Below are 72,089 nucleotides of genomic sequence, written 5' to 3' on the forward strand. Positions count from 1 at the left end.
CTCATAAAAATTTACACTTTTTGGACTCATAATATGACAATACAAACTGCCTTTGCATAAATGGTTTCAAAATCAGACCTCCAGGCAGTAGGAATAGTAATGCAAAGGCCTTGAGGCAGAAATGTAAGGAGCTTGGTATAGTTGGGTCAGAGCAGGCAAGTGGGAGAGTAGTAAGAAATGAAGTCAGAACACGAGACAGGGTGGCTTTATACCACTCCTCACAGTCACGGGTCCCCACACATGTGAAGGAAGAGGAGGAGACAAAGACCACTGCCCCCACTCAAAGCCTGCTGCCAGGGAATCAAAGTCCAGCAGGTGCTAAGCAAATCATAAACCACAGACTCTTAGAACTTGAACTTCCTGAGATCTCTTGATCTAGCTGATAGCCAACATGGGCTCCGTGACACCTGTGGAGGGACTCCAGGATTCTGGGAATCCCTTGAATTGTAAAATTGTAAAATGCACTTTTCATAGGAAATCTCCAAAGCTTCACTCTGGAGTTCTGCATTCCAGCAAAAGGAAAAAAAAAAAAGGGCAAAGAACTTCTGATCCAACCAGTCCACCATCCAAGACCAGACTTGGCCGGGAGCCTGGGCTGAATCCACATTTTACCACATTTTACTGGGCACCCTGGAGACCCGGATCTCTATGCCCTGTCCTCTCTGGTGGAGGAACCCGGAGAATGCCCTGAACCTCCAGGCGGGGGGACACTGGGGTTCCCTTCCAGAAACCCGAGCTTTTGTGAGCGTCTTCAAACTCACAGGCATACTCCCCACTGTCCTTAGACCAAACAGACAGCAAACTTGCACCTACTGGATTGTTGCTTTTCAAAGGTGCCCGGATGGTCCTTTGATAAAGAAAATGTCGATGCACTTCATGGGGTTACTGAATTCACAGGCACTTTCATCAGTATACAGTTTCTCACCCACTGGATGCTCTGTGTAAGTCTCGTCTATGATTAGTCTAACATACAGATTCCGTATAAGTCCATTGTAACGGGGTGGGGGGTTATTTTGAGCTAGCTGGGAAACTATATTCAAAATGGTCAGAACCACAGTCTGTGGCCAGAGAGAGGAGGGGTGGTGGAGTCTGATAAGCACGGGCCGGGCAGAGGATGGCCCCCCCGGGGGGTAGCTGCCGTGGGCAGCAGCGGAGCGGGAAGGCAGAAGTGAGACTTGGCCCAGAACTGCTCAGATGGGGCCACAGACAGAGTCAAAGCTCCCTCCTCGCTCGTCTGATAGGAAAGATGCAAATTTTTAATTCAGCATCTTGTGTTATTTTTTTAAACAAAACCCCCAAACCCTGATACTTCTCTATTCGTTACTGGTGTTTTAAAATACCAATTGAATACCACATGAACCAGTGTTCTGGAAGCCCGACTGCCCCTCCTCCCCTGAGAGCAGGGCTCAGAGAACCCCAGCCTCAGGTGGTCAGACCTGCAGGTGGATGGTTCCCCCGGGGAGGCTCTTAAACCAACCTCCCCCCACCCCCAGCAGAAAGGAGAGGCTGAGGATGGGCTTTCCTCTCAGGGCCTCCTCCTGGTGTCTCCTTACTTCACTGCCGAGGCCTGTCCCCTGGGAGAAGGCTCGGGGGGGCTGACTCTACAAGGGCTTCCTGCCGGACGTGGGAGACCGAGAACAGTCAAGTCAGGCCCAGGCCGGTGTCTGTGGAGCCTGCCTGGGTGCTCGCCAGATTCTCAAGGTTCAGGTTGTCCGGTTTACTCTGGGGAATCATGCCCCGCCTGCCACCCAGCTCGGGAGGCGTGTGCGGACCTGGCCGCTGCTGCCCAGCTGGCGTCTCGTTGCCATTCTCCACACCGACCTCACTGCCAGCGCGGCCCCGTCTATGGCTCCATTGTCCGCCGTGGCCTGGGCTGACCAGCCGGGCCTGGAGCCCTGCCCTGGGAGGACGCGGGATACTGCAGCATCACAAAGCGCAGCTTTGTGGCCCTGACAGGAGGGTTTGTCATTAGCTGTGAGATGGTCCCTGGCAGATCCTGGCATGTGGTGAGCAGACAGCTCTGTGCTGGTCACAGTATTTCCAGCACCCCCCCCCCCCCCGTTGGATGCAGCGTCCAAACCATCCACAATGTGTTGCCTCTACCTCCCCGTGGACCCCTATGGACTCCAATGCACTGGCCCCTTCGTGCTGAGCCGGGGCAGGGTGGGGGGAGGGGGGCGCGCAGGAGGATTGGTCTGTGCCCAGTGCCCATTGTCATGCAGGTAGACGGCAGGGGCACCATTAGGATGGTACAGGGCCCTTCCTGATGTCAAGGTATGCCGAGAGCCTGCCCATCCCCACCTTGGGGCAGGGGCACAGGTCTCACAGTGGCAGCAGCTTCCTGAGGGTGGGACATCCAACCAGAACAAAATGGAACAAGACACACACAGGCAATCGCAAGCCATGAAAGATTCATAATTTCAACTGCATTAAGTTTAAGAATCTCAGCTTATCACAGATGTTTTCAAGAATTTCAAAAGATAAGATGTGTATAACCCAGAAGTGACAAAGGCTTAGAATCAAGAATAGATCAAGGGTCTGCGGACTCCAGGAGGGACACAGGGAGCAGGAAAGAGACCAGCAGTTCAATAGAAAAATAGGCAAAAATGATACACAGGCATGTCACAGAAGAAGAAACACAGAGGGCCAAGTACACATATGGAATGCTGACCGTGGCAGTGTCCAGGAAAATGCCATCCCAGACCATTATGGGATCTGTTTCTTCCAGTGCAGGCAGGCATCCTGGACCCTCCCTGCCTGGAGAGCTCTCCTGGGATGGTTTTCAGTGACCCTGGGCCCTTCCCCGGAAGCCTGGCCTACTGGGCTCTGCAGAGCCTCTGTTGACCCCTGCATTTTCCCTTCTTCTCACCACGGTGGGGGGTGGGAGGCAGAGATCCCTCCCGCACCCCCACTCTCAGGGCCCTCCCTTGGCTCTTCTCTCAGGTTTCAGCCTGGCCAGTGGGGCTGCAAGGACAATTTTTGAAACCGAAAATCAGTCCACGTCACCTCACAAGCCCATGGGGAACTGAGGGCAGACTATTTACGACAAGGTAAATCCGCCGACAATTAGCACCTTCTAGACCAAGTCCAGGTGAAAGAGGGGCTCCCCCAACTGGCCCCCAATACCCCCTCCTCCCTGTGGGCAGCGGGGTCATGCCACTGGCTGAGGCGGGCCTCGTGTGACAGGGAGCACGGCAGCCTGGGGCCGGCCTGGAGGAGGCCCCACCCCGACGGGCTGCCGCCTTGCTCTGCCCACACAGACTCTCACTTACACTTTTCCCTTGGGGCTTACCTGGCTCAGAAACCTTTAAGAACTAAACAGGCCGCTGAAAGAATATCCTGAAATGACTGAGCCCACACTTGGAATGAGAACTCGATGCCGCTGAGCCCATCGGGAATTTCCGCATAATTACATGTTCAACAAATAAACACTGAATAGCGGGTTCGGCGCCGCTTCCAGACTCGCTGGTGAGACCTCACTCAGGCGTGACCGAGGGAGTGCCGTGGTCACCTTCTGCTCTCCTTGCTGCTCTGCTCTCAGAAATCTGGACCGTGGCCCTCTGCCCCCTCCGAGGGGGGGCACCCCCTGTGCATGCCCTGTGCATGCCAAGCCAGCTCAGGCCACCGCGGCCGCCGTGGCCTCTGTAAAGGAGGCAGGGAGCGTCCAGGTAGCGAACGTACAGAGATTCGGGGAGAATGGGGCACCTGCCTGCGCTCCGCACCCTGCCCCCATACCTTGCCCTGTGCATCTCCTCCCTCTGGCTACTCCTGAGTTTTATCCTTTTATAATACATTGGTGATCCAGGAGGCAGCTCAGAGAAGGTCAGCCCGAGTTCAACATCAGGAATACAGCCCCAGTGACCGTCCGCTTTGGCTTGGCTAGGATTGCAAAGGCAAGCCTCTTACAGAGCAACACGACATAACACCACTTAAAGAAGATGTAGGCCGGAGAGTGACAGTGTCAACATCCAGTAGTGAAGATGAAGTGGGATGACCTTCAGCCTCAAGCTGAAAGAATGAAAAATCTAGAACTTGACAGATTCATTTGATGAAAGTATTTTTACCAGCGGGATCTCAACAGAGCAAACAGGAGGCAAATCATCTCCTGATTCTTATTCCAACGGCAAATGTTTCTAAATACATCATTAGTTCTTCTGTCTAATATTCATGATTTTTTTTTAAGCCAAATAAAAAAACCCAAATCCGAAAACAAAACCAACAGGCAGGGTAGCTCTTTGATCCGCAGTGGTTCCCCTGGACCATCGTCAGCTTCATTCCTAAAGAGATTTTACTTCTTTCTCTCAGTCTCTCACTCTCTTTTTTTCTGTCTCTCTTTCAGCCAACAAACCGAGCTTTCATTTTGCACCAGATGGTCTTCTAGGCACTGAGGACACATCGGTGAACAGTCACAAATCCCTGCCCTCATGGAAATGCTATTCCAGCAGGAGAGACAGGACATTGAACGGTGAAGCCTACGACATGTTATGCGATGAGCAGCTCTGAGAACACCTTCTATTTGCACCTCAAAACAGCTGTGGGAAGAGTTAACTTTGCTGACCTTGGAGTGACAGTGAACGTGGACTGAGCAAACACCAGAGCAGCACTGCCACGAGTGACTCAGGTGCATTATCTCATTTAAATTGCTTAGTAACTCCTGTGGTAGGTGCTATTTTTTTTTTTTTAAGATTTTATTCATTTATTTGAGAGAGAGAGAGAGAGAGCATGAGCAGGGGGAGGGGCAGAGGAAGAGGGAGAAGCAGATTCCCCACTGGGCAGGGAGCCTGATTCAGGGCTTGATTCCAGGACCCTGAGATCATGACCTGAGCCAAAGGCAGATGCTTGATGGACTGAGCCACCCAGGAGCCCCTGGTAGGTGCTATTATTATCCCCAGTTTCCAAATAAGGAAACTGGAAAATAGGGAGGTTCAGTGACTTCCCAAGATCACCCTGTTGCTAAGAAAGGGAGTCAGGATTTGAATCTAAAACCATGGGACTCTGAGATCTGTTTTTATGCCTCTTGGCTCTGCCCTGACCCTCCTCCACACTCTGCAGCCTGTGGGCCGGGCCACACCACAGTGGGGGGGGGGGGGGTAGCCCCTGAACATGTGGGTGCTGAGAGTTCACTGGGTCTGAAGTGACTGCTCTCCCCCTTCCGTGCAGAAGGCCTCGCCTGGTCCTGGCAGTAGCTGCCCGGTGGTGCCCTCTACCCCTGCCCGGTGTGTTGACCTGGGGCCCTGGCTTGCACCGGCCTGAGATAGGGCACCAGTCACAGATGTCTCCCGTGGCACCATCGCCCAGCACCTCACCAAGCAGGGCCTAGGGGAGACCCTGGCTCTGTGGGGACAGCCTGAATGGGTCTAGGGCCAGGCTCAAGGCGGTCTCAGACTCCAGAGAAGCCACCACCGCCGCAGCCCCTGCATACTGTTTTTCCAAAGTGGACTGTACAGTATGGGGGAGGGTCCTCTCCATGTCCCTTCCCTGCCCTTGGTGACAGGAAGCGGAACCTTGGAAGAAACAGAGCACATGCGTGTACCCATGTGCCCGTGTATGTATGCAAATGTCTTGCCAGAGCTCAGAGCGTGAGGCTGAACAACGAGGCTCCCTCCTCTCTGCCTTTAACGGGCCAAGTCTGCACAAGGGAATGCGTTCCAGTCCTTCTGCTAATAAGCCATGTGACCTCTCTGGGACTCAATGCCTTTGTCCATAAAAAGAGGAGGACCCTTTCCCTGCCCGCTCCCTGGTTTACAGTGAGGAGCGCAGGAAATAGTGTACTGAGTGGGCTTTGTCATCACACTGGTAAAGTGACAGGCGCATCCATCCACCTCGTAGGGATGGACACATGGAGTCCCAGCAGCAGGAAGCACCAGGAGGCCTGCTGAGGGGCAGGACAATCAGGGGTTAACATTCCCTCTCACTGAAAGGCATGTGTTGGAACGCCTGCACTCTGTTCTAAAGCACTGTGTCAGACCTGTCCCTCTCCTTGCCAGCAGGTGAGAAGCTGGGCAGGTAGGAGAGGCCAGCGAGCTTCAGAGAAGCCGGAGGTCTGTCTTCCACAGGGGGGGTCCTCACTCCCCGCTGTGTTTAAACAGGGCCCTCCTGCACATGTCACCCCCGTGGGGCCCCAGCCTCAGCATGAGGCCTCTTCCCAAGCTAAGATGTGCCTCCTTGGCTCTCCAGAGTGACAGATGTGACCCTAAAACCAGCGAGGTCCTTGCTCCGACCAGGCTCCCCAGCTTCTCACCCCTTCCCTAGAGGGAAGGAAGTGATCAGGGATTCCAGGTGCTTGGAAAAAGAGAACTCTCGTTTATTTATTGGGCCCCCCTCCTGCTTCCCATATGCTGCTTGGTTTAACCCATCCATGGGCTCTGTGAAGTATTCGCCTCATTTTCTCTCCGAGAAGCGGAGGCGGGGAGGGCCCGAGGCATCTACCTGGGCTCCAAAGAGCCCCTGGGAACCCCTCTGGACCTCGTGGTGGGCGCTGACGGGGCTCATTATGAACCAGGCAGTAAATACCTCCGAGTACCTGTTGGTCCCGGAGCTGCGGAGGCTCTGAGCAGGGGAGGGGGCAAACCCACAGCCCAGACGAACCCCTCCAGGGGCTTGCGGGTCCTGCAGCCCCCCGCTGTGGCCAGCCACGGGCGCTCACGTGAGGAAGGTTCCGCCTTCCGCTGGGACTTCCACTCCCAACCCAGTGCTGTCTCTCCTCCTCCTCCCACCTCGGGGAGCTGGGCCTTCGAGGGGTGCGGTGGGCGTTGTGGCCACCGAGGGACCAGGGCCGGGGGCTCCGCCTCTCGCTCTGGCCGTGGAGCTGACCTGCGCTTGCCAAGCCCACTGGCCCGGGTGAGCGGCTGTTTCCACTTGGGCCGCAGCCCGGCTTCTGGGAGCCAGGCCAGCATTCACAGCCTTTCCCCTCCTTTTCCTTTCTGTAAAAGGGAAAACGGCTCGGGGCTGCCAGAGGCAGCAGCTTGCTGCCGGGTGCGTTGCCCACCTCTTGGCTGGACTGGAGGGTGAGGCCTCTTGGAAGCCCCTTTCTCTCTGGGTCTGGCCACGTGAGGCCTTCCCCTCCTACAGCAGCTGGAATCCACTCTCTGTGGCTCCCTACCCTTACGGGGCTCTCTCTTCCCAGCCCTAACCCCTGTGTCCTTTGTCCCTGAAAGCAAGCAGGCTGATATCTCCAGTGGACAGGGGGTCTCCTGGTAGACTGTCCCCAGACAGGGCCTACTGACTATGGTGACCTGGGTGACTTGACCTGAGACACTCTGAAGTATGTCTGAGAGCCGAGTCTGAAGCACCCTCTTCCTCTATCTCCAGGGCTCACTGCTCCTATTTGAAATCCAGTGTCCTGGGGTTCCTTTCTAGAATGATCGGGGGCCCATTTGTTCACTCCTCTGGAAGGCTTCTCACAACCTGAGTGTCCCACGCTAACTACACAGAGCATTCAAATGTTCGTTTACAAGTCTTTTGTTTTCTGACGTGATTTTCTATGACTTTCCCAGGAGGCTTTTATCTACATAAGCTATTCTTCTAGGCAAGCAGGAGGGGAGACGGATTCACTACCCTCAGAAATTAGGAAGCATGAAATTATTCAGGCTCTGCTACTGCAGGGCTCCTGGGAGGGGGGAGACGCTAATCACAGCCCTGTGGGGCTGTCACAGTCCGAGGGGTCAGGCCCCAGCTGGTCTGTGCCCTTCTGCACCTTTCTGACAGTTGGGGAGATCCCTGCCCCACCCGCCCAGCCCACCCGGAGAATGCAGGTTTTCCTTGAGGTGAACAGGCACTAACTCCTGTCCCAGGCCCCTCTGAAGGTTAAGAAGTATGAGAGGAAGGCCAGAGAAGCCAGCCCTGGGCAATTCTACGCTTTGAATAGAATGTTCTAGGTTTTGACAGAATTCCCCCAAAGGGAACCCCCTTTGGCCTGCAGGTTTGTGGAAGTCCCCATCATACACTGGTGTCACGTTAAGCTTTTTAACATTGGGCCATGTGTGATTCTGGGTTGGTGTTACTTTAACCTCAAGATCTATGATTATTTTCCATGTAATAAAGTTATAAAAGGACAGTAGAATTCCACAGAGCTATTTGAAAGCACAGCACTGTTTTTAGACCCAGAAACAGTGTGATCCAGGCGAGGAGGTCTGGTCAGACACACACAGTCCCTAAGGGGCCGTGTGTTGGACAAGAAAGAGTCAAACGTGTCTGAGATCAGTCCTGGCTCTGGTGTGTGATTTGGGGCAAGTTAATTAACCTCGCTGCACTTCTGTTTCCTCTTCTGTCAAAGTTGAACGATGACCCCCACCTCCCTGTGTTGTTGTGAAGATTGAATAAGAAAAGGGATATAAACTCCCCCACACAATACCTGGCACATAGCCAGACTTGATCAAGAATTCCCTTTCTCTTCTAAAATGCCTGAGGAGTCTAGCATTAGGAATCTCAGCATTTACTGGTGGAGTTGTGGGAGAGATCAGAAGTGTTTGGGAAGCAGCTTAGAAGGGAAATAGGGTCTATGAGAATGTCATGCTGTCACCAGCAATCAGGGGTGCGAAAAGTCCTTTAGCAGAAATGAGGAGATGGCCTCTTTCATCTGAATCCTCATGATGGCTGCTTATACTATGAGCATGATTACACAGAAGTGGAAATATTTTTCATTTATGATATGGGAAAACCATCTCCTTGACTTAGGGCCACAGGCTGTAGGGAGCTCAGTGCCACTCTCCAGGTCCACAGGGCCCCATCCTATATCCTGGGTCCATCTCCTTCCCCAGCTCTGGTCCTTGGGAAGTATATAAAAGTCTCCTAAGTGCATGAAAACAGTTGCTCAAGACCACTGGTATGTTTCCCCCAAATCCCCATGATCTTTGATAAAACAGAAACAGTTGAGGTAACATGACATTACCCCCAGTCACTGAGAATTGAGTTCCTGTCTGGTGTTTTTTAGACCTGCCGATCCCTAACACTGCCCCAGGCAGAAACCCACAGCAAGTTCAAGGCCTGGTCAGGAAGGGTTTCCTTTAATAACACCCACTCATACACAGGAAACACGGGCTTCCCTGGAATTATCAAATGAGAACGGACACAAAAAGGCTTAAACAAGAAAGTTCTTGTAGCTTTACTCCAAATAACCCAAATGCCCACCAACAGGAGAGTGGAAGACAAACGGTGGCATATTTACACAATGGAGTATTACACAGCTATAAAAAAGAGCACATTTCTGAAACACGCAACAACATATACCTCACAGTCATGCTGAGAGAAAGAAGCTACACACAAGAAAGTAGGGTTCCAGAACCAGCAAGAATAATCTCAGAGAACAGAGGTCAGAACAGTGGTGAGTTGGGGTGGATTGTGACTTTGGACTTGGAAGAGGCACAGAAAACTTTCCAGGGAGATGGGACATTCTGCATCCTGGTTTGAAGGATGGTTATAGGAGTGTATACAGAGCTAACAATTCATAGAGATGTGTACTCAAGAACTGGGCGTTTTAGTGCATGTAAATAAAAGTTTAAAATTTTCATAATGTCAATGAAAGTATTTTTTAAAAAGATTTTATTTATTTGTTTGACAGAGAGATAGAGAGAGCCAGAGAGCATAAGCAGGGGGAATGGCAGAGGGAGAGGGAGAAGTGAGCAGGGAGCCCGATGCGGGACTCGATCCCAGGACCCTGGGATCATGACCTGAGCTGAAGGCAGACGCTTAACTGACTGAGCCACCCAGGCACCCCATCAATGAAAGTATTGAAAAGAAAAAGAGAAATTGGAGAAGGTATGAAAACACCAAGTTAAATGGGGACTGTCTGGCCTCAGTCATCAGGAAGCCCTGTAACCTGCTTCTCCTTGGGGGTCTCCCCTGCTGAGTCACATTCTGACCTTGGAGACACCAACAAACCGCTTGCCATTGGATTTATGTCAAGCAATGTTTACAGGCTTTCCCCACAGTTTAAGCCAAAATTTTGCCACTTTGAAACTCTCCCCTGAGGAGAGCCCCATTTCCCCTGAACTCCCTGAACCAATCACCTCATCACCCTAATGGCCACCTGTGACCTTCACTCACCTGCAGCCCATTTCCAATCAATCAGCAAGTCCTGTCAATTCTACATCCTTCGTAGCTTTAACATTCATCCATTTCTCTCCACTCCTAATATCCTAAATCCAGATTAGCACCATCCTTCTAGACTACGCACCAACCTCCTATCTGGTCTTTCAGCCTCCAGTGGTCTTGCTCTCTTTCAATGAACTCCTCACACTGCTAAAGGGATCATTACCCTAAAATGCAAACACAATACTTTAAAGGATCTCGATCGCTCCCAGATGGACAGGACGGTCATTGATAGGACAGTCAAGGAAGATAACTCTACTGAAGTGATATTTGAGCAAAAGCCTGAAGGAAGAAATTATGCCATAGTCATGCTGATCTGGCAATTCCTAGAACAGTCTGTGCTCCCTCAGGCCTCAGGACCTTTGCATATACAGCTTCTTCTACCTGCAATGCCCTACGCTGTCAAGAACTGTGAAGGGCCTGGGATTTTGCCCTCCTTATAGGCTAATAAATCAGTGTGCCACAACTGCATGGATGTTGGTGGAAGACATGAGACTCTTGGGCCAGAGAAAGACAGTTTCGTTACTCCTAGAAATAGTAGCGGCCAGAGTCTCAGCATTTTTCCCCCTAGCTTTCTCACCCCAGATGACCCAACGCCACCATTTGGTAAGGTAGATGAAATAAGTACAGGGCTGTGGAAGGAATTGAGACCATAAAAAGTAATATGAGAAAAGCTGAGAACAGAGTACTTGGAATTGATTACAGCATTCCCAGTACTTGGGTATTGGTAGAGGCCTCGGTGTTAGGTGATGGACGCCCTGCACTGAACCATTCCTGCCCTGAGAACCTGCTCAGGGCCTGGTGGGGAGAAGGACAGGTCCACAGATAAACTGCAAGGCTGTGCTCTTAAGCTCAGTGGAGATATGCACACAGGATTATGGAAGCCCACAGGTGGGATAGGAGGAGGCCACTGAGGCTCGATCTTGAACAGATGGTGGAATTCCTCAGGACTTAAATACTGGCCTTGAAAATGGCACTGCCTGCAGGAGGAGGACAGGAGCCTTTCCGAAGCCAGCCGGAGTCGCTTACGTTTCACATCTACATAAAATGGTCCATGTGTTTTGGTGGGGGGCAGGGTGCGAGGTGCCCACCCCTAGCTGCCCAGATGAGCTGACATTCCTTTCAGGGACTGCCAGCAAGGAACTGGGAAGAGGGGGCTGCGGGGGCTGGGGCAGTGGGGCAGTGGGGCAGGCTCTCTAGGGTGGGTTTGGCTGCTGCGCTCACCACCCCGGAACAAATCTTTAGCACCTTTGCCACAGAGAGAATGGACCCGGGTTTGTCTGGTGAGAACATGCCCTGAATTCCACCAGGCCTGCTCATCGCCCCGGTTGGCAGGATTTCAGAATCAATGCTGCCAACAGCCTACGGCCGCCCATCCCCCTCCCCGCAAGGCAATCTCTGACCGTCTGAGGCCAGCAGGCGCTGTTGTCGTTTCCTAGAGCGTCAGGAAGGCCTGGCTCACCCTCTACCCCCCACCACCTGAACTGCCCTGGGGCTGGGTTCTGTCTCCTGAGAGCGAACAGCCCTGCACAGGTGCAAGCCAGCGCAGGCAGAATCCAGAGGTCCCCTGAGCCTCTAAGCCCTTTACCCAGCAGGTGAAGAAATGGAGGCCCAGGGAGGACAAGGGGCCTGACCAGGGTAGTGTAACTGCTTACTAAGCGAGCTGTCTCCTGACCCCAACGCCATGCTCTGCTCCCTCTTTCCAGCTCCTCCTAAGGTCCCTGCCGCCCTGCAGAACCCAGTCAGAGCCCCAGCCTTTCACAATGAAGGACCCTGTGAACTCGCCTCCGCCTCGCTAGGCTGGGAGCTCCCTGAGCAGAGCACCCCAACTTTCTGAGCAGGCCTGGTGGAATTCAGGGCATGTTCTCACCAGACAAACCCGGGTCCATCCTCTCTGTGGCTAAGGTGCTAAAGATTTGTTCCAGGATGGTGAGCGCGGCAGCCAAACCCACCCTAGAGAGCCTGCCCCACTGCCCCCACTGCCCCCAGCCCCCGCAGCCCCCTCTTCCCATTCCTTGCTAGTCAGTCCCTGAAAGGAACGTCACCTCATCTGGGCAGCTAGGGGTGGGCACCTCACACCCTGCCCCCACCAAACAAGGGCAGCACTGTCACTGGGTCATTGCTTCTTAAACACAGACAATGGGGGCTTAGCTGGACCCAACTTCAGAAAAACAAGGGTTAATTTAAAAAGTGACATTACAGGTTTAAAAACTCAATCTTTCCTCTCAGAATCTTTGAGTAGAATTGAGATGATGCCACTTCATTCTTCCCACCCCACTCATCCTCCAGCCCCACAGTCTGTCCTCCTCCATACTCAGTACCCCAGCTTGAGGAGCAGGGTTTGGGGAAGCTGGGCTGGGCAGGTGACTTATTCACTCCATCCTTCTTTCACTGCCTGTTGGTCAGAGCCCCCCACCCCCATCGGTTCTCAGCTGGGCTGGTCCACTTGGCCTTCAACGGGAAGGAGGGAGTAAGAAGCTCAGGGGCCGGGTGGGGAACACGAGCGAGGGAAATCCAGCAGTGTCTGGCCTCCTGTGCAACATGGCCTGGAGCAGTTCCCCAAGGAGCTGGGACCCTGCCCCCTGCCTCTCCATCCCTGAGCAGACAGCTTTCCCCGGGGGAAGGAGGGAGGGGGAGCAGGGAGGGATCGAGCCCCTGCTGTGTTGCCCATCCTATCTCTTTTTGACGCCTTAGCCTTCCCCCCTCACCTTAGCCTTCCCCCCTCATTGACACCTTCCACAGGGCTGTGGTGACTTCTACAGGAAACAGGAAACTTGGTTTAGCAGACATCCCCTTATGCCCCAGGAGTAGCCGGCTGTACCGCCACCGTTAGCTACAGGCTAGAATGAAGTTTTGCATAATAAATGAACACCAGATTCCACCAGAGGGTTCTTGCCCCCAGACACTCTCCGTGGTTGGCAGCCACTGGCACCCCGAGGGCACGTGTACGTTCTGTTCTTCTGACTTAGGAAATGCACTTTGTGGGCATTAAAAAAGCAATACTTCAAGTTCCTTTTCTGAGCCTCTTCATTAAGCGGCATGAAAAACTAAAGACCAATCCCAGGAACGGGTGCTGGTTGGTTTCCCCCAACCAAAGGTGGGCCCTGCCACGCTTGCCCAACCCGAGGGCCCGAGGAGAGGGTCACCTCTGAGCCGCACCAGGCCGGCGGCAGGCATGGTGCTCACGGTCAAGCACAAAGGTAAACAGAACAGAGGAGTGGGTAAAGGGATCCTTTATCTTCCTGCCGATGACAGACATGAGCTTTGGCCCGGGGCCCAAACTTCTTATCCTTGAAAAACACATTTTACAGATTGCTGGCAAAAACAGCCAACCCAGATTAAGCTGCCAGACCTAACTATTTTCGATCTTCCTCCTACTCCTCTTGAAAAAATAAGAGATAAAGATTTTCTAGGATGCTTCTTCCCTTGTCTTCCCTGAAAAACAGTGAAATCAACTAAAGGAAATCGGGGAGGGGGCCGTATGAGGGGTTTGCTGCCTCCGAAAGCCCCAAGAGCCCCTTGGGTAAAACTTCAGGCCGGCTCCGTAACAAGGAAGGTATTTGCGTTTCGGAAGGATTCTTCCGTTTCTGATAGGATTCCTTCACGTGGCGGATCCCTGAGGATAGTTAAGGATTTATTTACAGATCGTTAACTTACTCGTCAAGAAGCTGAAGAGCGGACATTTTGGGAGTGCCGCCCTCAAAGAGAGATCAAGCAGAAAGAAAGATCAAGTGCTTTTGAAATGATAATGTGAAGTCGTGGGGACAAGTGTTTGCTTCAGAGGCACCGGTTTACCCTCCGTGGCGTCAAGTGACGCCCACACTCATTGCTCCACATAGACTATTACTATTTCAGTGACCGGCAATCCTCGGGGGTCGCCAAAACACTTTTCTAGAAGCCACCACGTGAACTGGATCATCATAAAACAGGTTTCTGCAGAGTGGATTATACTTTTTATCACAGGGACAACGTTCTAAACGCGGAGCCACACTCCTGCTTAGGGACTTGACATCAAACATATCGGATAGGATTTGATGAGTTCCGTTAGAAACGCAAAAATAAATGAACTTTGAACTCCGTGGTCATTATACACAGTAACATCGTGCTCCAAGCGCGATAAAGTGGGTGTAAAAGAACTATGCACCCCAGGGGTCTGCCGTTCTTCCTCCTTGACTACTGACTGTCCACGTGTAGAACCATGTAGGCATCGTCACGCTGACCGGGAGGCAGGGAAGGCAGGTGCTGGTGCCTGAAGTTCACCAGATGGGGAAGTGGGATTCTAAAGGCTCAGCGGATTGGACCCACAGCAGGGACTTACGGTATGGGGTTCCTTTCTTTTCCTAAGTGCAGTCACTTCGAACCGTAGCACAGAGTTCCCGAGAGATGGTGGACAGTGTGTATTTGCTTGTTTGCCCTCTTGGAGAACAGAGTGCTTACTGCTTTAAATGCACCTATATACTAGCCCCCCAAACTCCATTTTTGGTTGCTCCTTCTAATTTTTTTTTTTTTTTAATAAACTCTATGTGCAACGTGGGGCTCAAACTCATGACCCAGAGATCAAGTCACATGCTCTGCCGACTGAGCCAGCCAGATGCCCCTAGTTGCTACTTCTAAATCAAAATGCCTTTCTATGTTTTTATGAGGAAGCCAAGGGCTATATAAAGTTATAAAGAGAATTTTAATAATGGCTCACACAGAAGGAAAGTGCAAGGCGTGTTACAATATAAATGTGATCTGAAACTCTGACATTTAAAATAAACATTGACTTTGCAATACTCCTATTTGTTTTTTCTAGAATTTAAATGAGACTTTTGGAACCAGATTTTTAAAATAAACTGTAAACTGTCCCTAGGGAGCCTTCGCTGACACCTTTTTTTGTTTCCTTCCTAAAATTCCCAGCCAAGGTTTTCAGAATCATTCCCCTGACCTTCGAGCTGCTGGAAATGCAGTTTGACAGTTTGTTGACAAGAACAGCAACACTTCACACTTCATTGGAAAGCCATAAAAGCATGTTCCAGGTCATTAACTGAGACTTTTAAGAGGAGTTGCTTGCAGCATTTGGGTAGTGGGATTAAGGAAAATTTCTTTTACGGTTTTCATGGCCTTCAAAAAAATAAATAATTTAAAACATGGGTTTCACATGCGCAGAATGCAATTAAAATCCTGGATTTATGGCACACTCTCATCATGGGTGCATGCACGGCCCACTTTTACTTCATGTTATTTTTCTTTGCTAATCAACACCTGCTGAAACTAACACCCAACCAAGAACTAGCATATCACCAGCGTTTTTCCTTAACCTAAGTAAGGGCGACACCTCTGTCCTGCTCTCTGCTTCTTACCCAGATCATTCCTCTCCTAAATTCGGTGTTTGCCATTCCTTTGTCTTTTGAAAGGAATTTTACCAAATACGCTCGTACACCTAAATAAAGACATAACTGGGCTTGCTTGGTTAATAAAATTAGTATCACACTGTATTTACTTCTCAGTGCTGTTTCTCAGACATCTACATGGTTAGTAAAACTGCAGTTCATTAATTTTCAACTCTGTATTATAGTTCATTGTGTGACTCTACCAAATTGTATTTATGTTTTCTCCTGCCAGTAGAGAGTTGGGCTATTTCTATTTCTTTTTCTAATACAAACTTTCTTGCTATGAACCTTCTCCTATCTATTTTATATCACACAGGGGCTAATTTTTCATGGGGGGCAAATACCTAGACTGGGTCCTAAAGCATGAACAACTTTACCAGATGACAGGCTAATTTTCCAAGTGGTTATATTAAGTTTACATTTCTACCAGCAATGTGATCACATCAATTCATATTCCCTTCAAACTTGTTGTTGCCAGACTTCGCCATTTTTATCGATAGTCGTATAATGATACCTCTGTGTGGTTTTGACTTACATTTCCCCAATAACAAGGTTGAGAGTGTTTCATGTTTATCAGCTGTATCTGTTTCCTCTTCTGTGAAAGGCCTGTTTGAATCCTTAGCACAGTTTTCTATCAGGTTTACTCTTCTTTTTCTTATTTGTTTGGTAGGAATCTTTATATATTCTGCGTGGTAATTCTTCTACTTGCAACTTTTAGCTTCTTTACGGTATGTTGATGACATGTGTTGATGACTCATTTTAATGTCTCTGAATTTGTTACTAATACCTTTTATGATTAGTGTGCTTCTGTATGTTGTTTAGAAAACTCTTCCCTATCTTAAGATCAGAAAGATTTTTGCTTACATATTCTTCTAAAGGCTAAAGTTGGCTTTTGACATTTAAGCTTTTAATGCCTCTAGGTTTGATTTTTGTATAAGATGTGAAATAAGTTCAGATTTCATTTTTTGGGCCCCATTTGTTATTCAGTGTTTCCTTTTCCCACTTTCTACTTCCAAAATGTCTTAAAAATTCAAATATGCATGGGTCTGATTGTGGGCTCTCTATTCTATCCATTGGTGAGTTTCTTTTTTCCTACATCAGTACCACACTGTCTTCATTATTATAGCTTTACAATAAATCATTATATCGGCTAGGATAATTCCCCTCATTATTTTTCTTCTTCAAAAATATCTATCCTTCACCTTTTGGTCCTCCATATATATTAGAATCAACTTCTCATGTTCTATGAAAAACCTTGTTGAGATTTTTTACTGTAATTGATTTGCAGTATATGTGAAGATCAATTTGGAGAGAACTGGCATATTTATGCTAAAATCTTATTCATAAAGATGGGATATTTCTCCATTTAGGTATTCTTTGATATTTTTTTGCTAAAATTTTCTAATTCTCTATGTATAGATTTTGCACATCTTTTGTTAATTTTTCCCCTAGAATTTTTCTAGTTTTATAGTATTGTAAATCAATAATATTGATATTAAGAAATAAATTATTTTTTAAATTGTGTCTGGTATATGGAAATGAAATTGAATTTATCATATAAAGTTTTCTTTTATGTTTAATAATTTATTTTAAAATTATTTAGGGGATTTCTATCTAGATAATCATATCGTCTGCAAATAATAAGAGTTTTACTTCCTCCTTCTCAATCCTTAATGTGTTTAATTTCTTTTTCATGACCTTTTGTGTTGCACAGGATCTCTATAAAGTGCTGAACTGAAGCGATAAGAGCAGGCACCTTTACTTCATTCCTGATTTTCAAGGGAAAATTTCCAATGTTTTCCTACTTAGCATGATTTTTATTGTAAGAGTTTTATTTAAGATTGGACTTTTTAAAGTTTTTTTTTTTTTTTAAGATTTATTCATTTTAGAGAGGGAGAAAGAGTACGAGGAGGGGTAGAGGGAACGAATCTCCAACCAGACTCCCCACTGAGCATGAAGCCCAGTGTAGGGCTTGATCTCATGACCCATGAGATCATGACCTGAGTCAAAACCAAGAGTCAGACGCTTAACTGACTGAGCCACCAGGCACCCCTAAGATCAGATTTTAATGAGACTTTTGGAGTCTGATAAAACATTCTGTTTTCATTTCATTGGCCAGAATTTAGCCACCAAGCTGCAAGAGAGGCTGGGATATAGTCTTTTAGTTGGGTGGCAAAGAGCGAATGGAGTTCTGTTAATTTAAGATAGAAAGGAAGGAAAGGATATTTGGTCTTTACCACATCTTGGGGATGTGGTCCAGAAACCAAGATGGGCAGTTAGGCTAGTATCACATGGATATCTTGCAAGATGGAAAAATGTCTTATAAAAATGTCTTTCCATGAAATTATAAAAATAAACAGTAACACTACAAAAAAGCTGCAAGCCATTTCTTTAACCCACAGGTCAACCTTATCTACTTCCTGATCTCAGAGCTCCAATCTAGGGCAAACCCAAGACTCTTCTCTTGTCAGAGAGGGCAGAATTAAAAGCATATCACTGTTCATTTATTTGTTTATTTACTTATTTACTTATTTATGTTTGTTTTTACTGTTCATTTATTTTAAAATGCTCAAAGTGGGAGCGCCTGGCTGGCTCAGTCGGTGGCACATGAGACTCTTGATCTCAGGGTCATGAGTTCAAGCCCTTCCCGACTGCTGGTCCTGCTGGTCTACCACGACTTCCTCATAGCACCAGTTGCACAGGCGACCTTCCTCCCCAGGCTTTGTCACCAGCTTCCCAGACTGCACGGGGCCCAACCCTTTTAACAAATCCCTTTGGATGCTGATACACTTGCACACGTGAGACGTGTTCCCCCCTCAGCACCTTTGTCCTAGCTGTTCCCTCTAGGTGCTGTTCCCTGATAACCTCAGGACCAACACCCTCGTATTCACGCCACCTTTTCAAAGAGGCCTGTCTTAACCACCTAAAAATTTTAGTCTCTCTTCTCCAAACCTCCCTCAAAGTTTTGAACCAGCTTTGTCTTTTCTCTTCTGTTTCTGTCACAAAATTTTACCTAATTGGTTGGTAACACACCTTTTTTATTTACTGAGATTAGGTGTATTCTTTGTTGTTTGTCCTTCCTCTAAAATGTAAGCACCACGAGGCGGTTTTTCTGTTTGGCTCACTGATGCATCCCCGGCACAAAGTAATACTTAATAAACATTTGTTAACTGTATCAGCTATTACAGTATTATGTTTATATTTTTAAGTTAATTATGGGGGACATAAAAACCTGTCTTTTACTGAAAAAATGAAAAGCCATGATGCTTTAAAGAAGGCAATAACTGGTTGAACAAACCAATATAGGACTTTTTCCTGTAGGTCTGTGTTTCTTCTGGTAAATCATCTGATTTTGCCAGCCAGGCAGCATAATTAACTGCAACTAAAACCTCACACACATATATGAGCAATTTTCCTTTTTTTCTCCAAAATAAATTACATAGGGTTTTTTGTTTTTGTTTCTTGCAGTGCGGGAGAGATGGGCACAGGAGTGACTGTGATGCTTTGCTCCTCAGGGCAGAATTCCACCTGCAGTGAAGGAATTACTACATGTGCATGTGAAGGAAGAGAAGGCAGAGCTAAGTTCCTACTGTCACTAGTGCAGCCAGAGAAAAACACTGTAACTCAACCCTACTGCCAGGAACTAGAGTGGTTTTGATAGCAATGAGGAGGTTGAGATGAAGGTGGGACAGATAGAGACAGGAAGCCAGTAGGACGACAGCTAGTACCTTGCCTTGAACAAGATGGTAGACATTGAGAGGGGAGCAGAGTGGGATGCTGTTGATTAGACAGTAAACAATGAGTTAAGCTGAGAAGAGCCATAGATGCCTCTATTCACAGCCATCGTCTGCAAGTCTTACTGTGCACATGTTACCATGTATTTTTTTCTCCCTTAAATGTTTTTCTTATGGGGTATTTGATACATTTGAAAGAGTGTATGCAACAGCCTTCGTTATGAAGTATAATAAAACACTAAACACACAAGAACCCGCCACCCAATTTGTGAACTAGAGCATTATCAGTGCTTTTGAAATCCCCATGTGCTCCTCCTAGATCCCAATCCCTTTTCTCCCTCCAAGGTTATCATGTTTTAAATTTTATGTTTATCAATTCCCTTGCTTCTTTAGAAAGAAAATGTTTAACCATGTATCACTGTATACCTACACAAGTTTGCATTGCTTCTTTCTGAGCTTAATAGTATCACATCAATAGCCTTCTATGATTTGCTATTTTTACTTTGCTTTGTTTCTAAGATACACATGTTGTTGTATATAGATGCAATTTATTCATTTTCACAGCAGCGAAGTCCCAAACTTTAATATAGTTGAATTTGTCAGTTACCTCATTTATAGTGAACATTTTTTGTATCTGTTTGAGAAATCCATCCCTACCCTGAAGTCTAAAAAATATTGTTCCACAGACTGTTCTAAAATTTTTAAAGTTTTATCTTCACATTTAGGGTTTGGGTTTTTTTTTTTTTTTAAGTTTTATTTATTTAAGTAATCTCTACACCCCATGTGGGGCTCCAACTCATGACCCCAAGATCAAAAGTCACAAGTTTTTCCAACTGAATCAGCCAGGTACTCTCTCATTTAGGTTTTTATTTGATCTGAAATTGATTTTAATTACAGTCTGAGGGAGGAATCTAATTTTTTAAAATATGGATAACCCATAGTCCCAGCATCAAATATTAAAAAGCTCATACTTTTTCTACTCACTCATTTATCTAAACATTAATTCAATGAATATATACTGATCACCCATTATGTGCTAGGCATTTTATACACACTAAATCTGCAATATCTTCTACATCATGCATCAAATTTACTTATTTGCATAGTTTCTTTCTTAAATAATTTATTTTCTTCTATTGGTCAGTTTGTCTCTCCTTCACATCATACCATATTAATTACAATAGCTTTACACTAAGTGTTACTACTTAATCCCCTCTAGGAGTGTCTTGGTAATCTGAGGGCTTTTGCTCTTCCATAAGAATCAGGTTGTCAAGATTTTCCATAAACTTTGGAATTTTTATTGTAATTGAACAAAATCTGTTTACTCAACAGAGCAGTTTTACAGTTTTCTTACTAATAATCTTGCATATTAGCTTTATCTCTCACTTCCTAGCTCTTTGTTACTTTAGATTATATGTTTTCTTAAATTATGTTTTATAATTGTTACTCTATATAGAAATGCAGCTTTTGTATATTGATCTTATATTCAGTTATCTTCCTAAACTCATTAATTCTAGTACTTAGTACTCATTTTGGATTTTCTATGTGGATAAGTGTTAGGTATTAATAACAGCTTAGTTTCTTGCTTTCTTATATGTACAACTTCTTTCCTTATCTTACTGAATTGGCTAGGATCCCCCTACAATACCATTTCATTTTTATGCACTCTATTTCATATGTTCTCCCCTCCATTCAAACCTCTACGCCTCCTCTCTCCTCATTCTCACTTAGTGACCTTGCTTTTAGTTCATGTTCAGAAACAGGTGCAGGGGTGCCTGGGTGGCTCAGTCAGTTAAGCCTCCAACTCTTGATCTCAGCTCAGGACTTGATCTCACGATCATGAGCTTAAGCTCCACATTTGGCTCCACGTCGGGCATGGAACCAACTTAAAAAAAAAAAGAAAGAAAGAAAGAAACAGGTGCAACCAAAGAGAAATTCTTCAGTCTAATTACCAAAATCTGTAAACAAAACTTTTAAAAATTCTGTTTTTCTCTCCTAATATAATGGATGAACTGTTTGCTCTCACCAAGATCAGCCTTTGCTTTGGGTATCAGATCCCTTCTTCTCTTACATTCTCAAGGACTCAGCTCTTCAATCATCCCTCCTCTCCTTGCATCATCTGTTTTTTTTTAGTCCTAAAGTGAATCAATCCTCTCAGCTTAAAAACATGTTGTAGGGGTGCCTGGGTGGCTCAGTCAGTTGAAGGACCAACTCTTGATTTTGGTTCAGGTCATGATGTAAGGGTTGTGAGATCGAGTCCTGTGTCCTGTTCTGTACTTGGCAGGGAGTCTGCTTGAGATTCTTTCTCCCTCTCCCTCTGTCCCTCTCCCCCAGAGTGCTCCCTATGGGTCTCTGAAATAAATAAATCTTAAAAGAAAAAAAAACCCACATGCTATAATATCTTAAATCTTAAGGACACAAAAATGCCCCACATCCACCTTCAGCTCTTCCAGGTCTCTGCCCAACTTTATGGCAAAACACCTCAGGAGTCATCTATACTTGCTAGTTTCCACTCTCACCACAAATCATTCTGTTGGACTACCTAGGCTGTTCCCAGAACTCCACTGAAATGGACTTAATCAAAGGCAATACATTCCACATTGTCAAATGCAAAGGCTGATTCTCAGTCCTCATCTTATCTCTCAGCATTTGACAGTTGATCTTGTGTGTGTGTGTGTGTGTGTGTGTGTGTGTGTGTGTAGGAGGTATAAATACATGGGGTTTGTGCATTTATTCACAATTTATTTTTTCAAAGAGGTAAAGCATTGTATGATACAGACCACCTCTACTTAAACCACTCAAGGATGGTTTCTGTTATTTGCAACCAATTGTATTCCTTGCTGATTTATATAGTTTTCTTAAAAATCCCAATAAAATAAACCCTAGAAGCTAACAGTTATTAAAAGCAAATAGTACAGTGGAAGGAAAAACTGAGTTGAGAGTCCAGATTTACTTTCCTTTTGGGACCAGAGCGGATGTTACTTCCACTTTCAAGCTTGCTATACTTCACATCCCATTTATAAAGTGACTAAGTTCTATCTCTAAAGCAATGATTTTTAAAATTATCTCCTCTCAGATCATGGGTAAAATCAGGAGCATGCACACCACCTCTGATTTAAAATGAAATTATACACTGACTATTTGGTTTGAGTTCCCGGTAAAAGGAAAATTTATGTCAAAACGATTTCTATACCTTGATGATTGTTCCAGCACATCTGGTCATTGTGCTAAGCAGGAAGAAAACAATTACTTAGGGAGAACAGTCATTTTTTCTCTACTGACCTTCCCTCCTCTGACTAAACATGTAGTTTGACAAATAAGAAAATAAGGAGAATTTCTGCTTCCCATAAGACGGAAGAGATGTACCTTTCCCTATTTCTCTAGCAAAGAACAACTAAAAACCTGGAACATTATATATAAAACGATCGTAAGAAGTTTCTGAAAGATGGAGAGATGATCAAACAGTAGCCAGGGGCCTTGGGACCCAAGGAACACACAACACAGTGGTGCGTTCCCTGGATTTTCTATTTACCTCATATATCCCAGACTTGGAGCTGAAGAAGCTGGCAATCTGGAAATGCCAACAGGTGCAGACCAAAAAAAAAAAAAAAAAAAAATACCAGCGAAAGCTGGCTTTCTCTAGTCAAAGGATAAGAAAAAGGGTGGTCTAGCAAGACAGAAAATGTTCAGACAATAACCACTCTACTCCAGCCAAACAGCACAGGGAAAGTCTGTGGCCCTACCAATACCCACACCAGCAAAAGAGAAGGAGGAGCCAACAGCTACACCCGTGTGAGGTGATCAAGAGGTGGCCCGACCTCTCTCTGCTGGAACAGAGTCAGAGGAGGCCTGTTAAAACAGAAAGCTGACAAAAGCACCAGAGTCTCATAACATGATGCCCAAAATGTCCAGGTTTCAAGTAAAAATCACTCATCACACCCAGAACCAGTTAGATCTTCAACTGAATGAGAAGACAATGAGAACTCTGAAATGATAGAGATGTTAGAACTACCTGACAAAGATTTTGAAGCAGTTCTAATACAGATGCTTCAACAAGCAACTATAAACGTTCTGGAAGCAAATGAAAAAACAGCAAAGAAGTAGTAAGTCTCAGTAAATAAGGACCTAAATGGAAATTTTATTCTTTTAAAGTTTATTTATTTAAGTAATCTTTATAACCAACACGGGGCTCAAACTCACAACCCCAAGATCAAGAGTCACATACTCTTCTGAGCCAGCCAGGCACCCCCCCCAAATGGAAATTTTATTTTTATTTTTTTTAAAAGATTTTATTTATTTATTTGACAGAGAGACAGCCAGAGAGAGAGGGATCACAAGCAGTGGGAGAGGAAGAAGCAGGCTCCCAGCGGAGGAGACTGATGCTGGGCTCGATCCCATAACGCCGGGATCACGCCCTGAGCCGAAGGCAGACACTTAACGACTGAGCCACCCAGGCGCCCCCCAAATGGAAATTTTAAAACTGAAAAATACAACATCTGAACAACGGACGGACTCAACTGCAGAATCAAAGACACAGAGGAAAGAATCAGTAACCTAGAACACAGATGTTACACAACTTCTAGGGAGAAAATAGACTATACAAAGCAAAACAAGAACAGATCTTTGATACCTGCAGAACTGCAACAAAAAAGTCTAACATTTATGTCATGATCATCCTAGGAGAAAGAGGGCAGAGCTGAAGAAGGACTAGAAGAAATAATGGCTGAAAACTCCCATATTTGGCAAAGGATATAAACCTATAGATTTAAGAAGCTGAGCAAATCCCTAACAGGTAAACTTGTTTAGCCTGATCTTTTTTTTTAATCATTGTTTTATTTTTAATGTATTGTATCCTATTTTACATATGCTTTAGTTAACATATAGATTTAAATAATAAAATTAATAACCTAATACATCAGGCAAACCATAGAACACCACACTCAATAGAATATACGTTCCTTCAAGCACATGAAATAACATTTTTGATCATAAACTAGGTCAAAAAGCAAGCCAAAGCAAATGTCAAAGAGGACTGATCATTGCAGAGACTGCAATGCAATTACCTTAGAAGCCAATAAAAAAAGAATTAGAAAAATCCATTTTGGGAAACACATTACCAAATTACCAACAGATCAAAGAATTGTAAAATGTGAATACATTTAGAACTAAAATGATACAAATACCACACATGGAAAACTTGTGGGATAAAGCTAAAACAGTGGAAAATATAAAATCACAAATGTGCCTATTAGGGAAAAAGGTCGAAAAATTAACGAGCTAAGTAACCACTTCAAGTTAGGGAAAAAAATACAGCAAAGCAAATCCAAAGAAAGTAGAAGGAAAGGGCTAATGAAGGTAAGAGCAGAAATTAAAGAAAACAAACTAACAAGGATCAATAGTCAAAACTGATCCTTTAAAAATATGAATCAAATTCCATGCTAATGAATTTGAAAACTGAGATGCAATGGAAAAATTCCTCAAAATATTACTGATTCAAGAAAAACTTAAAAACCTGAATAATCCTATAATTACAAATAAGACTGAGACATTGATTTAAAAATAATCTTCTCACAAAGAGAATTCTAGGCCCCAGTGATATTACCGGTGAGCTCTACAAAATATTCAAGGAACGAACAATCCCAATCTTACACAAATTATTTCAGAGTAAAGAATAAAAGCAAACACTTCTTGACTTATTTTAGGTACCTAGAGAAAAGTATTTGTGAAAGGAACAGTATCCAGAGTGTTACGGAACTATAACAAATCAGTAAGAAAAAAGGCAGAAACAACAAAAATAGTAATTTTACAGAAAGGAGAAGAGCAACGTTAAGAAGGGATGCTTAAGCTCATTCATCATCAGGGATGTTAAATCCAGTGTGAAATATTTCATAGTCACTGAACTGGCAAAAATTGAACGTCGAAACAACTCCAACTGTCTGTAAGACCATGAAACAATGGGCTCCCTCATCCACTACCAGAGGAAATGTAAACTGGTGTAACCATTTTGAGAAATGGTTTACATCACTTAAGTTGAACAGGCATCTACCCTACAACTCGGCAATTCACTGTACCACGCATAATAGCAAAAGCTCCCAATAATCCAAATGTCTACCAATTTGGTATATTTATATAATGAAACTATACTGTGAGGATTAATAAACTACAGCGAAATTCATCGACAGGGATAAATTTCAAAAAAATGTCCAAGAAAGTAAGAAAAAAACCAAACCAAACCAAAACCCCAAACCATTTTGTTTTTATAAACTTCAAAAGCAGCAATCGAAACCGCATATTCTTTAGGATGTAAAAGCTACCAAAAAAAAAAAAGAGGAAGAATTACTACAACATTTGGAATTGAAGATCCAATCAGGGAGGGGAAGTGAAAGGAATTTGAGGGGCATCGGTAACATCCTGTTTCTTGGTTGGACAGCTGTGCATTTTCATATACTTTTATATGTGCTGTATTTCATAACAGAATTATTTTTGAATGGTATAGTAGGTTGAATAATGGCCACCCCAAAATGTCAAATCCTGATCCTTGGAGTTGTAAACGTTATCTTGGTAAAAGGGTCTTTGCAGCTGTGATGAAGAATCTTGAGATGAGATCACTTTGGATACTTAGTGTGCCCCAAATGCTGTCATAATTAGCCTTAGGAGAGGCAGAGAGATTTCACAGACATATAAGAGAAGGCGACGTAACTGTAACTACGTAGGCAACAATTAAGAGTGATGGAGCCCCAAGCCAAGGAAGCTAGGAACCACCAGAAGCCATCTGGCAAAGAGCGAATTCTCCCTGAGGGCCTCTGGAGGGAGTGCAGCTCTGCCGACACCTTGATTTCCCAGAGGAAAACAGATTTTGGCCTTCGAGCCTTCAGAACTGAGAGAGAACAAATTTCTGTTGTGTCAAGAAGTCAGGTTTGTAGCGATTTCTTCTAGCAGCCTCAGGAAATGCATACACATGGAGAATGGATGAGAGTTGCCTGGGAAGGATGGCTAAGGAGACCCAGCAAAATTCTACATGTTCAACGTCATATGAGTCTGCACAGCTGAATGATTTTTCCAGCAGTACTCAGCAGTCTGAAGGTAGGACTAGAGAAAGCCGACAGAATGATCTGTGGTTGGGAATCTGCTAGGCAAGGAAGTCAAGAATATTGGCAGGAGGGAGGAGTCACCAGGTGGGGAAGAAAGTCAAACTAGAAGCAAAACCAGAGGAGATGAGGAGGAAAGGAAGGACTGGCCAGCAGTCCTTGTAAGCTCAGAGAACAGATGCAGTGGGAAAGATGGCAGGTTTTGTTTGATCAGAAAGAAATCAGAGGAGGGGCGGTTAGAGTAAAGAGGTCTAGGGTGTGGTTAAGGAGGTGAGTGAAGCAAGTGTAATGGAGGAGACGAGGGAAAGCAAAGCACTCCCTGCTTCTTGAGGATGGTATTGTGAGTAAGGCCCTATTCACTTATCTGAGGTCTCTACCTGGGTCTTACAGCCTCCTTCTCAGTTCTGATGATAGGTCAATACATGCTGTAAAAAGACTAAAACGTATGTAAATCAATTTCTCTATTTCTTCAAACAACCTAGCAACGGGCACAAAAGTCTTTATAGTCCTTTTATGGGATAATGGCTTGAAATTCCTTTCGATAAATTACACACAAAGCTAGTTTTTCAGATCTGCCCAGAGTAAAGGATCTGCAAGGGTGCTTTTTGTCGACAGGAACCAATGCTATTCAACCTTTAATACGCATGCAAATCATCAGGGGGATGTTAAAATGCAGAGTCAGGGTCAGCAGGTGTGGAGTGGGGCCTGAGATTCTGCACTGCTTCCGGCTCCAAAGTGACCCTGATGGCTGCTCATCAGTGGATGAATCAGATGAATTACTCTCCCTCTAAAAAAGGGATCCTGAAAAGCACGTCCCCTTTGAAAGTTATCTTCCAATCAAGGAAAGACGCTTCAGCAGAACCTATGATCAATCTGTCATTTTGATCTCCTGGGATGATGATGATGGCTAATGGGATTGTGACAGGTAATCAAACTGCACCTTGGAATGGAAACATGAGATTGCTCCTATCTACTAGTATAAGTCAGGTTAGCAAGGTTATAGCATACAACCTTAATATGTGTAACAGACATATTAATATGCAAAAGTAAATTATATTTCTATATAAAAATAATGACACAAAAATATTAACTACTGAGGGATAAATCTGACAAAACATGTAAGACTCTGTACACTGAAAACTACAGAACACTGTTGAGAGAAATTAAAGACCTATACAAATAGCATTCTATCATGTTCACAAGTTGAAGCCTCAATATCAGATGTCAATTCTTTCTGAATTGTCTATAGGCTCAACACAATTCCAGTCAAAACCCCAGTAGGCATTTTTGTAGAAACTGAGCTGATTCTAACATTCATATGGAAATGCAAGACCTCTAACAGCCAAAACAACTTGGAAAAAAAAAAGCTGCAAGACTCACACTATCTGATTTCAACACTTATTATAAAGTTACAGTAATCAAGATAGTGTGGTATCAGCATCAAGATTGACAAATAGGTCAGTGGAACAGAACATAGTGCAATTGACACACGTATACGGACAGCTATTTTTTTCTTTTTTTCTTTTTTTTTTAACAACGGTGCAAAAGCAATTTGGTGGAGGAAGGACAGCTTTTCAACAAATGGTGCTGGAACTACTGGATAGCCATATGCCAAAAAAAAAAAAAAAAGTAACTTTGATCAATATCATGCACACTTAAAACTAAACTCAAAATGGACCATAGTCCAAAACGTAAAACCTAAAACTACAAAACTTTTAGAGAAAAAAAAAAAACACCAAAATATTTATGACCTCGAGTTACACAAAGATTTCACAGATGCAACACCAAAAGCACAATCCATAAGGAAAACATGATACATTTGAATTCATCAAAATTAAAAACTTGTGGGACACCTGGCTGGCTCAGTCGGTAGAGCACGCGACTCTTGACATCAGGGTTGTGAGTCTGAGCCCCATGTTGGGTACAGAGATTACATAAAACAAAACCTTAAAAAAACAAATTAAAAACTCATGCTCTTTGAAAGACTGAGAATTAAATGACAAGTCCAATAATGGACTTGTGTCTAGACTATCTAAAGAAGTCTCAAAACTCAGTAAGAAAAACACAATCAGTGGGCAAAAGTTTTGAACAGATACTTAACTAAAGATATACAAATGGCACATAAGTACATGAAAATATGCTCCACATCACTAGCCATTACAGAAATGCAAATTAGAACCATGATGAGATCCATGCCCATTAGAATGGCTACAGTTAAAACACTGACCATACTAAGTGTTGATGAAGATAAGATGTGAAGTAACTCAACTCTCATACACTGCTGGTGGGAATTTAGAATTGTGCAACCACTGTGGCATTTCTTAAAAAGTTAAATATAATCCTACCACATGATTCAGCTATCACACTCCTAGCTATTGACCCCTGAGAGAGACATATGTCCATAAAAAGCCATTTATGTGGACATTCACAGCAACTTTACTTGTATTAGCCTCAAACCAGAAAAAGCCCAAATATCTACCAGGTGAACATATACACCAATTGAGTACAACGGAACACTCAGCACTAAAAAGGAATGGGCTGTTGATATATGCAACATGAATCTCAAAATAATCATGCTGGGTGAAAGAAGTCCCACAAAAAGAACAAATACTGTATGAATCCATTTATATACAACTCGAGAAAATGCAAACTTAACAGCGACGAAAATCCATGGCAGCTGGGAAATAAGTGGGATGGATGGGTGAGAGAGTCATGAGAACATTTTGGGTTTGACTTATATAATTACCTTGATGTGGTGACAGTTGCACAGATATATATAGATTTATTAAATTGTATACTCTATATAGTATGTCAATTATACCTGAAACTTTTTAAGAAAGTATATTAACTATATTTTTCAAATGTGACTGGCAAGCAAGGTTTCATTTGTAATTACTATTTTTGTGCAAGCAAAATTCAAATTCTAACAGTCAGAAATTGACTCTGATGGCAGTATTGTAAAATATACCATGTAATAGTACTGTCTTATTTTGATCAATTTAATTTTTTTTTAAAGAATTATTTGAGAGAGAGAGCGAGCAAGCATGATCTGGGGGGAAAGAGGAGCAGGGTAGAGGGAGAAGCAGATTCTCTGCCGAGCAGGGAACCCAATGAGGGGGCTCAATCCCAGAGTCCTGGGGTCATGACCTGAGCCAAAGGCAGACACTTAACTGACTGAGCCACCCAGGTGCCCCCTAACTGGTATTTTCAGTTTGTCTGTTCCACAACGTAAGAATTGTTGACAGTGATGGAATTTTATACATTACTAGCATGACCAAGATACAAGATGGTATAAATTTGCGGTTAAGTTTGCTATCCTGAAACAAAATGGTAGCTGTTGTATTTTCAAATGAACATATATTTTCTATTTTTCATAGATTTCAATGACAATCACCATGCAACTATAATTAAAGAAAGATAATAGGAGAAAAAAGGCTCAGCTTCCAAACAAAACGAAAAAACTATTATTATTTATATATGGCATCATTTGCCACATAAAAAGGAGAATCTACAAATTATTAAAATTAACTAGGCTTAGAAAGGTTACCTTATAGAAAAATCAATAGAGAAAAGTCAAAAGTCCTATAGACCAGCAATGAAAATAATTTGGAATATAACTTAAATGTTACTATGTATAATAGTAACAAAGGCTACAAGGCACACAGATATAAATCTAAATCTTTATGTAGAAAATTATAACTTTGATAGACATGAAAGACCTAAATGGAGAGATACACTGTGTTCATAAATACAAAGCCTCAGTAATATAAATATGATCATTTCCCCAAGTTGACCCATTAATTGAATGCAATTCTTTACAACTGAAGTCCCAAAAAGGTTTTTAGGAACTTGACCAGCTGATCCAAAAATTTATACAAAAAAGTATAGGGCTCACAACAGCTAAGACAACTGAGTAAAAATAATGATGGTGCTCTGGTACTTATTCTATCAGACAGTAATTCTTACTGGAAAGTTACATATAATTAAAGAAAGATAGGGGTAAATACGGTGCTGGTATAGGGCATACAGAAGAGTTACAAATTAATATGGAAACTTGATATATGACAGGTGACTAAAAGATGAACTATTATTTTTAAATTTTTTTAAAGATTTATTTATTTGAGAAAGAGAAGAATGCATGTGCATGGGGGCTGTGGGCAGAGGGAGAGAGAAACTCAAGCAGACTCCATGCTGAGCATGGAGCCTGATGTGGGGGCTCCATCCCAGCACCCTGAGACGGTGCAGCACCTGAGCAGAAACCAAGTCAGACATTTGACTGCATCACTCAGGTGTCCTTTATTTATTTATTTATTTATTTATTTATTTATAAATAAATTTAGATTTATTTATTTACTTTAGAGAAAGATATATACTTTATATCTTATATATATATCTTATATATATCTTATATATATCTTATATATATATCTTATAAAGATATATACTTTAGAGAAAGAAATAAGCGGGGGTGGGGGGTGGGAGAAGAGGATGGAGAGGGAGGGAGAGAAAGAGTCCCCAAGCAGACTCCCCACTGAGCATGGAGCCCAAGGCAGTGCTTGATTCCAGGACCCTGAGATTGTGACCTAAGCCAAAACCAAGAGCTGGCTGCTTAACTGACTGAGTCACCCAGGTGCCCCTAAAAGATGAGCTTTTAAATAAAGGGTACTCTGAAAATTGGGTACGAGTATTGAAAAATATAAAAATTAGATCCCTACCTCAAAATACATTGCCAATGGCTTAAAGACCTAAAAGTAAAAAACAAATCTAACGTATTCAGGAAACAGAAGTGAATATCTTTATGACACTGAGAATTTCTTAAGACACAATAAGCACAAACCATGAGGAAAGTTAAATCAGGGTTAAGATAAACTTTTGTATGACAAAAAAATATTAAGTGAAAATACAAGCCATGGACAGGGAGAAGACATCTGCAATCCATATACGTATCAAGAAATTAGTATCCAGAACAAAGAACACCTCAAATCTACAGGAAAAAGAAACACAATAGAAAAACTGGCAAAGGATATGAACAGGCAATAGAGTAGGAGAAAACTAAATGTCCAATAAATACACAAAGATCACGAAACTCTGTAGTCATTAGAGAAAATACGAATTAAAAACACACCAGAGACACTATTTCAAACCCATCAGATTAGCAATAGTCCAATAACATCAAGTGGCAAGAATGGGGGTCACATATTGTTGGTGGGAGACGAAATCAGTACAGGCACTTTATTGACCAATTTGAAATACCTAAGTTACAACTGAAAATGTGAATTATTTCACATTCCAACAGTTCCACTTCTAGTGATACGTCCTAGAGAAGCCTTCATGTGGTTCACAAAAATGTTTATTTCAGTACTATCTTGCAATAGTAAAAGTGCAAAAAAAATCTAACTGTATTTCAGTAAGGAAAAGGCGGTATCTGTATCTGTAATGTTTTATTTCCTTAAAAAGTCAAAACCAACAAATCTGACACAAAACAAAATGTTAGCATTTGTTCAATCTAGTGGTGGGGGACTTCGTTATATTCTATTTCTTATACTTCTCTATCTGCAATACTACGTAGTTAAAAAATTTAAATTAAGTGTGAAACAAAGTACATAAGAAGCACCACTGCCCTTAACATTTACAGCAGGTTAAAAATTACTTTAAGTATCCTTATCCAAATGACCTGAATTCACAAAAACATTAGTAATGATGCTGTTTATAAATAATTCTCTGCAACCTATCACCTAGAAAGTCGAAGCTTTTATTTACTTTTAAAAAAAAAAGATTTATTTTAAGTAATCTCTATACCCAACGTGGGGGCTCCAACTCACAACCCCGAGATCAAGAGTCGCATGCTCTACCGACTGAGCCAGCCGGGTGGCCCAGAGCTTTTACTACTTCTGTCCTAGAAATTATCCTATAAATTGCTTAACCCTGTGATGTTGACTCAAAACCAGAATCAAAATTGCAAAGTGAAAAAGCAACAGAAAGGACTCCTTCCTGGATTTGCTGTAATCTCAACAGCTATTAACTTTCAACGTCATTAAGTACAACTACCACCAACGAAAAATAAATGCTAAAACATCCAGGACTCTGAGGAATATAAAGGGAGAGCTATGTAATCCTGAAGCATACCTTGCCTTTCTGCTCAAGACCACCACATTCCCCTCTCCAGCTCTAGAGACTCCAAAATTTACAAATAAGCATTTTTAAAACAAGACTGAAAGTAAAAAGGATAGAACCAGGGTCTCCAAAGAATTTTTCGTCTTTTATTTCTTGCCAAACATTTAAAAAAAATTATTCCTACTTTGGAAATCAATTCCATTTTGCATTGCTCCTGCCTTTAAGATGAAGTTTCTCTGTAATATAACAATCAGTGCACTCTTTCTTTTAACTTCTTTATTAAGTTTGTTGCATAAAAGATATACATTCTCATATTGACAATTCTTGTCATGAACAAAAGCAACAAAAAATAAGGCAATAGCAAGATGTGCTTCACATATAAACAATCATGTGGTAAGAACAAGAAATCTGGCCCTGTACAACAAAAAGATTAGGAAGCAAAATGTGAATAATCCCTGTATTCAGAATATACCCAAATGTGCGTGCAAAGACAGTGCAGCCATAATACAGCTCACTTAAATTCCTGTTTATGATGCATAATTCCTTAATCATCCATTGTGAAATAAGAATGAACATTAAGAAACATGAAATCCAAATTGCATTTATTTTCACAATATCAATGCTACACTCAAAATAGCAACTTCATTGAATCTAAACGTTAAATGTTTCCAAAGTAAAAGGCAATCTTAATTTTTTTTAACCCTATGAAAGGGTCTGCAAAAAACAGGTGGTTTATTTTATTCCACTTGCAAGGAGACTAGGTCTCAGCCTGCACTTAAGTAGGATGAACAAAAGGACAGCAAACAAATACCACTAAGAGTAATGCCCATACATATCAAAATATCTAGCTGAGCCATGTTCTTTCTTATACAGCAAGTCTATTACACGACCAGCATAATGGAAGCTTACACCTCATGCGACAGAATCACTAAATTAACTATACATCTATCAGAAATTTCCGAACCCCATTCCCAAAACAGTTTTAGTACACCTATTAAGTACTGTAGGTCACTTAGAAAAACAGAAATAAAACATACAACCAGTCTTTGCAATTAAAAAATTTTCATAACATATAAACAATGTTCAGATACAAATTCTGAACTAAATATGTTTTTCTAAATATGATTTATGTAATCAAGGCTTTCTTAAACAAAGACAGGTCTTAGGTATGTGATCTGTACAAACTTACAGTAGTGTATATTCCAAACAGAGATTTTCTTCCTATTATGATATGAAAATGTAACTCTTTTCTGAGTGAAGATATATGTTAAGGCTTAAGGTGTAAACACTTTGGAAGGCAAACAACTTAGTAAAGAAATAACCAATCATTTAAAAATGTGTATCATCTCATAATAGGCCCCTGAATTTTCCAATTTACATGTGAGAATACACTTACATCTTAAATTTCTAGGAAAGGCACAGGCTTTATATAAAAAAGCAGCAAAATTTTAAACCCACCAATTTATTGAAAAAGCCATTACTTTTATTAGAAACAAATAATGCTTCTCAAGATGTTGGCAACAGGTCATAGTATAGACATGTATTTCATACAGTGTACTTCTCCCTTTAATTATATTCCAGAAGGAGGTGGAATACCTCCTTGGCTGTGGGAAGTAGAAGTATTTGATGGACTGTGTAAACTGGTCTCCTTGTACACAAACCATGCATTTCCTCCCCAAAGTATCATATTCAGAAAGCCAAAGATCTAAGAAAGAGAAAAAAAAAAACCATGAAATCTAGTATCTACTTAAAAATTTATACCCGTCTTAGTTTTCCTTTAAATATTTAACACTTCTAGGCAGTATACCATTATTTCATTTAAAATGTAAACTACATATAAAGTAGAATAAAAAAGGAAGACTTTCCATTTCAATGCCAAATTTGTATACATAATGATTTATTCCCAATGAAATAAAGCTAAAATCTCTAAATCTGTAACATACAAATCATGACTAAAAGAAAGCTTACCTTTGCATGCTCAACAATACCCAGAAGATGGGATTAAATTTGAGAAAAATAAGTAAAACCCTACTATTACTTTGTAATCAGACTTTAGTGCTTTCAGGTGAAGAGGAACAGAAATCCATGCTTCCTTCTTTGGGGGCGCTCACTTTTCTCCATTTGAATGGTTATTAACTGGCCCTGGGTATCTTTTCCTATTTCCCTTCTATCTCCCCTACTACTTACTATCTCTCCTACTCCAACAGCTGCAGCCAGAAGAGAAAAAGAGTCACACAAGAACTTTACATCACATCCTACATTAGTCAATGTAAAAGAAATTAGTCTTCCCAGTTACAAATCTGACAAGATCGAAGTCTCAGAGATAAAAAGTCTTCAGCATAAACTGAAGCTACCCTCTTTTCATATTTTTTTCCTCCAAACATAAAAACAATAGTGACTTATATGATGTAAGACTGGGGTAAAGAGCTTGAGAGTGGTATCATATTACCAAAGGCCAAATTCTTTGTATTTTTTGCATATTTGCGTAAAAGACAACATTTGTGAAATTGTCCATCTCAGATCATGATCAATATAAATGCAAAAAAAGACTTTAAAGCTGTAACACAAAAACTTGGCCAAATTTCTCTACAAGGCATGCTAACTTCATCCACTGGAAAAATATTTTCTTGAAAAGACAGAAGACTTCCTTAAACATAATATATGCAGTATATTAATAACATATTTACTAATACATTTATCTGTATTTTGGTAAAATAGACTAAATATTATCTAAATTTATATATACCAATTTTTTTAGATAATTTAAGAAACCATAAAAGTACTACTTTCATAGACCCAGAGCAAGTCAGACCAGAGAACGGGCCCTAAGTCAGATCTGGTCCACACACTGACTTGCCAACTTACTAGCTATGTTACCTTGAACAAATTAACGCATGAGCTACATTTTTTCCCAGTTGTGAAATGAAGATAATAATACTATCTCCTGCATTCCTCTTAGGGTTACTGGATAAGTTAAACAAGATGAGTGTAACGTAATGCCCTTGGCACAATGCCTGAAAGGTAGTCTTTATAAATGTTAGTGACTACTATTAGTGTCTTTCCGGTAAAAGTCTTGCCTAGTCAATGTTAATGAAAAGAAAGGCTCAATCACGATCTTGTTCAAACCTGTTAACAAGTAATCATTTTCCTGACAAACTTTTCTTCACTGTTATAAAGGTAAAGACTATCTGGTAGCTAGGATTCTGATAGCTTAGTAAAAATGAAAACAATACGTTCATCCAGAGATTAAAAACTATTGCTTTCTTATATCACTAGTAAGGTTTTTCTATGTGAAATAAAATACCTCATAAATACTGCATACGTACCACAGATACATTTAGGGATCCCATACTAGTCACAGAGCCAAAATAACACATCACTTCTTGATTACAAGGCTGAAGTTCCTTGATAATACCGTGACCGGTAGCTATTTTAATATCTGTAAGAGCTTTAGCCCAGGCTGAAGTGCTCACCAACCACAGAAAAGCGGCAACAAGAGTAACAACAAAGTCCTAAAGCAAAAATAAGTATGAGTTAATAATGAAGAGTTAATTTAAACATATTACATTTCAGATCCATGATGAAGGAACTGAGATCACATTGAACTTATGGTACTGAGAAGTGACCTGCATGACATTCTTTATAAAAAAGGCCACAGTCAGCAGCTGTTTACCATCACTAGCCCTGTGCCTGAGCAAAGCAGTGAACAAGACTCAATCATCTATGCAGCAGCCTATGATTTTGACACGAGAACTCAGTTTCACATAGCCCTCACCACAACCCTGACTAAGCCACTCACTCCCACTCACACCTCAAACCCTGTTATCACCAGTAACTATCCCCTCATAATCCCAGTTTCACTCCCCCCACTTCCCAATAGCATCTCTCTTATCAGCGCACGCTCCTTCAGGCACCCCAACTTCAAAAATCCTTTGACACCGCTGAGACCTATAATCTGATTTTACCACTATTTTACTGTCTCTCAACCTCACTCATGCTCTCATTTCCCCTTTAATTTCTATTCTAAGGTCCTTCGTTACAACCCCTTGCACACACTCAACTCCCTCACCTTCTCCTGCTTTCTCATACTGTTCTGGCAAAACTCTAACTTCAGTTAAATCTAATCCCCCATGACTGGAAGGAATTAAAATAAAAAACTTAAAAAAAAATCTAGCTGTCCATGATCTGGATAATGAAATGGCGAAAAGCATGCATCCAGGATGACTTGTTTCTTTTAAAATTCATGACCCTAAAATTTTAAGAATACTCATTATATTAAGGACAAAAAAATAATAATCTCTCAAGGCATCTTCTCACTAGTAATTTTCTTCTAAAGTCTTTGCTACTTACTACATTTCCAAGAATAGCACTAAAGTTTTAAATATTCTGGATAGCTTCTTATTGAATAAGATGAAGAAAGAAAAAAATGTATTCTCTTTACTCCATCTATTCTGCTGGGGAACTAAAATTTTGTTAACTAGCATGGGTTACAAAAATCTAAATAAGACTTTTTAAAGAATGCATTTGTATAATATAAAGTCTAAGTCCCACCTTGTCTGGTTTTCCTTTAAATTAACCGCCAAAGTGGAAATAATGTAAAATTTGTCTCTTTTAATGTTCTGTATTCTTAGCATTCAGGTACACCCAAAGCTACGGTTCTTACATATCTGTAGCAAAAAGCTCTGCAAACTCAGAAATGGGTTTTGGAGCTTATCAGAGAAGTGTTCCTCCCCCCCCCGCCCCCCGCAAATAAATGGGATTGGTTTTTAATTACTTTTTCCAACCAGCTTTTAGTCATTTATTGAGACCAAACACCAGTAACCACTTATAACATACAGAAACTCTACTATATATAGCTTATCCACCAGGTCAAAATGGCAATGAATAAATGCCTTGTGATCACAAGGGACCAAAAACAATGACTAATTTTACAAAGATGGAAGTATTTGCATTCTGCATTTGAGCTTTCCACTGCTCCTGGTCTTCTTTTAAAAAAATGTAGATCAAAGAAAAAAGGACAGAAATATGGCTTCCATGTTTTGCCCTGGGTGGGGGGTACTCTCCTTTTCGCTTCTGCACTTGGCTGCACTTTCGCTGCAGGTAGGTATTTTCTAAACACTTGCTAGAAACACAATGCTTTTGGAGAACTGATAAATAGTACAAGGTTATCACACTTAAACAAGTTCTCTCTGGGCTAAAGTTCATAGCTTTGATCCATATATGTCAAATCCTTTAAATTTCCAGGTTTCTTCCTTTCAACTTCCTAATTAAAAAACATACCAATGTTTTTCTGATTATGCTCTTTTAAATCTATTTTGCTGCTGGCATGACAAATTATATTTCAAAAGCAGGGAAGTTTTCTGACAATGATGCACAAAGTAACCTCCGGGGGTCGGGAGGTGTGGGAAATGAGGGCCTCTGAAATAATCTCTGCCGTACTCAGGACTCTGTTTTTAGGGTGTGGCCCACCCGCAGTTCTGCAGTGCACAACCTTATTGGCCTGTGGCAGCTTTGGTCCCACCAATGAGTTGGGATAGGATTCCTAACAGATTTTTAGAATTTGGGATACTTTATCTTTGTTTGGTTTCAGTTTTTTGGATATTTCGGATTCTCCACATGTCCTAGAACCCTCAAGTTCCTGCTATTTAAAACCAAAAAAATGCTATATTTACTTAAAAAGGGAAGTTGATTTTAAATGCCACAACTGAAATGCTCCTAGAAATACCTTAGTAGAGAATTGAGAACATTGCCAGAAAGGCACGTCCTCATTTACAAAGAGTACTTTAAAAAAAAAACCAATGTCCTGTTTGGCTATATTTTAAATTTGAGTATCTCAAGAAAACTTTTTTACATTTATATGGTTAAATTAAAAGTAGAATTCAAAATTTAATTTAGAAGCTTGAATTTTTACAGACAAGAAGCATCCTTTATATATTGTATCACCACCACCAACAAAAAACATCTAAAGGGTTAGTGCTGGATTACCTATGACCACTAATTGATCACTCCGAGATGGAAAATTTCTTTTGACTTCCTGAATGATGCACCAAGATCAGTTTTTTGGTTTTTTTTTTAAAAGATTTTATTTATTTGTCAGAGAGAGCGCGCACACGCACAAGCGGGGGAGTGGCAGGCACAGGGAGAAGTAGGCTCCCCACTAAGCAAGGAGCCCCAAGTGGGACTAGACCCCAGGACTCTAGGATCATGACCGGAGCCGAAGGCAGACGCTTAACCGACTGCGCCACCCAGGCGTCCCTAGATCAGTTTTATAGTTTTAAGAGAAAAACCCTCTACAAAAATAGATTTAGATGCTGCCTTAGAAAGTGTCATTTTTTAAAAACTCACTAAACAAAATATGAAACATAAAGGGCTCATTGTTAGTTAACTTAAAAGTTTGTTGGGATAATGACAAAATGGCGAGAACTGTCTTTAGTATTTAAATTATAAAGAATTTTAATAAAAGATAGTATCTATATGATTATCATAGTTCCTTTTTTTTTTTTTTTTTAAAGTAGGCTCCATGGGGGCCTTGAACTCCCCTCCAATGAGGGGCTTGAACTCACGACCCTGAGATCAAGATCCGAGCCGAGATCAAAAGTTGGATGCTTAACTGACTGAGTCACCCTGGCACCCTTCCACAGTTCATTTTTAAGTAAGTCTTGGAAAGTCTATACAAGTTACAGATTCTTAATTTCTGGTGATTAAGCACTGAAAATTAAAATAATTGATGTTTATCTCTTTGAAAGACGTCCAAGAAAATATTTCATGAAAACGTCAGGTTTGAGAATCTCTTTTCAGATACAAGAAACAAAATAAATAAGAATTTTAGCAGACTGTTTTATTCCTTACTTACCATTTGTATTCTTATGATCCAGGCAGCAAAAATTAAAAATAAATAATAAATAAAACCTGTTATCTTATTTAATAATTTCTTCATACCCAAATAGCCTTCCCTTTAAAGTAACTTCACAAATTATCAGCAGGTTACAGGGTTTTCTCAAGATATAAATGACTGGTATCTCAAAAGCACCTCTGTTCTCCCTTTAAGTCAGTAACACCTAAAACTGACTTTGTAGTTATTCTTTTGTTGTGGACGTCTAGCTTAAAACCATGGCTTATCTCTGCATTTGCACCAATAATCCAGAGATTCTACTACCTAAATCTCGAGATTATTTTTATTTCTAGTTCAGAAGACTCTGAAGCCAAGAAAGGTGTTAGGACTTCAAATCCAAATCCTTTGTTGCCATCTCCAAGATTCAAAATTAGCTCATGAACATCACTAGCGAGAATTCTCTAATTGTTACAGAATTATCTGGGTCAGATTTTAAATTAAGGAATTTAGGAATACAGCCCCGGAGTCAGCATTTTCCTGAAATGGGCCAGACAGTAAATACGTTTGGTCTCTCTCACTAAACTCTGCCACTATAACACGAGAGCAGTTATAGACAGTATGGAAATGTTTGGGTATGGCTGTGTTATAAAACAAGAAAACAAAAACCCAAAACTTTATTTAAAAAAAACACAATGAATCAGATTTGGCTTGTGGGCCATAGTTTGCTGATTTCCGATACTGGCTATTAAGCTCAATAAAACATTGCAGAGACATAAAAAGGGGGTCTTTGAGAAAAGAGAAAAAAGGTAAGAAGTAGGAACACCATCATAAGACTACTAGTATGGTCAGCAATTCCTCAAATTAAAGGCATTAATTTCTACTTAATTTCTCTACTTGCAACCTAATATGCTCTATATGTTTGAGATCTTTCCAGGTTAAAGTAAGATTTAGAAACAAACAGACTTCTGTATTCCCTAGAGTACAGAGAAAGCGTTGCAAACTGGCTCAAATAATTAGGTTCAATGTGACAACCAGAGAAAGCTCAACCTCAGATCAAACCTCTAACACAAACTCAGATCAAAATATGTTTACCTGGTTTATGCCAAGAATTTTGATTTCCAGTGTAAGAAAATCTATATTTAACTCCAAATATAAGGTACACTTGTACAAATGATTTTTGTATAAAAATAAAGTATTTACTTACAATCATGGGAAGTTTTCGATTATCCCGATACAGGCTCGTATAACCAACATAGAGCAGAAGAGCAGCAATGCAGTACAGGAAGACAAAGACTGCAAAGGTAACATAAAATTGTGCAGAAGAAGAGTAATCTCCGATAAGGACATAGCTTTTCCAATTTACATTACACACATTTACATCTGGATGTGCCTGAAATGATGCTTCGTTCAACCTATTAAAAAAAGGCTCAAATAAATTTGTGAATTACTTGGGACTCTCCCAATAGAGACAGAAATACATAAGCAGAATACTGAAATGACATTTCAAAAAACACTCCCAAAATATATCACGGACATTTTCTTTTGGGGAAAAAAGGGGGAAAATTCAAATATTTAAAGTTTCCTAAGAAATGTACATAAATTATGCCTTGTAATTGGTTTATGATAGACTGAATATAGATTGCATTAAACACTTTCACACCCAGCTACTATCTTCCTATAATAAGAATTTAGCAGATTAAGAGAGCTGATACAAAATAGTTTGCAATTTGAGACATGATATTCCATTCTAGGAGGCAGAGTATGTGTGACTAGCACCAGGAGAGCCAATTATGATTCACATTTTAACCCTAGATTAACTAGCTGCTAACTTTAGATTGTTTTTAAATTTCCTTACCTATAAATTGCAAAAGCACTTATCACTAAATGTGCCATAACAGTTCCTCATATAGGAACTTTATAAGAGAAGGGCTGGGAAGTGGAGAGGCAATGATTCATAACCAGGCCCTTGCTATCTGACATATTTTTAGTGTAAGGGTTTATTTGATCATCAAAACAACCCTAAAAGGTAAGATTTCCAAGTCAATGGATAGAAATTTCAAGTCCTAGAGAGGTCAGATAAGTAGTAAGTGAAACAAGATTTATACCATGGCTTAAGCACAGGACATATTCAATAAACTTTTCAATAAACACTGAAGATAAACAGAAGAATTCACAAAATATTCATTTTAGTCTGAGTAAGAAAATAAACACAAACTCCTTGCTTTAAATACATGTCTTAAAATGATATAAAGAATGCTATTATTTAGTAATTGCAAATACATGAGAAATTTGAATTTTCTTAAGCTGTGATTGCTTCCACATCATGGCTTCTCCCACTAAGGTAATAGAGCAGTCTCTGTTTTGTTTTTAAATTTTCGATTCACTGTGAGATGACAGAATAAAAATGTCAAGGCAAGGTCATATAAAAGTTTCTAAATGCTTACTCTTGTTTTCTATACTTAATTCATCACAGGCCAGGAACACAGTTTGCAGACAGACTCTGCTCCATGTGCCACAGTTTGAGGAGCAATGATCACCACTTACAAATGAGCATGTATGCAATTTAAAATATTCCCCCCCCCAGACTGCTGGAAATCTTACAGTCAATATGAAAGTAAAAAGTTTTTAACCATAAAAACAAATAAATATCTTACCTGAATGGATAACCAAAAGCAGCTGTGATCGTTTTATTTTCGTTAAGTTTAGGGCAAGTCACTTGAATTTCTGTTTTGCCCTTAAAACCTCCACAGGTGGCAAAAGCAAAGATAGAAGCAATCTATACAAAGTGAGACCAAAAAAGGGGGAAGAAGCATTACTGTACCCAAAATATGGGTCATTAAAGCCTAAATATATTACCAAAAACTGGCTCACTAACATTCTAGAAATTCTTACTTACAAATTAAATGCAGATGGTGAAAAACACTTAAAACTCACTTCCAACTGTCAACAAATGATTTTCTTTTCCCCTAAGTGTAATACCAGTTAGTATACCAGTCCATAGAATACTTCTTTTGCTCATACTGAAGTGTACCTACTAAATATTAGTATGAAATTCAAATGAAGTCTTATTTATTAGTATCAAAATCAAAAGGGGTGATTTGGAGGTATATTTTTAATGGTAACTGTTAAGCCAAGAGACTGGCAAGCAAAGAGGAGATGCTATTTCATGAGCTTGTAGGACCTCATTTTTGAGTATTTCAGTATTTCCAGGTCTCAAAAAGTACTTGGAAATTTGTTTTCCTGATCAAGCACATACTTAAAAGAATGCAATATTCTCTTAAATGCTATTAACAGGAAAAAACTGGGAGCATCCTAAATGTTGATATGGAATCAAATGAAATGTAATTCATTCATAGGATGGAACATTACGCAGTCATTAAAATGTTGGCAAATATTTAATGATACTGAAAAACATTCATTACATATAAAGTTTGTTTATGGGGCGCCTGGCTGGCTCAGTTGGTAGAGCATGCAACTCTTGATTTCAGGGTTGTGAGTTTGAGCCCCCTTTGGGGGTAGAGTTTAATTTAAAAAAAGTTTGTTTACACATGCATTGTGCATGTCTACGCTACACATATGAAGCACACTACAAAAACATTATACATCAAAATTTCAACAGTGGTCACCTCTGAACAGAAAATAAAGATAATTCTTTTTTCTATTTGTATCTTCTAAATTTTCTACAAAACAAAACAAACAAAAAACCCCACATACAGTGCAGTGACCAAAAGCTCAATCATTCAGCAAATTCTGATAGCTCTATTTAAAAAACATATTTGGGAACCGATCACCACCATCATAACATCCTGATCTAAACCACCATTATTACCTCTTGCCCAAATTATATTCTAACAGCCTTCTAAATAATCCTGCTTCTGTCCTCGTCCCTCCTTCAGTCTACTGTCAATATACCAACCAGGGTGGTCTTTTAAAAATACAAGGCAAAAAACTTTATAGCCTTTGCTCAAAATTCTCCAACGGCTTCTGAGTTCTCTCTGAATAAAAATCAAAGTTCATATAATGGTCTACAAGATCCTTTCTTCCCTTAATAATTCTGATCACACATCGCCACCTTTCCCCTTGTCAAATCTCTTTACATAAAATGGTCTCCTTGCTATTCCTTAAAGATAAGGGGTAAACTTCTATAGAGCCCTGGCACTGGCTACACTCTCTGCCTGGAATACTTCCTACTTCATAGCTCCCTGTTCCAATAGGACTTTTATCAGAGAGGCCTTTCCTAACCACACTACATTAATAATGCCCCAACCCCACAGTATCTATTCCCTTAATTCATGCTGCTCTGGTTTTCTGCCACTGTAATTACCACTGCCTATCAGTACTCAAGTATTTGTCCGTTTTTCACTAGAATATAAACTCAAAGGCAGGGACTTTGTTTTGCTCAAGGTTACATTCATCTAGCGAACAGACAGAATACAGTGCAGGTCGGATATCAAAGCCTGTACTGTTAAACACTAATATACTGCCTCTCACAGATTAATACAGGGTGTTAAATCAGGCCATAACCAGGATCATAACTATCAAGAGTTGTTTTTTTTTTTTCTGTAAAGAAGAGATATATGAAAAGGAATGTGGTTACAGATATGAAGAGTCTGAGGACAGCACACAGTTTGGAATCTTCAGTTAAGAGTTCACAGGTAAAGACAGAATGGATATTCTCTACACATAAATGTTCATGAATAAAGAATGAAAACAATAAAGGATGAAAACAGAAGGCTTGAAAATTGGGTATACACCCATTTAGGAATAGAAAAAAGAAACAGGAGACACAAATTTAACCGATGTACAATAAGGAGGCCAGAAAGAGACCTGTGTGTAACTAGATAAATTCTAACAAAGCTGGCATTGCAGATCACCAAGGAAAGGAGTGTAGTGGTTTTAAAGATATGCCCACAAAATCTGATACTCCTCCCCTCAAAAGGCAAAGATTAATTTTCCTCCCTTTAAGTGTGGGCTTCTTCTAGTAAATTGAATATAGTAGAAGGAATGGAACATCCTTTCTGAGACTAGGTGATAAAGAGACTACAATTTACCTTCCTTTCTTTCTTCAATCACTGGCTCTGGAGGAAGCCAGCTGCCATGTTGGGAAGATACTTAGGCAACTTACAGAGAAACTCTTGTGTTGAGGAACCACGGACTATCAGCAACCATGTGAGTGAGCCTGGAAGTGTATCATCTGAGGCTTGCCAAAGACCATGTGAATGAGCTGGGTGCTAGAGATGACTCAATCCCAGCCAACAGCTTGACTGCACACAGGGAGACTCTGGGCTGAAACCCCTCAGGCTAAGCCACTCCCAGATTCCTGACCCACACTAACTGAAATAATAAACCGAGTACTGTCCTAAGTGCTAAGGTTGGGGTAATTTATTATGTAGCAACAGATAACTAATACAGAGAAGGACTTCAATAAATGGTCCAGGGGCGCCTGGGTGGCTCAGTTGGTTAAGTGGCTTTGGCTCAGGTCATGCATGATCCCAACGTCCTGGGATCAACCCCCACGCTGGGCTCCCTGCGCAGTGGGGAGTCTGCTTCTTCCTCTCCCCTCTGCTCTTGCTCTCTCTCTCAAATAAATAAAATGAAATCTTAAAAAAAAAAAAAAAAGTCCAGATAGGCTAAAAACAAATCCAAAATGCAAGTCTTTAAAATTTTTTTAAGACAGTATAAAAGAAAATTTGTGACCACAGAGAAAGGAAAAACTTAAGATTAAAAATGAAAACACACTACAAAAGACTGTTAAATTCAACTACAGAAAAAGAACTTTTGAAATCAAGTCAGCTTTTGAATGTAAAACAAGCTACAAACTAGGCGAAAGTATTTGCAATAACGTCACAAAGGATTAGTATCTACTAGTATATATAGATCTAAGAGCAATTCTTACCCATGTGTACTACAGAACATGCACAAGAATGTTCAGAGTGACATGGTTTATAGTATCAAAATATAGAAAAAGTGGGAGCACGAGGAAAATGGATAAAACCTAATAGTATACACTTACAATGGGCAGTTTAATAGCAATAAAGACAGAGGAACTACAGCTGCCCACATCAATATGGATGAAACCTAGAAATTTAATGCTGAGTGGAAAAAAAAAAGTTGCCTAAGTCTTCATACAGTATGATGACATTCTTTTAAAAGCTTTGGTTACTTACCTAACCACTCCTGCCACTATTTTTGTTCAGGCCTTCACCATTTTTCACGGGGATTAACCCAACAGATTCTTCCTCTTATTTCTAATCTCTTCTGTAGCATGGGCTCATCTGCTCTCGAGCACTTTAAAAATGTCTCGTCTTGGACTGCCTAGGTAGTTCAGTCCTTTAAGCAACTGGCTCTTGATTTTGACTCGGGTCATGATATCAGGGTCCTGAGATTGAGCCCTGTGTGTGTTGGGGGGGGGGGAGTCTGTGCTCAGCGGGGAATCTGCTTGTGATTCTCTCCCTCCCGCTCTGCAAATTGCACACCTCCCCCATGCTCCCTCTCTAAAATAAAATAAATCTTTAAAAAAATAAAATAGAGGGGAGGGGGGTGGGGGAATGGGATAGGCCGGTGATGGGTAGTAAGGAGGGCACATATTGCATGGTGCACTGGGTGTTATACACAACTAATGAATCATCGAGCCTTACATCGAAAACCGGGGATGTACTGTATGGTGACTAACATAATATAATAAAAAATCATTATAAAAAAATAAAATAAAATAAAATAAAATAAAATAAAATAAAATAAAAAATGGCTTGCCTGAATTAAGATAGCTGTGAGTGTAAACCAGACAATGAATTACAAAGATTTACTATACAAAATGTAAAATATCTCATCAATAACTGTTTATATTGACTACCTGTTGAAACAATATTTGGATTTATAAATAAAATATACTATTAAAATTAATTTCACCTGTTTCTTTTCACTTTTTTTAGTGTGGCTAGCACACTTAAAAATTATTGTGGCTTGCATTTGTAGTTTGCATCTGTTTCTACTGGACAGGTGCTTTACAGTGATGTCACACCGATCTGAAATGAAGATCTGGTCACATTACTCCCCTGTTTAAAGGGATTTCCGCAACGACTTTCCAGAACTAAATTTAAGAAAAGAAAAAACCCCCAAACTTCTAAATTTGGCCTAACAGGCATGGCTGAGGTACCCTCAACCTTATCCTTCTAGATTTATACGCACTATACTCCCTGCCAGGTACTGTATGACTCTGTCACACGGTACTACTACTTACCACTGCCCCTGAAACACATCATGTATTTATGCCTCCAGTGTATTTGTTTCTTCTGCCAGGAATTTTCCACCCCCAAATTGTTCTCCAGCAAGCTCACCTTAAAAAGCCCTACCCAGTTTCTTATGGCAGAACTGTTCTGTCTCCTGGGCTGCCACGGACTTGGGTTCATTAATTCCACTATAGGCATTTTTCTTGTGTCTTGACTTACTTAAAAACAAAACAAAACAAAACCTGAAACAAAAATAAAAACTAGTTCTAACTAAATACAAAAATTAGTAAATAAATGGCATACTGGGGGTGCCTGGGTGGCTCAGTCGTTAAGCGTCTGCCTTCGGCTCAGGGCGTGATCCCAGGGTCCTGGGATCGAGCCCCGCATCCGGCTTCCTGCTCTGCTGGGAGCCTGTTTCTTCCTCTCCCACTCCCCCTGCTTGTGCTCCCTCTCTCGCTGGCTGTCTCTCTCTCTGTCAAATAAATAAATTAAAAAAAAAAATGGCATACTGTACTTATTGCTCTTAAGCCTAATGCCTTTCCCTGTCCCTTGGCAGACTGTGATGTCTTTGCACTTGGTCTTACTCAAGATTTTCTGTGCCTACCTAGCAGAAGGTCTGGCACATGGCAAATGCTCATTAAATAACAGCTAAATTAAGGGAAAAAAAACCAATTTCCAATAATCTACAAATAAAATCATATTTCAAGTCTTACATAACCATCATTTCAAAGCTATCTTTTTGTTGTAATAAATGTCATCTTTGCAATTCTGGTCTTTATCTCAAGGGAAAAAGAGACAAGATACACACTTTTTACTACATGAATTACAAAACAACCTGAGGGTAAAGTATCGGACTATCTCATTTCTCCCTATTTTCTACTGCTATTTTGATTTAAATTCGAAGTTATATATTAGCAGCCCACGGTGAAACCTGGCCTGAAGGTAATATTTGTGTGATCTTCCCAGAATCCATAAAAAAATACGAATTTGTTGTTTGTATTTTAATACCAGCATACTGCTCATAAAAATTTGATTTCCTGCTTTTCCTTACTGGAGGGAAACTGAAAATATGGCAGCATCAGACCCATAGACCCATAAAGCAACAACCGTGTGGAACTGAGTGACAGATGACACGTAAGACGGGGCATGTGCTTCTTCCAGACTGTTGCCACTCTACTGTCTCAACAATCCTCAGGATGCATGTTAGTTACCAGGAATCAATGAACTTTTACCATTGTTTTTCTTCCAAACAGCTTGTTTCACTCACTCACTTTATGAGGATGGTTCTTATGTGCACTTACTTCAGTCTGTATTCCTCGTCTAAACAAGGAGCACTGGCATGTTCATTTCTATTGCCTTGCCACTTATGAAATTCATTTTCCCATTCCTTTCTATTCCATGAAGAACGGCTAAAACTGCTAATATGAAATTCCATCTGTATAGTAGCTAGTAAGAATCCAAGGACAGGATGATAGCAAGCTTCTCTTCAGGTCAAAAGGTTCCATATTTCATTATGACAGACTCAAGTTGCCAAAGAAACAGTGCCACTTAACTCTCTACCCACCGGACCAATTCTAGACACATGGTAGATCCCTCAGGAATTCTGAGGTTTGTAACTTTCAAGTTAACATTTCAGCTTGGTTCTCTAGAACACCACTCTGCAAAATAAACTGCAGTAGTCAGTTAATTGGTATATGAGAAGAAAATATTTGAACATCTATTTACTTTTAGACTTAAACAAGGAATTAAAGCCTTACTGAAATTAATACATCACTGCAACCCATGCTGGATCTGTAGGCCTGAGTCACATGCCAGTGCAGCATGCTGGGTATCCTGAAGGTAAGAGGAGTCCCATGACATGCAAGGACAGTGATACCTTCACCTATTCTTTCCCTTTTAGTGTTCATGTATTACAACGTGAGTGTGCCTGGCTCAGTGAGTTTATGGAACAAGTTATCTAGTTTTAACCAAACCAACCTTTGCAAAACAGACCAATGGCTTAAAAACGTCTTCAAAGAAACTATAGACTAATAATACAAAAACTCACGTCCAAAAGAGAAAATAGAAGCATTAACCACCCTATAAGCTATATTCATTCATTAGCCACATTCCAAAGAAAAACAGATTCTACTTAATCAGATCACAAGAAGATGGCATGTATATCTATATATCTATGTATCAGATGAATGTTTGAAATAAGGATTTAAAAACATGAATGAAATTTACCCCAAGCATATAATATGCCTTAAGATACTGACATAGTGGGGTGCCTGGGTGGCTCAGTCAGTTAAATGTCCGACTCTTGATCTCAGCTCAGGTCTTGATCTTAGCTCAGGTCTTGCTCTCAGGGTCAAGAGTTCAAGCCCTAAGTTAGCCCACTTGAAGAAAAAAAAAAAGATACTGACATAGTAAAATATCCATCTAAGTTATGGATGCATATTGGGGTTCTATGCATAAAATTTTACACTGACAGGGATTCATGATTTAAAAAAAGTTTGGAGACCCCTGGTATTTTCAATGAGTTATTTAGCCTATAGCCAGAGTCGCGGTCCTTGATCCTATTTCTAGACACTGCTCAGCTCACTGATGCTTCTATTGCGAACACTGGTAGTCATCTATACATGGGTGTCTTTTACAAATTTCTGCCTGCTATTTGGTTTCATCATTAATCTGATGTCATTTACTTAAATTTCTTTCTGTCCAAGGTTTAGTCTAGAAACTGATATAACTGAAATCTTCAAAAAGAGATCTACAAGAAAAAAAAAATAGACCTAAAAGTATATTGTATATGAGTGTTTACATGCAAAATCAAATGTATGTTGTTTTACTAAATCAAACAACCACTCAGTGCTGAAAATGAACTATCACAGCATATTTGCCTTTACAATCAGTAAGATTAGATGCCTAGAACCAAAGCACTGATTTTCATGAGTTAAAGTCCTCATGCATTTACTAAAGACATTCATTTTTAAAAAAATTTTTAAGAGATTTATTTGACAGAGAGGGGGGAGAGAGCATGCGCACACGCTCACAAGCAGGGGGAGCGGCAGGGAGAGGGAGAACCAGGCTCCCCGCTGAGCAGAGAGCCAGATGAAGGGCTAACCCTAACCCAGACCCTGGGATCATGACCTGAGCTGAAGGCAGACGCTTAAGCGACTGAGCCACCCAGCCGCCCCAAGACATGCATTTAAAAAAATGTTTTGTTATCGATGCTGCTATTTCAGTTTATTCCCACTGTGCAGCAAGCAGTGAAGTCTGGTACAAGGTGCTTCAGTTTCATTCTTCTGTTGATCTCCCTCTGCTTGCAAAGTACAATCACAGAAAGTTCCAAACAGCTTGCTAGTACAGTTCTATAACCCTTATAAATTTGGATCATGAGAAGTAAACTTGAGCTCCTGCTGGAAGAACAGAGGTTTTTTTGCTAACTCTTAACTATTATATGTTGAATATATCTTTTTTAAATTTTATTTTTAAGTAATCTCTATGCCCAGCATGGGGCTCAAAATCACGACCCTGCGATCAAGAGTTGCATGCTCTACCCACTGAGCCAGGCAGGTGACCCTGTTGAAAACACCTTTATGTCACCTTCATCCTTCAATAATTGTTAAGCTATTGAATACAGAACTAGAAATCTCTGAGGAACTTAAATATATTTATTTAAAAATCATTTCAGACTGTCCTACTTTTATGTTTTTTGGAGTAAATCCATATCTTGATTGTTGATCTGGCTAGCTGTCCTGAAGTGTATCTGTACCACTGATTTTGACCTTTTAAGCGAAAATTAGTTTTCTTCATGTGTTTTAGGATATCTGATGAAGGCGCAGATTGAGTTTATTTTTTTCCCCTTTTTCTATCCCTGTCTAGTAGTTTTACATTCATTTCTACATGGCTGCAAATACCACATCTTATGATGGGACCCCCAAACTACCAACATATGAGCATACTGAAGTGTTCACAAATTCAGATCTCGAGCTAGCAGGTAGACTGATTCAGGTCCTAGTTAGAAGGCTGTATCTCTCTCCTTCCACTTGTTTAAGTACTTGGCTCTATGTAAGTCATAAATACAGACAACAGGTTGAAGCTTTTATCCAGATCTGTTTCCCAGATCATGAACACTCCTTCTTCCATCCACATTTTGTTTCATTTCTGATCCCCAATGATGTTTACTGCATTAGAACAGCAATTCTCCATGTGTGGTCTGTGGTGCCTTGGGAGTACCCAAGACTCTTTCAGAAAGTCCATGAAGTCAAAAATATTTTCATATTATTAAGACATTATTTGCCTTTTACACTGTGTTGACATTTGCACTGATTTGAGCAAAAGCATTTGTGGGTGAAACTTGTTGGGCTTCAGTAAGAATAAGCAAGAGCATCGAAGTTATTTCATTGCCATGCACTTGCAGTTTAAAAAAAGCCAATTTTACTTAAGAATGTCTTTGATGAAGCAGCAAAAATTATGATTTTTATTAAATCCTGACCCTTGAGTCTTCTTAATATTCTCTACGATGAAACAGAATGTGCAAATACTTTAACCGCACACAATGGCTGTCTCCAGGGAAAGCATTTAAAATAACTGAGTTATACGCTGAACTTGTTTTTTTTCATGAAACACCATTTTTACTTGAAAGAATAATAGACAAAAAATAGTTACTCAGATGTGGGTATATGGCAGATACTTTTCTCGAAAACAACTGGCAGCATTTGTTGCACTGCTGCAATTCAAGTTTTTAAGTGAATTATTATTGTGTTTTAAAATAAATGTTCCCTTAAAAGCCTCTGCTTAAATTTCTGATGTGGTAAATATCAATAGATAAAACCCACATAAACCAAAGCTCTTTGAGATCCTCAATATTTAAAAGCATAAAGGGGTTCTGAGACCAAAGTGTTTGAGAACCACTGTATTAGACAGTGTTCTGTTATCTTAATTTTCCCTTTTATATTTTATCAGAGATTGCTATTTGTATGTGTGGGTGAGTGTGTATGAGTGTGTGTGTATGTTCACAAAGCACATACAACATATATATGTTGTCTATGAAAATTATATCTGATCTACCTTACAGGGGTGCTCATGGTAAATAATCAAGAATCAGGTAGAAGAAACAGAGAGCAAAGGCACAGGGGTGAGTCTGTAAGTCTATTAACAAGCTTTAAGTACAGAGAGTCCTAGTAGGCATAAAATGCTATCTGAAATCCTTTCCATTATGGGGGCAGAATGGGGTGGGGGGAGGAGGAAGTATACCCAAATGGCAGGGCTAAGAGAAAGGTAAGTTTCCTAAAGAGTAGTCTTCTACAGACTGATAGCCTGAACATGCAAAAATTAAGCAAACGGATGAAACATCAGTTTATATATGCCCTGTCCCTCACGCCATGCAATACAAACAATCTATTTTCTTGAGTGCTCCTCTGTGCTATTTTTGAACCAAAAAATTAGGATAAAACATGGCCTGCTTGCAAAAATTTTATAAGTTACTTGGGATGACTAAATTTTAAGTATTTTATAGAAGCTACTGTGTATATTTGAAAATGTGTTGTTTAAACAAGTTGGTATGTGCAATACTCAAAGAATTACAGGTTTTCTTGTTTACCATTTTTCACGCTAATTTTCTTGGATAATAATTTGACCCAAAGTAATGTTTTTAAGTGTCTTTTGAATTTGCACATTAATTATAAGTATAAAATCAGAAAAAAACATTCAAACTTAATAAAAGAATCAAGAATATCCTACTTGTTAATTCCTAAGATCTTTTTATAAACATGCATCTAACAAACAAGAAAAAAAGCACTTCAGGTACCTTAGGCTTTTGTTTCTTAAGCCTTTGGTAATCTTTTTATTAATTTATTAAAAGGCCAATTAGAAACACAAAGGTAGTTATCAAAATGACTAAGAACAGAGTGTTAGAGTCCTGGATGTAGTAATCATAATCATGGACACTGTGTAAGTTACCTCCTTTCTCTAACATGGAGATATCAACCCTCACAGGTTGTCAGAGGATTAAATGAGAAAATACAAGTAAAGCCCTGGCACATACATGTCTATTCAATAAATATGTTAACACCGAGGATACATTCGACCAGCAATTAGTGAGTAATTCCTTCTATACTCCCCAAACAGTATCTCTTCCACAATTCTGTGTGTGTGGACTGAGGAAAGCATACTACTTAGATTCATTAAGGGCTAAATATTTGTTCAGCATCCACCCTACGAAGGATAGCAACAAGAAAGTCCAAAACACAGTGTTTAATATTTTAAAAGGATAAAATCATTTCAATGAAAAACTTTTACCTAAATGTTAGGGATATTTGGCCACAAATGAAGAACTAAGTTAAAATTTACCAGAGAAATTTTAAATACTTTAAAAAGCTGCTTTGATAAAATTAATCTTTGACTTTTACTTCTATGTTCTACTTCTACACATGGGGCATTTATTCTAACCTAAATTTTATATTGTCACCTTGAGAGGCTTCTAAAGGCCTATCAAAACATGCAGACAAGTGAAAAGCATGCAATACATCATTTCTAAAGCTTAAAATATGTGATAGGGAACTGAGCAATCTTGAAGGACCAGGAGATATGTATGTTAATCATACGGGGCTCAAGTCTATCCACTGCCTCAGTCTAGTCTTTTGGGGGCGGGGGCGGTCCTAGTGTTCTTAGAAACGCAGCATCTCAGTGCTGAAGAACCTATTAAGAACTATTCAAGCACATTATAATCATTCACATAATTAAATACTAACTCAATCATTCCAATAGCCCTACAAATTATTGCTATTCCCATATAAGTGCAACAAAAATTCAACCTTCACTGAGTACTTACTACACAAAGAGAACTAAGACAACGTCACTGCCAGGCACTATAACTAGGTGCCAGGGGTAGTTTAAAAAAAAAAGAAAAAGAAAAGAGAAGGGATACAAAATGTACAACATGATGGCTGCAGTTTAGAAGCAAAGTGCAAATACTTCTCTGCTCTGGCGATTGTATTTTTATTCTGTCAATAAATATTTATTGGGCATCTAATCCCTTGAAAGTTACATATCATCAGGTTATATCTTAGTCTAACATATTCTAGAACCTTGCTAAAGATAAGCTGACTGAGGGGACTGTTGTTTTTAGTTATATAGATGGTAAGCAGCCCTTATCTAGATTTTAGATTTGTTTATAAACTTATTTGTTGACTGTTTTTAGAAGTAACCTGCCACACCTCAATCAATGCTTTATGAAACTTGAACAATTAATACAGATTTAAAAATTCCTACGATGGGCCCTTCTCCTCTAGAACCTTGTTTTACCATTTTTCCCCTCTCTGCCTCTGTTTTTAACCTCCAACAATTCTATTCACAAGTCTCTTCTCTCAAGCCCACGAACACATTCAGTCTTTCCCATCTTTCAGATGGATTACCACCAAATCCCTCCCACCTTCAAGGTCAAATAGTGGTTTACTCTCACTATTTTCACTTTCTTAGCATTTCTTACCACATCCATTTGGCCTACTACCATCTGGTTTCTGAACTTACTGACGCTGCTCTTACAAAGCCACCAATAGCCTCTGGATTACCAAAACCAAGGTGTGCATTTTAGTCCTTATTTTACTTACCTTGCTCTTGCACCTCTTGATACTGATGAACAGTATTCTTTTCTTTAAATTCTAATAGTGATGCCAAGATGTTGTTTTTCTCCATTGTCTTAACCATTTCTTCTCTCCCCTGCTGGCAGATATCTGCTCAATCTCCGGCCCATTCCTGCCTTTTTATTAAACTCTATACCCATATAACCACTTGCCTAAAGGATATCTCCTTTTTATGACCTAGAGACCACAAACTCAATACATCCAAAACTGTACTGAGCTTCAACCAAAAATGTGCTTCTTCTCTTTAGTGATGTATCTTGGACAGAGGTACCACTACCAACCTGTCAGAAATATGGCAGTCATCTTAGAGTCCTCCCTCTTCTTCACCCTCCAAATACATTCTAATTTCTAAACCTCTCTTCTCTATTCCCACTGCACTTAACTTCAGGCCCTCATAATTTCTCAAGCAACACAGCTCCCTTCCTTCAATTATGACCTAATCCATCCTCTACACTACTGACAAAATGAAAATTTCTAAAAAATAAATCTAATTATATTATTCAATTGTTTTAAACCCTTAAATGAGTCCCCAGTCCAAATGGTAGACATTCTGGGCTTAAGTAGAAACTATCTGATAAACAACTCCAAATTCTGTACCCTACAAGTATGCATTTTCCTAAAGAAAGGACAAGGTTAACCCCACAGGATTAAGATTGGCCCACAGGATAAACTCCTAACTCTTCTGCAAGCCCTATGAAATCTTCCAGAATAATCTCAAACTACACCCTCTTTCCCAGTATAAGCTTAAGCCAACCCCAACTACTTTAAGTTCTCAAATGGGGCTATGCTGCTTCAACTTTCCACACCACTAAACTTAAGTTTCTCTTTGCCTGGAAAGCCACTCCCCACATCCTCCCCAAGTGAACAAGTATTCATTCAAGTGTTCTTCCATCTAAGAAATCCTCCCTAGTTCCTCCAAACAACTGATTTCTCCTCTCTCTCACCTACTACACTTTGCCTATACTTTTATTAAAATATTTATCAGGCTTTCTTGTGTAATGATACGTCGTTCAAACTGAAAGTAGTATTTCTTTAAAAAGCTTAAACAGGATATTTTGCAAAACATTATCAGACCTATGATCACTAATAAGCTTATCACTAATGTTTTAAAATATTAAGGAAAAAAGTTTTATCTATGTTTTATTTAAAGAAGACTGACAATGTGAGCACAAACATAAACAACGGTCTCATTAAGTGAAAACTTTAATTATAAATGTAATTAAAACCCTCAATAAGATTTTTTCTTAACCTTTATATTTGATAAATCTAACTAAACATGATTTTCCTCCTGCAATTTCAAATTTTTATACACTCAAGTATTTTTCTTTTATATTTTACAGAACCCTAAGTGTGTGTATGTGTGTGTGTGTGTAAAATATATATAACATATATTTATGTGTCTTCAAGTAGACATTTGTGTGAAATCAGCACTATTTCAGTTTTCAGAAAACAAGTAAAACTTTGGGGGAAAGGTAGGCACCTTTTTGAAAATCAGCTTGAGTACCCATTGGGGAATTCGAGTTTCTGTGTTACTTTTAAAATAAACATCCTCAGTAAGTTATTTAACACAGAAAATTGGAAGTTCTCACTCTTCACCACTTGATCACTAAAATATAGGGTTAAAGAATTACGGATGTAAATGTTGCTGGCCATAAAAACAACTTGCCTGCACAGTGGACAAATGCCAGCTGCCTATTAATCCGGGCCTGAAAATCAACACTGAAACATGTTACTAGGCCACGAAATCTGAAGCAAATGTGCAGCGCTTATGTATTCGCTAACTCCTCCAAGTGACTGATCACTGCCAAGGTCGAATTAAGTCTCCTTTGATGTTAATGATTGAGAGTGCTCCCAGGAAAGGACTAAAAGCTGACTGCGGGATGTTGTTTGGAAATACCTAAATAAACTTGATGGCGATTCTTACCCTGTGCTTGAGTGGACAGGACTGATTAGACGCGTTTTGTAAAAGACCTTCTCCCCCAACCTCCGTCCGCTTGCCCGACCCGCAGTTTATTTTTATCCATTTTTAACTTGGAGCCATCTCAAAAGCTAACTAAGAAATGATTGCTCGTCAGGTCACTTGGAGAAGGCACAACCAGCTTTCGACGGAGCGCGGCCTGCTGTCAGTACCGGGCAGAACGCACCGGCTGGCCCTTTCCACAGGACAAGCAGAGACAGCGCCGGCCGGGGCGCGACTCCGGCCCCCCAGGTTTCGGTTAGACCGCAACAGGAAGTTTTCTTTTCCCTTGCGGGAAGCTGTGCAACCAAAGAGAAATTTGAACTCCCACTCCCACGGGAGCACCCAGAGGTGAGTTCGGTGTGGGAGCGCGGCCTCGGCCGGGACGGAGGCGGCCGAGGGACTCGTGATTCGACGCGGAGCGCGGCGTCCCCGCCCCGCGCAGGCCCAGCCCGCGGCCTCCCGTCCCCGACCCTCCCGGGGGCGGCGGCGGCGGCGGCGGCGGCCTCGGGGCCCGCGGTGGCCCGGCCGCCCCTGCTCTCGCTCCCGGGGCCCGGGGCCTCCCAGCCGAGGGCGCCGGCCCGGCCGGAGCAGGCGCGGGCGCGGTCACGGTCACGGCGGCGCGATTCCAGGCCTCGCTGGCGCGGGCTGCACTCACCCACTCGAGGACCTTGATGAAGCCGAGCGGCTCCTTGAGCGGGTTAATGTTGAGCTGGAAGGAGGACATCCTCTGAGGGAAGGAGGGAGAAAGAGTCAGGACTGCGGGGAGGAGCAGGAGGGGGCTCGACGAGACCGAGCAGCAGGGCCGCGAAGAAGGCCAGGCGGGGCGGGCTCTGGGAGGTGGGCCCGGGAGGCCGCGGGGCGGGGCGGGGCGGGGCGGGGCGGGGCAGCGGCAGTTGAGCCGCTCGCCGAGGCTCTGAGGCGGGGACGGAAGAGGGGCGGTGCCGGGAGGCGAGGGGTGGGCAGGGGCTGGGAAGGGGAGGTGCCTCTCTGGGCCGCACCTGGCCGAGCCGGCTGATCCGCTGGCGAACCAAGTAGATATTGGACGCCATGCTGCGTGCGCCGCGCCCCCTTCCTGGATGCCCGGCCCCCCGGCACTCTGTCTCCTCCCGCGCATGTGCGCGCCCACCCCCGCACCTGCGCAGCACGGTCCGCTGCCGCGCGCGAAGTCTACGCTGCGGGGGTAGTCTCGCGCCCACTGCCTCGGCCGGGGCTTTCTTCCAGCCGCTTCAGTTCACAGTTCTCAATTTGTAGATGGACTTACAAAATATTGTTACAGATGAAGCCACGTTTCAACGATGGTGTTAGGGGTCTTTTACTAAAATGGTGGAAAGTTGTTGCAGAACAACTCGGAAGCGTGATTCATCACACATTCTTACAGAAATTGAGTTTATTGCGAAAATTATCGCTGGAGTCAGGGTTGAAGGATATATATCGAATAGAAAAAGGCTTGGCCGGACAGCCTCCTCCTGACTCACCTACCCACCGCCTACCCTATCGGGCATGTGCTCAGCTTGGGGGGGCTCTAGGTGTTTTTCTACAGAAGGCTAATTCCTGCTCCGTTTTCAAGATTCGGCTCAGGTGACGGTTACCCCTTGGCACCCAGTCATTGGAGTCCCTAAGTTGTGATCTCCTTGGAGGCTTCCCCAATATCTTGAAGTTCTTGGAGAGCTGGAATGGTGGCCTGTTGCCGTATATGGTAAGATGGTTAACACCATATAACACTTAGTAAATGAAGAAATCAATTTAGCACAGTAGGATCCCAGTATCAACTTTCAAGCACTTACCTATGAGTTATTATTCTAGGAGGGTTAAAGTTATTCTAGGAGGGTTTGACAACTGCTGTTGGGCATCTTTTTAAGTGCACCTGAGACCACTATTAAGTGGTAGTCCCAAGTCTTCCTCTGCTTCTTTTGTTTTTCTTTTCTATTCCGTTTCTGCACCTTTTCTCCTGGCACTCAGTTATCGGAGCTCGAACGTAGTGATCTCCTTACTGGCTTTCTTGCTGCTCTACTCTTTGTATTCTCTTTAGTCCATTTTTCTAAACTTTTATTTCCATTTTGTTGAGGCCTGAGAGTGGGTTGTGGATAGTAGTGCTATTTTGGCTTGGGTTTCATAGTCACAAATATTCAGTGTTAGGTTAGACGCTAACATTTCCGAATGAGCTATACACTGCCAGATCAGAACGCTGTTCACTTTGCAATTTTATTTATTAACTTTAAAAATCTAAAATAGACTGTAATTTAGTAACCCAGTTTTGGCATTTCGTTTTTCATTTTTTGAAGGTCTAAGAAATCAGAATTGGACAGACCCTTTCTCAGTTTCTGAGAAGCTTGATTTTGTGTTTCCTCTTTTGTGTCCCTCCTTGGTTTCTCTCCTGCTTCTCCTTCACACCCAACAGTGGGAGGCACGGTTGTTTCTCTCCAGAAAACCTTTAGTGCTAGAACTTTCACCCTGAACTAAGAAATTCTCTTCCTTGGCTATGTGTTGCTGGTTTTGAAAAGATAGAGACTGCTTAATGAGGTGAGCAGAAGAGCAGTATCTGGTCACTTGCCAGGACTAATTCACAGGCTCTGACCGGGCCACACAAAGGAGTTAAGTATTACAGTTACTTTGAGTTATGTAGAGCTTAGCACTGCTATTACCAGTCATCTCCGTTCAGAGGAACTCCCACTTTCCTGAGAAGGAACTGGTAGTGGCTGGCAGAACAAGTGAGATCTGATTAGGCAACCAGATAGTTGTAAATTTTTTTGATCCTGGAAAAACAAGAGTGTTTAAACAACAGCATCTTCATTGAAGGCACAACTGTTCAAACTCTGGGAAGAATGTTCAGATGACTATCACATTGACTCCAACACTGGTCATTTTCTGATTTGTTCTTCAAATCTGAGCTAAGAGCCAGGAGCTCTGAGCACAACACGTTCCACTCTCTACCAGGGCTGTTATGGAAAATAATACTTGTAATGCAAAATTGTCCTGTCTGAGGTAGTATTATTATGGCTGAGTTGTCTACCTAACTTGTCATTATTTTACTTCTCTTCGCTGTTTATAAAACATGTACCAGGTTATGATACTTAGGATTTAAGGATGTCAAGAGGTGGAAAGGAATCTGTGTTAGGGAAATTATATTGTTGGCAAACTAGAACATTCCTTCGTGTTTGTCAATGGTAATACCAAGTTCTGGTCATTTTATTAGGAAGATGAGACTTTGTAACTCATTCTCAACCAATATCTGTCTTTCTCCTGAAAAGATAGTGTTTATTACTGCTGAGTTCAAAGCCTGAATTTTGCCAGTAAATACAGTTCTTTTCTTTTCGCTGATGTATTTAACAATCATTTTAGGAAGATGTAAAAGTTGGGGTCCCTGCGTGACCCAGTTGGTTAAATGTCTGCCTGTGGCTCAGGTCATGATCTTGGGGTCCTAGGATTGAGCTCCACATTGAGCTCTACAGTGGGCTCCCTGCTCAGCAGGGAACCTGCTTCTCCTTCTCCTTCTGCCTCTGCCTTGCTTGTGCGCTCTCTCTCTCTCTTATGTAAATAAATAAAAAATCTTTTAAAAAACTGTTTTAGAAAAATGTAAAAATCATTCTTTAAATTGTGCAATAGATTAACTCAGTGGGCCCAGTAAATTAGTCTTAAAATAATTAAACTGAAGTCTTTTTTAAATTAAATTTTAATTTTTAAAATATTTTTAGATTTACAGAAAAGTTGCAGAGTTCCTATATACACTTCACCCAGCTTCTCCTTATGTTACATCTTCCATTACCAAGAGACATGTGTCAAAACAAGGAAATTAACATTGGTGTATTAATATTAACTAAGCTACAGAATTTTTCAAACCTCACCAGTTGTCCACTAATGTTTTTTACTGCCTCAGGATCCAATCTGGGATACCACATTTAACCCATTGAGATCTTTATTGAAGGGGTGTTCAGGAATGGAGGGAAATGAATAAGACAAAATCATTTTCCATTCTGTTGAAGACTGAACAAAATGCATGAGGATTCGGTATATGGCAAATTGCTTTGACCCCCGTAGGCCCCTGCTCAGTGGCTACCTGGGTGTTAGCACCTGCCTCCCCATGGTTGTCTCCCTTCGGTATCCATCTCCCAATGGGTGGCCATGACCCACTGCGACATATCATTGATCCAGGTGCACGCCTAAAGCCTGGTGTCTGCTCTGATAGCCTTGGGCTCCACCACCCATTGCACTAAATGTAAGTTTCTGGAGTGCAAGGGAGCCTTCTTGCTGCTCTGAAGTCTATTAGAGCAGTGGTTACTATTCAGTGGTCAGTAGCAGGGCTGTGTTGTCAGACTCCTGGGTTTAAACCCTGCCTCTACTTTGTGACTTTCAGCAAGGACTTTAATGTTTAAGTTTCCCTTTTCTCATTCCCATTTTGCAGAGAGGAAATGAGAGTTGTAGTGAGGTTTAAATTTTATAATTTTCAGAGATCATAGGGAAGAGTGCCCAGTATAGAGTAAGCACTTAGTAAATGTTACCTGTTACTATGACTATGTTCCAGAAACCGTGAGTGGCCCAATCTCCCAACTGGGTGGTAAAGAAGTAACCGAGACTCAATTTTAGAGCAAAAGCATAGGGAAATCAAACTTTTATTTATTGTCCAGAAGAGGATGAGAGTTCTAAGGAAGACTATTCCATTGATAAAAGGAAAGAAATATGAAACTTGATAATAGGATTTTAGAAAGCAACGAAAATGAAAATTTTCACTGCTGCAAACATGTGGCTCAGAGGTCACGCTAATCCTCTTTGCGTGGTTCCAGTTTTAACCTATTGTGGCTGAAGTTGAGCATAGTTCTCATCACCATCTTAAGCTTAGCTCACATTTAAGCAATGAATAAGCAGGAAAAATGACCTAATTTGTAGAGGTTAATTTTATAGTGATCATCACAAGCACTTCAATTAGGTTTCTAAAGAAAAAAAGCGTATTGTATAATAACTTTTACAATAACATAACTCAGAATTTGCATAGCGTTTGGCATTTTTCAGAGACCTTTCATACTCCCTTTTTCATGTGACTCTTGAACTAAGGGTCGGTGTAGAAATTATGGCATACGTTTTGTTGAGACAGAAGCTCAGAGGGATGAAAGCATATCAGAAAGGACCTCTTGGCAGAAGTGACGCAGCTCCAAAGTTTGAGGGACGTGAAGGGGGTTCTCCAGGTAGATGGGAGGGGGTCCAGATAGAAGTGCCACAGAAGGTAGGGAATGGAGAGACAGGAGAGGGGAATTCTTTGGTGGTACCAAATACCTCAATATATCTGCTGCTTTGACTAAGGGGAGCAACGTAGAGGCAGGGCTTTATATGTTTAGTCTTTATTCTCTGGCAGTGAGTTGCTTTGAGGCAAAGGACAATAACACGCTCAGGTTTCGGTTTAGGAATATCACTATGGCAGTAGTATAAAAGATAAACTCAAAAGATAGTTAGTGGGTAGGTTCAAGAGAGCTGATGTTTTCTAAACCCGTTGGTCATGGAATCTCAGGTCCCCGATGGGTGACAATGAGCAGAAGCAGCCAGCCAGGTTAGCACCAGCCTGCGACAAAAGCAGGAGATTCAGGTGCAGAAACCACTCGCTCCTGCTCTGGCTTTGTCGGGTTTAGAAATTCTGAAGCATTACCATTTAATTTCCTTCTGCTTACCCCTGTGTGATGAGAGTGCAGTGTTTGTATCGTATCAACTGAAGGATGTTAATTAACATCGATGGAGTACTTCCAACAACAAATGAGGACTTGGGAATGAAGGCAAATGTAAAAATGTCTCAGGCTGGTCCCAGAATCCTCTCCAGCTATATAGCTGGGTGGATATGGAGAGTTTAGAATACCATTTTGAGCCGCTTCTCTCATAAGTAATGATTCAGAGAACTTCCACGTTTTATTGTCTTCCTGGAAAGTAGAGTGGCCCCAAAGAGTTATACAGAGATTTCAAGTTTAGTATTGTGTTATACCCAGGGATCTCTCTTGAAACCTGGTAGGAAACAAAACAAAATGTCTACTAGTTCTGTATGGATGGTTTGTTTATTCTGTTTGCAAGTGCAGAGAACTGACTTCCTGCCAGTGAGAGAACAGGGTGTGATAGATCTGGGACAGTAAACGGAGCAGATGAAGTGCTTTGTTTTTAGCATGCTGGACAGGATCGCCCCAGGACCTGAACTTTCTGTATCTAACATAGGAAACCCAAAGAAATGCCCTTTCCTCCTGATTCTGGTCTTGTGGATTTTGTGTCGGGACCTCCATGATCTTGTGAGTGACTTTGCAGCACTTAGTAAGAGAGAACAGGCTACCACAGGGGACCACTTTCAAAGCTGAGCAGTCACATGCCCGGAGGTCTGTCATCTTATCAACAAATAAGTCCATTTCCTAACATGATATGAAGAGGGTAAATACAGAAATTCCCGAGTAGAGGCTGGCCAGGGAAATTCTGATGCTGACGAAATTCTGGCAATGGAAGTTTGTTTACAATTTCTCTTGGAGGCAGAAGAAAGTATTTCATACAGTAGGATGGTTTCTAGACAGTTAACTGTAAATGTAATTTTTGCAAGTGGAATTTTACTTTAAATGTACTTCAGGAGTTAGCTGTTTTAAGGATTGTTTTGGAGAACCTCCTCGTGACCATTCTTTATCCTTCATAGGTTTGTATTTTTTATGCTCTTTGCCCATCTGATTTTTCTAGAGCAACAATTATTTGTAATTGTCTTACAAGCTCATAAATTGGTCTTGGCTTTCTGAAACAATTTCTTTGGTCTTTTCTTTTTTCCCCCTTTTTTTAGATAAAAGGAAGGTTTTTTGTTTGTGTTTAAAATCCTGTTTTCTTATTTCTTTTCTTTTTTTTTTCATTTCCCAGGATGACCATATGATAAGAAGTCTAAGAATTTATTGACTTTGTCTTTTTTATCAAGGCAAAACCCAAAGAGAAGGAGAACAGCCCCAGCCACCCTACCACCCGCCTATGGAAATATACATGCATCCTACTGCCTTGTCATAGGGATCCTGAAATGCCATCCCAATACTTACCTTATGTTTACAGCTTTGTATTTTATCTTTTAAAAGGATTTTATTTTTAAGTGATCTCTACATCCACCTTGGGGCACGAACCCACAACCCCAAGATCAAGAGTCACACCGTCCACTAATTGAGCCAGCCAGGCACCCCTAGAGCTTCATATTTTAAAATACCAAGACCCTGGAGAATTATTGCACTTAATGGTCTATTATAACATAACACTTAATGGAAAATTATCACATTTCTTTTTCTCCTGGCAGTGAGAAAAATGGGAATTTTAATGGGAGTGTAGGGGAAAAAAGGGTAATCTTGGAATCTGGGGCACCATCGTAGAAAGACAGGTGTAACTAAAGGAGAAAGTTCCAGGCTGCCAAAAAGCTGCAGAAAGGATACTGAGTGCCTGGGAAGTATGCTGGAAAAGCTGTTCAGTATGGAAGAAAAGGAAAATGGGAGGCAGAACTAAAGTAAACTTGGATTCCTGCACAGTTTAATTTAAGGAAGACTGGATTTTCTTTCTTTTTTTTTTTTTTTAAAGATTTTATTTTATTTATGTGACAGAGACAGCCAGCGAGAGAGGGAACATGAGCAGGGGGAGTGGGAGAGGAAGAAGCAGGCTCCCAGCAGAGGAGCCTGATGTGGGGCTCGATCCCAGAACGCCAGGATCACGCCCTCAGCCGAAGGCAGATGCTTAACGACTGCTCCACCCAGGCGCCCCAGGAAGACTGGATTTTCTTAGCACATTTAATTTCAGTAGTTGCCAACCATTTGAGAAGAAAGAGAGACCTGAATAGAGACCTATTCTTTCCAATATTTATTGATCACCCATATGGACCAGGCACTTTGCTAAGGCTCATCATACAAAGTAGAACTGGATATTTTTGTCCTCGGAGAATTTATATCCTATTTTTTAAAAAAGATTTTATTAACTTATTCGACAGAGATAGAGACAGCCAGCGAGAGAGGGAACACAAGCAGGGGGAGTGGGAGAGGACGAAGCAGGCTCCCGGCGGAGGAGCCTGATGCGGGGCTCGATCCCATAATGCCAGGATCGCGCCCTGAGCCGAAGGCAGCCGCTTAACCGCTGTGCCACCCTGGTGCCCCAGAATTTATATTCTAAAAGGAAAGGCCAAAAGTATAAAAAACTAAGGGAAAATATATTTTCAAGTTGTAATATATGCAATGAAGAATACAAAACCTACGCTTTTTGTATTTTTTGTCTTCCACTCTACAATTTGACTACCTTGCAAAATCTGTGGTGCAACACAGATAGGTTGGCAATGGCTACAATCGTCATGATTTACATCATCAACTACTATTGATGTAGGTACCATGTAAGAAATCCTGTGTAGGATTTCTAGGGATAATCTTAGGGCACTCTCAGAACCCTTTGAAATTGTGACTCAACATTGTTAGCACTGAGGGGCTCCCCAGAGCCAGCTATAATCCTTAAGTAGGTAAGGTGGACCACTGTCTATGAGGTTTGATTTCAGGATTTCTCTTCTGTCTGCTATCCCCACCCTAACACAGTGCCCATCCTTCAGCTGCATCTCCAGAAATTCCAGGGTTGAGAATTCTAATAGACTGGCCTATGGAAAAGAAAACAGAGAAAAGCGATTAGTTATGGAGCTGCTGATTATAAGAAGAGAGAGGCATGAGGAATATACCGAGAGCCCCAGAAAAAAAGGTATTGAGAAAACTGCTGGAAAATGCTCCATATGGGAGAGTGGACTCAGGACACTTCCAGATCAGTAACTCAGGTAAAGAGTAGAGTGGGGAACAACATTCCTCCTAAACTTTAACGGTAGAGTGGGGAACCACTTGAGGTCCCTGCTTGCTCAACTGTTAGAGGAGACTGTAAATCTCTATTTTGCTAGGCTGCATGTGCAGTCCTAAACATTCTTTTATGCATGTGATTACTAAAGCCACTACAAGGAGAAGCCAGGCAGATGACTTAAGTTATTTCTCTGTTACAAGGATCATTGTGCTACAGTTGATAGAATACCGAGGGACAACGTAAAATATGGTTATGCCTTGTCTCTCACTAGTGAAAGACGTAATAAGAGGAATGTGAACTAGAGTCATCAAGTAAAACTGCTTCTTGAGCCTTTCCATGGGCACCCATTTTTTTATCTGCCTGGCATCCTTTTGGGGGAACACATTCCCTTCCCACTTTCCAAAGTATTCCTCGTCAGGTGGTTTGGCCCAAGGACGGGTATGTGATCCAGATTCAGTCAATCAGGGTATTTTATCTTTCTAGTCACAGTGATTAGTTCCTGAAAGGGTATTTAGCCAGAAGTCTCTCTGGTAATTTACCAGCTATCCAGAAAAATACCCTTTTTCCAGGATCATGGGCTCAAGGAACTCCGGAGGTCTGAGGCAACCAGAGTCCATCTGACTGACACATGGAGTGAGCTTGAAGATGAAGCCAAGCAGAGGCAAATGGGGTAGGGAACGAGGGCGGAGAGGTCCTAACCTGTACTATATCCACTCTAAGAGATCCTTGTATGGGTGAAGCTGAGTAGAAGGACAGGTTTCTACCAGTCTCTACAAATGGGGCAATCAGGTCTCAGACTCACCATAGAACCAGTTGTCCTTGTCAGAAGATGACAATTTCTCCTGAGATTTTTTTGTGGGAGGGGACTGATGATATCAAATAACCAGGAGGGACTATTTGAAGCTATTTGCCTTTGGGTAACTTCCAGTTTACTGTATACCTGTCCGCTCTCTCTGAAGCCTTCTGTGTACCACACTCCCACTCCTACCCCCGCCCCGCTCTCTTCTGTCTACCCGCATTACCATTCACCTAGGGGAAAAAAGAGTGAGGAAGAAGAGTGAGAGAGCATCCAAACCCAACATAATTAGTCTTCTTGTCTATCTCAGACATCAGACTTTAGAATGTTTGAAGGCAGAGCTGTGTCTCCCACTCCTGGATCAAGGTGTTACACAGCCCCAGAACTTAGTAAGCGAGTCAGTGAACCTGAGTGAATCTGGAAGGGCCTCTAGAGATAGAGACCCTGCAGTATTCAGCCTGAGAAAGTCATTGCTTTGGATGAAAGCACTGCCTCTCCAAGCATCCTCTTAAGAAATGCAAATACTCAGAGGAAACGTAAGGTACTGCCCTGTTGCCCAGCAATTCTTGTTTTTGGCAGCTATCAGAACAAGGGGAAGTACAAACATTGGATTTTAGAGAAGAGTCTGAGTATGATAGGGCACAAATTTGGTTAACTAATTTGGAAAATGGTTTGGCGTACCTCCTAAAGTTGAACGTTTGTATGGGTATAATCCAACAATTCATTCCAAGGGATGGACCCAAGGGAAACTCATGCAGATTTGCAACAGGACACATGTGCAAGAATGTTCACAGTTGCACTGATCACAGTGTGAAAACCTGGCAACAGCTCAAATGCCCATCAACAGGAGAGTGGATAGATGAATTGTACTATATTCACGTAGCTGAATATTACATGGCAATAAAAACAAATGAACTATGCTAATTCACTATGATGTGGATAAATCCTAGCAATGAAACAATAAAACATTAAGTGAAGAAAATAGATGTTCTAAAAGTATATGCTATCATATAATTTGTATAGACTTGCAAACAACTAATATAAGAATATACTTTATCATCTTAAATCTTAGTTCATTCAAACACTGCCTGAAGTCATTGTAAGGATTGATAGAAGAGGTAAAACTTGAATCATAAATATAGTTGGATTGACAGAAAAGGAGTGATCTGTGCCAGTGTGTGATTAAGCATAGACTGAGGTGGGAATATGTTTGGTGACTAAGAGGATAAAAAGATGATACTATCAAGAATACACCTAGACTGTGAGCTTTCTACAAGCTGGTATTGTATGTTATTTATCCTTGTATCCCCCTGGCCTGGCACGGTACCTAGAAAAATAGAGTTCAACAATTGTTTGTTGTTTAAGTGGATTAAATAAATGAATAAAAGCATAACTTAAAAGAATATACTTTATAGAAATGCATGTAGATGCAATAAAACTACATGTTTAAAAAGAAAAGGAATTCTGGATGGTGGTTGTATTGGGTGGGGACATGAGGGGAGTGGGATGGGGGACCGCATGGTTAGATGAAGGTTATGTCAAGGTTCTAGCTTTAGTTTGGGATTGCAGGTACCAAACACATTATTAAGAACAACAAAATAAGACAGAGCTGGAAAGCTGGGTCCCAGGCTTGCTTTATTTAGAAAGCACAATCTGTGAGCGATGATGATGAGGGAAAAGTGAAGGGAGGTAGGGAAAGGTCCTGGGAGTAATGCTGGGGATGAATTAGCATTGCTTCCCAAAGAGCTCGGAAGACACAGGGCTGGTAAGTGGACAGGTGTGTCTGTTCAGCCACGGGGGAGGTCTTCAAGGAGGATGGTTAGAGAGATTGTGCCTTGGAGGTGTCCTCGTAAGGGAGGAGGGTGAAGAACACTGTCCAACTGGTCTCTCCCATGTGGAGATAACTCACCCTGGACACCTCTTCTGGGCTGCTTCTGTGGCTCCTTTTGGTAGCAGTTAGGGAAATCAGATCGCATAGCCTGTGTTTCAGCTGAGCCTGGACGTGGTGGGAGAAGCCACAATGTCAAGGTATGTGGCTTATCGGCCTGACTGCCCAGCAGCAGCAAGGGGAAGGTCCTGACTCTCCCAGGCATGACTCCAGCTGGCTCCAGGTGGTGGAAGTTCCTGGGCTGTAGAGGCCACTGAGCCAGAGCTGGGGGTAGAGGGTCCAGGCCCGAGGGGCACCAAGGGAAACAAAGAGGAGCATAAAATGTGTCCTGTGTGAGCAGGGGCTTGAGAGGTCAGACCCAGCCTTGAACCCCCGTGTGAATATGGATACATTTCTTAATATCCCTCACACCTCATAGGGAATGTGTGAATGGTGAACACTACCACTGTGGGCTGTGAGGATTCGAAAGAAATAATGCGTATAATGCAACCAGCAGTCTTTGGCACCTCAGAAGTCCTCAAAAAATGGGATTCCCCTTTGTGCCGCCCCATGCCATGAGGCATAAGTGAGACGGTACTGGATGGGGGAGCAGACCCGGCTTCATTATCCTTCTCTTCTCCTTGTCCCACCTCACCCTTTTCCCGGGGCAGTCCGGGGGCACTAGGCGCCTGTGTTAAAGGATGAAAGAGAGAAGACAGTGTTTACCCCCTTCCCGACCTTGATGGTCCCAGCCTGTACCTCCCCCTGTGCTCTTGGCTTGTGAAGCTATTGGGTGTGAAGAGGCACCCCAAACAAAATGGGTGCTTCAGGCAGGCAAATAATTTGCCACCCCCCCTTGCAATGATATTCTTTACATACTTGTCTAATATTTACTTTGGTTGGGGGCAGAGCTGGCCCCAGCAGGACAGAGGCACCTTTTTATCAGTGTGTCAGGAGTCGGGCCTGGGGACTGGAGGTCACTGATGCAGATTTCCATTCCTTTCAGGAATGTGTTATCCTTGATGACTTACTGCCTGACGACCTGGTCTTTCCTTTACGAGTCTAGAGCCCCTCAGAGGGTGACTGGACCTCTCAGTGCCTGATGGAGGTCATTTTAATCAGGACCCCCTTTCGCTTTGGTCCTTTAAGAATATCCATTTCCTGGTTTGTTGCCTCACCCAATGATGTGACAGTGCCTGTCATAACATCCCCGCACGTTCCTGTGCTTGAATACTTGCCAGGTACTAAAATAAATGCACAGTGCTATCTTCGCCCATGAAAGGTAGTATTGTGTAAGTGGAGCTTTCGATTTGGCGGCTCTGAACAAGTGACTTAAAGTTTTCCTTTCTTGCTCTTAATTTGTTGTCTAATTTGGGGGTAAAATGAAATTATATGGGAATTGGAAGAAAGCTCTCAAAAGGGGCACTCCTTATCATTAGAGCCTATTTTACCCACGCCCCAACTCCAAGACATGCCTCCCCAAGAGCCCTTCGAGGACAGAGAACATTCCTAATCACTAGATTGCCTCTCTTCCCTTTGAGTTATCCCTGTGTCCCCCACAAACATGTAAAAAATTCTGGAGGAGTGGCACTCCTGTGCACTCTTTGCAAATTTTCTTTGGTCTCCCTCCAATGTCCACAGATTCAGTTGGCCCCAACTTCTTTCTAATGGACAATGGGCAAGGAAGTAGGAAGTTATCTAAAGAATTCATAGGGGCACCTGGGTGGCTCAGTTGGTTAAGCATCTGCCTTCGGCTTGGGTCATGATCCCAGGGTCCTGGGATCGAGCCCCACATCAGGCTCTCTGCTCAGTGGGGAGCCTGCTTCTCCCTCTCCCTCTGCTGCTCCCCCTCCTTGTGCTCTCTCACTCTCTCTGTCAAATAAATAAATAATATCTTTAAAAAAAAATTCATACCACTGACTGCAAGTGTTACTGGAGAAATAACTTTCTGCCTGCTCCCATAGTACCTCTTGGGCCCCCAAAAGCGAAGCCTGGAATTCTGCTATTAGAATTTCTTTCCTTTGGCTAAATCTTGAATGTTCCTAAAAGAACACTGTATTAGAGGACTAGCATTTTAAGGTGTCCTGAGTTATCTCTATCTTTAATGTGAGTGGGGAGCAGCTTGGAGCGGAGGCTCGGAGGACAGCTGGAGGATAGAGACAGCTAAAGGATGGAGGAGGAAGGAAGTCTGTATTCAGGTAGCTCAGGACCCAAAGAGAGCTTCCACTTTGATAGGAGCCGTCCAGGGCCTACTTACAGGTGGCAAGTAACATGTTGACATAAATTCCCTCTCTCTTGCTGGCAGAGGTGCTCCCTGCCTTCAACTTTCAAATTAGAAATGTCTATTTATGGTAGAAGTGGAAAATTGTGTAGGCTAGCAAAGTCAGCAGAGTTTGAAAACCCCTAGAAAAAATAATAGGAAAGTGTCACCCAAAACCCAACTTATTTTTTAAAAAGTTAAACACCAAAAAAACCGTGAGAGCCAAGAAAAAAGCCTCCTCGAAAGACAGAAACACGCACGACATTTTCTGCCCTCTATCTTTTTATGCCCTGTGATATTAGGCCATCTTTTATGAAGGTCATCGTTTCTGAAAATCAATAACTTTAACTAATTGTTGGGATGTCTCCTGAGGCAATAGGAGATAATATGGTAAGTAAACACTAGGCAGTTGCTGAATCAGAGGAAGGGATCATTCCAGACGCAGTTAAAGCCCAGCACAGGTGCCCCCTTTTAATCAGGTCCCTCACTCTCTGTGGGGCTCACCCTTTGGCCCAGACTTCATTGAGTTGCTGTATTAGAGGCATGAGAGTTGAGTTTCATTTTGTTTCATGTCTAATCAGAGAAGCCATTTATTCCTTTTACCAATTTTCAGGACCAGTTCCAGGCAGTGTTGAGAATTGCGTGTGAATCGTGATTACTAATGTTATATGGTTCTTTGCAGTTTGCAAAGCACATTTATATGCATTGTTACATTTGGTCCTTCCAACCAGTCTGCATAATTATGTTATTATCATTGTCACAATTTTGCACCCAGGAAAACAAAAGGCTGAAGAGATTCTGTGACTGGTCTAAAATCATAGAGAAAGGGATGGTTCTAAACTTGGGTTTTCTCCCCCAGGTCCTGTTGCCCTGCAGTTCACATTGATTCTGAGGAGAGGCCAATTGTCCAGCACACTCCTCACTCCTAACTTTATTAATAATAACAGTGGCAATAGTGACCGACACCTGGGATGGTCACGTGATGCCAGGTACATCTCATTGCATCCTTGTACCAATCCTATGCTATAGATTTTATAACTCAATTTATTTTACAGTTGAGTAAACTGAGGCTCAGAGAGGTTAGGTATGCTATTCCAGGTGCATAGGTAGAAAATGACGGAGACAGGATTCAAATCAAGGCCTGTTTGACTTCTCAGCTCTTAACCACGCACATTACTATGACCCTGCTGTGTCCTTTGGTTGCTCTTTCGAGGTTTCCGCCTCCTTCCAAATGTCTGATTCAACAGAGCAGAAGCACACAGAGTGCTTTCAAGGGCAAAGAACAAACTACAGGCTATAGGAGGACATGGAATGAACATGAACCATGGGCCTTCCAGGACTTATTCCAGTGGGAGACATAACTGATTTGTGGAGCAAAGCTGTAACAACAGATGCTTTAGTCTGGGGGGTGGGCATGGAGCTCACTGGGGGTACAGGGAAAATGGGACTGACCAACCCACACTGAGGCATTAAGTCCCTCACTAGGGGACTCACTATGGATCCTCTACCCTGAATCATTCACTTTTTATAACATGATGGGGTGCTTAACCCCCCAGGCATCCTTTACTAGTAACAACCTACGGCAAGGCACAAGGGCAGCGTCACCAGCTGGGTGTGAAGGCAGCAACCCATTCTGAACACACGGCACACACCGAGGACTGTAAGACCCTCTGCTTGGTGACAGATGCTCCGGGGCTGAGTAAATCCTAAAAGATAAACTTCGAGGTAAAGGCCATAATACACTTAAGTGCTGCTTAGGGTTTGACTTCAGTTAAACACAATCCAAAGTTCCCGGCTGCCTTTTCAAGATATTTAGCTCATTTCCTCGCTGAATGATGCTGGCAGAGGGGTATGGGAAGTTGGTGAGAGAAGGTCTGGGAACAAGACAATTTGTCCAACCCCATGAAAAGAAAGCCTTTGAAGATTTGGAGGAGGTGGGAGAATCCATGTTGTCTTCCATCTTCCGCCATTCCCTGGGGAAGCAGTGGAGTAATTCTTCTCTCTGTCGAGGTTCATGGTTCTCAGCCCTGGCTGCACATTAGAATCACCTGGGGGACTTTTTCAATCTACCCATGCCTGGGACCCACCACCCCCAAATCTCCGGGGGTGTAGCCCAGGTACTGTCATTGTTATAAGCGCTCCAGAGGATATTAGTGCTCTAGAATACCAGAATCAGAAACAAAAGAACTGACACCAGTGTCCAATTAAACGTTCTACTATTCTGCTGCATTTGGAAGGGAAACAGTCATCATAGGTTACTTTTAAAGAGGGCAAGAGAGGCAGAAAAGAGGAGATGCAATTTGTCAGGACGGAGGGCTGGTGAGGGTCGGGGTGGG

General features: G+C 41.7%; 1 protein-coding gene across 2 annotated transcripts; it reads right to left on the bottom strand.

The window, feature by feature from the left end:
• Nucleotides 1-32,658: 32,658 nt before the first annotated feature.
• SYPL1 (synaptophysin like 1) lies at nucleotides 32,659-56,872 on the bottom strand. 2 transcript variants are annotated; one of them, XM_040644382.1, is made up of 5 exons: nucleotides 56,699-56,867; nucleotides 41,884-42,005; nucleotides 40,434-40,641; nucleotides 35,724-35,909; nucleotides 32,659-34,102 (listed from the first exon to the last, which is right to left on the bottom strand). In XM_040644382.1, the coding sequence occupies exons 1-5, from the start codon at nucleotides 56,765-56,767 to the stop codon at nucleotides 33,968-33,970; spliced, it is 720 nt and encodes a 239-aa protein (XP_040500316.1). In that variant the 5' UTR covers nucleotides 56,768-56,867; the 3' UTR covers nucleotides 32,659-33,967. The 2 variants fall into 2 exon arrangements, with proteins under 2 accessions (XP_040500316.1, XP_040500317.1); XM_040644383.1 differs by lacking the exon at nucleotides 35,724-35,909 and having other exon boundaries at nucleotides 56,699-56,872.
• Between the last annotated feature and the right edge of the window lie 15,217 nt (nucleotides 56,873-72,089).

Source organism: Ursus maritimus, unplaced genomic scaffold (assembly GCF_017311325.1).
Source record: "Ursus maritimus isolate PB19 unplaced genomic scaffold, ASM1731132v1 scaffold_3, whole genome shotgun sequence".
Lineage (NCBI taxonomy): Eukaryota > Metazoa > Chordata > Mammalia > Carnivora > Ursidae > Ursus > Ursus maritimus.

Bases quoted from the DNA above. Each gene is read 5' to 3' on its own strand.
- SYPL1 (XM_040644382.1), bottom strand. From the start codon at position 56,767: ATGTCCTCCTTCCAGCTCAACATTAACCCGCTCAAGGAGCCGCTCGGC. The intron at 40,642-41,883 runs GTAAGATATTTA...TTTTTTTAATAG, and splicing joins GCTTTTGGTTATCCATTCAG to GTTGAACGAAGCATCATTTC. The intron at 34,103-35,723 runs GTACGTATGCAG...TCTCTTTCTTAG, and splicing joins GATCCCTAAATGTATCTGTG to ATCTTTGGCTTTCTGAATAT.